Consider the following 72,089-nt stretch of genomic DNA (forward strand, 5'->3'; position numbering starts at 1 on the left):
GTGTGGATTAGATCTCCAGGACATATTTATCTACTTAGTTGCAAGTTTATACCCTTAAACAACATCTCCCCAGTTCCTCCCCCACCCTCCAGCCCCTGTTAATCACCATCCTATTCTCTGTTTTAACAAGTTCAACCTTTTTAGATTTCACATATTAGTCTTTGTCTGTCTGACTTATCTCACTCAGCATAAAATTCTCAAGTTCTATCCATGTTGTCACAAATGGCAGGATTTCCTTCTTTCTCCTGGCTGAATAATATTCCATTCTGTACACACTACAGTTTCTTTATCCATTCATCTGTTGATGGGCATTTAAGGTATTTCCATATCTTGGCTACTGCAAATAATGATGCAATACACATGGGAGTGCAGACATCTCTTCAATATCCTATTTTCTGTTTCTTTTTTACCTTCCTTTTTATCAGCAGAAATCTGTCTCAATTTTATAGCATATACCATATATATTTTATACCAGCTTGAGAAGACAATGTTTTGTATTGCAAATTGTAAAATATAATCTATTAAAAAGAATAAAATGAATAATAAAAAATAAGGTCTCAAAAAAAACAGTTCAGTTACAAAATCCCCAATGATTTCTACAAACTATTTCCCTTCACTCTAATCAATCAAAATGTACTTTATTTCTAATGAACGTATTTATAGTACGGGGAGGTGGGGGAAAGAAGACAAGATAGAAAGTTATACTTTTGAGTTGGTTCTTAATATGATGGGAAAAAATAAAGGGAGGAGGAACAGAAAAATAAAGTTCTTTTAGAACTGAGCAAAAAGATCCACATTCTCTTTGGTTGACCATACACAAGCAGTAATTCCTTTCTCTTTTTGTTCCCCCTGCAAAACATCCTGCTAATTTCTAGATCTGAAAACTCTTTCTCTTATGGAGTTCTCTTATGTCAAGGGACCAAAGCAGTCTTGCAAACAAAGACACATATTTTTACATCTACAGAAAAGTATTTACATGGTCTTCCTTAATTATAAACTCTATTTCAACCAACAAACCTCAAGCAATCCAGCACCTTACTATACTTTGGGTGTGCTTTTAGCTGATTGTTGTATTTATGTGTATTTGATCACATTATATATTGATCCGATAATTCCAACATTTAAATAATAACATCTTGGAATGAAGTGAATACAGAACTTTCAGATTCTACAGGTATGATCCTGGTGCAGCATACATCGTGTCATACATACTCTGTAACCATTTTTGATGAAGAATTATATTAGTAGGATTCTAGATAAAACTAAACAATTGACTAAATCTTTTTGGCCCCCCATATATATGTACAAACTTCTAATCACAGCTCTTTTCCAGTTTTTATTCAGTCATTCACTTTTTTTTTTTTTTTTGTATGTGACCAGATCATCTGAACTAGAGAACTTTTCTGGGAGTAAAGAGAGGATGCCAATAAATCACTATTATAGACAACGGGCATAAGCTATGATTGCCCAGAGCAAATGGGGGCGTACTGTTACCCTCTTTGTTGGGCCCAAAGGGAATTACAACCATGGTTGGCTACATAATTTGTGCGGCCCAGTGCAAAATGAAAATGTAAGATTCCTTGTTCAAAAATTATGAAGAATTTCAAATGGTGACAGCAGAGCATTAAACCAAGCACGGGCCTGAGTATGGGATCTTGTGTGACTGCCCAGGTCATATGCCTATGAAAATGGCTCTGATTATCACCAGAACTAAAAAACCTAGATTCGAGAACTTTTCTCTTCTCACCAAGTAAATGTCAACACATAGTTTTGTCATATGTTTTTTTAATTAAAGGAATGTATGATCACTTGGCTAATTTAAAGTTTATGATGTATACAGTAAAATGCAGTGGTCTTGGGCTCTCTATGCTGACATGACCTTAAAGAGCGGGGGACTAAAGAAGAATGAAATTTGAGGAAGTTTATATTTACGGGATTGAAGAGGTTTTAGGTTTTTTTGTTCCTAACTAGCAAGTGTTAACATTATTGATATAATCTTTTATTCTAAATATTTAAGAGAATCCTCTATACATGGCCAAAAGATGTCAGTTTAAGAAAGAAACATAAACTTCTGATTTAAATACCAATGAGGAAAAAATACAGTAAAGAAGGTTGCACGAGAATCTGTCAAATGCAAAGAAAATCACAATTAATGTGGGCAGAAAGGAGAGGGTGAAAGGAATGAAACAAACCTCGTATTTATCAAGAAGTAGCCATATCCCTGGAGTTTTGATAAAGTATCTGATGACAAGTGGCCATCAACAGGAGCTACTGCTTGTGAGAATGGTCACAGAAATTAGGAGAAATCCCCCAGCAGCTGAAACCCTGCCCACAAAAAGTGGCTCCAAATGGGGCGCCTGAACTAAAGTAAATGAATCCTCCTCTCTCCTAAAAGGAATCTGTATTTATGAACTAGTTTTAGAACAGACAGACATGAAGCTTAGGGAGCACAGGTGAGGCAAAACAGAATAATGGCATCTATGATACATTCTCACTAACGAACATGGCTCATATCTTCTAGACTGATACTGATTTTCACACTAGATTATTTTCTTACAGTGCTACGTGCTGGAAGAGGACCTTTATTCAGAGGTACACAGCATTACTGCCCTCATGCAGTATGATTTCTGTGATAATGGATAGCTTCATCAACATCCAAAATTTTAATTCCCCTGTTGGGTGAAATCTGGAATTCTGCAATAAAACTAGTCTCTGCAGAGTCCCAGGTTCTACAGTTGCAGGCGTTGTAGTATTAATAACCAACTCAAGGAAAAGAAACATCGGTCTTGTTTACCCTTTCTGCTAGTCTGATTAAAATACAATTTTTTGGGGCGCCTGAGTGGCTCAGTCGTTAAGCGTCTGCCTTCGGCTCAGGGCGTGATCCCGGAGTTCTGGGATAGAGCTACCCACATCGGGCTCTTCCGCTGGGAGCCTGCTTCTTTCTCTCCCACTCCCCCTGCTTGTGTTCCCTCTCTTGCTGGCTGTCTCTCTCTCTCTGTCAAATAAATAAATAAAATCTTAAAAAAAAAAATAAAACACAATTTTTTTTAGTTCCAGAATTATAGTTGGTTCTTTCTGATTCCAGATGGGTGGACATGGAGACACAAGGTATGGATAAAGCTATGCACCCTCGAGGCCTGGCAAGAAAGAAAAGGGAGGATCCCGCTCAAAGGAGGATGACCACTTTTCTACCACTACAGGCAGATTTCGGAGAAAGGGAGGTGGAGTGTTGTCATCCTACGAGTCCTCAAAAAGATGGATCCTTTTTTGCTAAGACAGAGAAAGGAGCATTTCCTTCAGAAGGTCGAAGCAGATCAAGAGGATGCCACAGGGTGTGAGTCCCATTTCCATGGAGCCTCCTATCTACAGAGTGGCCACATGGGCAAAGGCCAGCAATCCGATCATAAGAGCCCACTGGAATATATCAAAGATTAGTCAGGGATTCAGGAACAGGGCCCAAAATAACTGTGCAAACCTTAAAAAATATATTGCTAATAACTAAAAACACACACATAGTTCTATTTTCGTTTTAAGATTTTATTTTTATTTATTTTTAGAGAGAGAAAGAGAGCACAAGTGGGGGCAGAGGCAGAGGGACAGAGAGTATCTCACGCAGAGTCCACTGAGCATGGAGCCTTAGGGAGGAGTAGAAGTAGGAATCGGTTGGGTTCGATTCCATGATCCTGAGATCATGACCTGAGCCAAAACCAAGAGTCGAATGCTCAACCGACTTGAGCCTCCTGGGCGCCCCTCACACTCATATTTCAAATATTGTTTTGGTACCTACATTCGAACTGCTACATATAATTAAGTTGAACCAACCACCTGTATCTACAGCTTGCAGACTCCAAACACTTTATGGAGCAGTCTGGGGTGACAGAATGGTATTTGCTTAGCCCTCCATTCTAGAAAGGGAAGCTTCTGTGGCTTGACTTTGAGACTTGACTAGTGCAAACTGTTTAAGCTGCTTCATTTCTGACTTGATTACAGGAGCTCCCTGGAGAAGGTGGGATTGCACAGAGAAAAGCAAGAAGAGAAATCCTTGAATGTGACCAGGTGCTCTGGAGTCCCATGCAGACAAAACTTGTGTAGATTTCTAAGCTGTTGAAATTGCAAATTGTGCCATAAATTTTGTTTAACTTCTATAAAATACTTTGCACAGTTTTAAACTGTTTTAATCTCAATAATAAAGATCTGTTTTTAAAACACAGTCCTGCAAGTTATTCCCCCCCCCCACTTCCTAGTATGCTCTTTTAAGGTAAGATTTTGTCTCTAATAGAAACATACTGACAAACATACTGTTAATAAAGATGAAATAATTCACTGATTAAGGGATAAAGTTAAACCTTACACTGGTTGTTACCACTGCGTATTCCTAGCTTTTTGAATAGTGAGGTATTTCAACTTAAACTTCAGCTGGTATTCTCAACACAAAAATGAAATAAAAACTAAAGGGATGTTAACTATTTTTTAAAGAGGAATTTACCAGAATAAACCTCATGTGTTATTATTCTAGCATGTTATGGCTACTAAGTAAATCTTTAGTCAATAGAATGCCAAGAATTTGAACATCACTTAGAAACACACTTTATAGACTTAAATCTAAAAGCCAAATATAATTTTAAATTGGAATTATTTTTACATATTGAAATATTCATACCAGTAGGTAGATGACCTGCTTAAAGAATAAGGATTTTTTTTTCTTTTTTGACAGAAGGTCTTATATAAAAAGTTTTATTTACCATAAATTTTCATTTTATTATTATTATTATTTTTTATTTCTTTTTTAAAAGATTATTTATTTATTTGACAGAGATAGAGACAGCCAACGAGAGAGGGAACACAAGCAGGGGGAGTAGGAGAGGAAGAAGCAGGCTTCCAGTGGAGAAGCCTGATGTGGGGCTCGATCCCAGAACGCCCTGAGCTGAAGGCAGACGCTTAATGACTGAGCCACCCAGGCACCCCTTATCATAAATTTGCGAGGAAACTTTATTCATCCAGCTAAGAAACTTGTTTTTGTTAGCAGGAAGGCATTGTCCGTTAGATTTTTACTATAGCCCATACAGCACATCAGGTGTTTTTTTTTTCCGTATTTTGTCAGAGGCATTTGGACTTGTAAAAAAAAATACATTATCCTATATCTAAAAAGTAAACACACATTCCGAGCATGTTGGGGCAAGCCACTAACCACCCATTTAAAACAAATCTTCCCATTTGATTTTCAGAGCAAAAATGGAAACTGTCTGTTTTGATTTAACTCTGTCCCAGAGCAGTTTCCATGAGTTAACAGAGCTGAATTGTAAACCTAGGAACAAATAAACAAATGAATACCCAAGTGGGCTTGAACAATTGAACCACTGCTTGGTTTCCAGTGGGTGCATCCTCCTTCTCAAGCCTGCATTATAATTAAGAGGTTACAATGGAAAGAAACCTGGGACAAAGGCATGGGGAGAGAATGCTAAAATCCTAATGAGAGAAAAAACCCAGAACAATCTGTTTAATAACCTCATAGCCATTGTTCACATCAGAGTGACAAACAGTATAATATGGCAGAGCTCTTGTGTCCTCTGGCTGTTCAGCACTGCCTCCACACTTCTTTACTGTGCCAGAAGTACTTAGCTTCTTGTTTCAGCCCTCACACGCATTAAGTCGACAGGGGACAGAGAAAGCTTGCCGTGGCAGTATAGGAAAAAGAGGAGAGAGATGAGGAACTGGGTCAGACTGGTCAGGGGATAAAGATACATCCTGATTGGATATATAAGGGGTAAGACACATAAGTGACATAAAACCAAGATATTTCCATGTTTAGCTCGAAGTATCAGCAATAATCAATGTCCTGAATTCTCACCGTCCCCCTAACCCATGCCCTAGGTTTCAGGCTATAATTATTACTTTTTTATTCTCCTAATTGAACTCGAAGGCTTAATATAATAGTAAGGCCATTTGAATCAATAGAAATATAATGAAAATAAATTTTGCTAGAAAAGGTACTTCGACAGATTTTAGGATACAAATTTTGGTGGGTGTGAAAGTAATAATGTTGAAATGTCCAAAGGGCAGAGTGCTTGGCACTTTCTTATGGAGAGATATATCATTTCAACTCAGTACTCATTCACTGCATGGCTCAAAAAGACCAGGGATCAACAATCTAAGTTCTTACAGGGTACAGGGATAATACATAAATGCAAACATTTGGCCAGGTATAAACTGAAAGGAAATGGCAGAGATTTTTGCTTGTGTCCATGACAGACTAGCCCTTCCACAGAACAAATATGAAGGGTAAATTTAAAAACAACATAATTACACACACACACACACACACACACACACACACACATACACACACAGACAACCATTTGAAGGCATTAGAGCAACGGAAGCATCCAGAAGAAAGGGAAACACCTCTAGATGAGCCACATCTTATCCACTTTTATTCTGCTTGCTCGGATTAGTGTTAAAGTTGTTTAAGGTTAGAGAGTGCAGATTCCAAGCATGGTGCATAAAGGCTGAACCGAAAGCATTAGTTTAGAGCTTACATCGGTTTCAGCAGGCTGGGTAGCCAGAAGTTGGAGTTTAGGGTTACCAGGACAGCCAGGACTTAAGGGGCCAAGATCCTGAATATGGGAACTGCAAAGAAGTAAGCCCAATGCACTACACGGAATCTCCCTCTGAGATGTGCATAACTCCTAAACTGTACTGAGTGAAGCCAAAGGCAAGAGACCAGGAAACTAAGTAGAAAGCCACTGCTAAGAGCTACAGTACCAAACAAGGCTTGGCAGTCTCAGGATTCTGGAGAAACACAATCTGGTTTCAGGCCAACTGGCTATGACACCCCCAGGGCTTCAGCTGAGACATCCTGAAGGCCTATGCCCTACGAGCGAGGGCAAACAGAAATTATACAGCATGAGTGGGTGAGAGTAATCTTCCCAAACTGTATCTGCCAGAAGAAAATTAAATTTTTCGTAGAAGATAATCTCATCCAGATCCTTTATATCTTTTCCCAATGTTTGACATTCCCTCAAAATTATCAGGCATCCTAGGAAATAAGGCCAAACAACCAAAAATCAAAAATAAAGATATTCAAAAGAACCAGAGCAATAGAACATCAAGAAATTGTAGTTATCAGATTGACATTAAAGGAACTATGATTAATATGTTCAAGAAAATAAATGAAAGATGGAAAATTTACCAGAGAACTAGAATTAAAAAAAAAAAAAAAAGAAAGAAAAAGAATCTAGAGGAAATTCTAGAATGGAAAAATACAATAATTAAAATTAGAAATTTAGTCCTTGGGTTTAATAGCAGATTACAAGGAGGAAAGAGCAAAATTCAAAAGTAGAAAATACCCAGGTCGAAGCATGAAATGCAACAAGAATAAAAAAAAAATGGAAAAAATTAGAGACATATGAGCCATACTGAAGAAAGTCCTAATGCATATGTAATTGGAGTCTCAAAATGGAGCAAGATATTTGAAGATACATTCGAAGAAGTGCTGGATCTATTGAGCTATAGATTTAAGAAGTTCTGCAAACCCCCAATAGGATAATACGAAGAAAATTATAAAAATGCTGAAAACTAGAGACAGAAATAATTTTAAAAGTAGGCTCCTCCTCCCAAAGACCCGTAACCTTCAAAGGAGCAACAGTTGCTTTTGAAGAGAGATCAAGAAAACCAGAAAAGATGGTATCTTCAAGATGCTGAAAGAAAATAATTATCAATTTCAAATGCTATATCCAGAGAAGATATTCTTTTTTTTTTTTTTTTTTTTAAGAGAGGGGACAGGGTGGGGGGGTAGGTGGCAGAGGGAGACAGAGAATCCCAAGCAGATTCTCTGCTGAGCATGGAGCCTGACAGGGGGGCTTGATCTCACAACCCTGAGATCATGACCCGAGCCAAAATCAAGAGTCAGATGCTTAACTGACTGAGCCACCCAGGCACCACCAGAGAAAATATTCTTCAAAAATTAAAGCAAAATAAAGGGGAGCCTGGGTGGCTCAGTTGGTTAAGTGTCTGCCTTCAGCTCAGTTCATGATTCCAGGGTCCTGGGATGGAGCCCCATGTCAGGCTCCCTGCTCGGTGGGGAGCCTGCTTCTTCCTCTCCCTCTGCCTCCCCCCTCATGCTCTCTCACTCTCTCTCAAATAAATAAATAAAATCTTAAAAAAAAAAAAATGAAGCAAAATAAAGATGTTTTCACACAAACAAGAATGGAAAGAATTCATAGCCAGGAGGTCCATACTTGGAAGACATGTGAAAGAGAGAGTTCTACGTAGAGGGAAAAGGATAACAGATAGATGAATAGAAATGCAAGAAGAAATAAAAAGCACTAGAAAATATAAACAACTAACTATATGTATATTGACTTTTATAAGCAATAATAAAGATGTCTTTAAAATTTAGGTAGAATTATAGGGACGCCTGGGTGGCTCAGTCAGTTAAGCTTCTGCCTTTGGCTCAGGTCTTGGATAAAAATCCAAGTAAATGTGCAAGGAGGATAACCAAAATGGCCAATAAGCATATAACAAGTTGCTCAAAAATGCAACAAATTCAAATTAAATCTAAGAAGAGATATCAGTACATTCCCACCAGAATGCTTAAAATTAAAGGAAAAAAACCCCACAATATTAGGTATTGACAATGATGTGGAAAAACTCATATGATGCTGGTTGGAGAGTAAATTGGCATAATCACTTTCAAAAATAACTTGGTAGTATCTACATGAATATATGCATAACCCTACAATCCAACAATCTACTCCTGGGAATATACCCAATAGAAATGAGTATAGATGTGTGACAAAAAAATGTTTATAAGAATATTAATGGTAGCATTATTTGTAATAACCCCAAATTAGAAACAACCCAAATCTACAGTATACTGGATAGGGGCGCCTGGGTAAGCTCAGCGGGTTAAGTGTCTGCCTTTGGTTCAGCTCATGATCTCAGGGGCCAGGGATCGAGCCCTGTCTTGGGCTCCCTGCTCAGCAGAGTCTGCTTTCCCTTTCCCTCTACCTGCCACTCCCCCTGCTTGTGCTGTTTCTGTCAAATAAATAAATAAAATCTTTTAAAAAACTTACAGTATACTGGATATATAAACTATTTATTCAAGGAAATAGCACACTGCAATACAAAAGAAGAGACCACTGTCAAGCACATCAACATAGATGGATTTCATAGGTGTAATTTTGAACAAGACAAGTCAGATGCAAATAAGTACACCCTGTATTTCACATCCTATAAAGTGCAACAATGGGCAAACTGAGTGTTGGGAATAGAAGTCAGATTAGTGGTTACCTCTGAGGGCAGTAAGCACTGGGAGGGAACATAAAAGAGTTTTTCTTGGATGCTTGTAAAATTCTCTCTCTTAGCCTAGATGATGGTTACATGGACGTGTTTACCTTGTAAAAATTCACTCAGCTGTACACTTAATATTTGTGCACTTCATGCTATACTTGGATAACATGTCTACTAAAAAGGAATAGTACGGCCTATTAACTGAAAGTTAATGCTCACATTATATTCACTTAACGTTCACACGCACATACACACACATATCACTTGAAAGAATTCAATGAAACAAAACAAACATATTTTGAGTGATAAAGTCAGCTTACATGTCTTCTGCTTAAGGACTTTTATTTCATTCTGTACCAACTAAAAATTGATAATGATTTTTTTTCTCCATGTAAAAATTATATTAGGTATAAAAGTAAGATAATATATAAATAATTTATAATGCCTTCTATTTTACTTTCAAATCTTACAGTCTAAGAAAAATATTCCATGGTAATAGGTCCCTGGTGATACAACAATTGACTGTGAACGATTATGCTAGAACTGTATTTCTATTAAATGCAGAGTTAGGTGACAAAATCCACTCTTAAATACAGAGGGCTGGAATATAAGATTGTCGAGGGCAGGTATTTCACGTTTGTACACTGATCTATACCACATTCCTAGACAATGTGCCTTGTTTGTGGTAACAGTCAATAAATACTTATCGAATTAACATAAAATCAGATAATTCCTATATTCAACATGAATAATCTAAATATTGCAGTTTCGCTGTGTTTTTATACCCCTCTACTGGAGGCTCTGGTTCAAGGCGGCTACACAAGAGGATTCTAATCTCACGTCCTACAAACGCACGGAATCTACGGCTACCTATGGAACAATTCCATCTGGAAAAAACCTAAAAACCGGCATCAGGACCGACAAAGGCAGGCCCACAGCGAAGCAGGCAGGAGATCACCGTGAACCCGGGCACAGGTCCCACACTCCAGAGGGAACCCAAAACCCAGAGCTCCTGTCTGAGGAGCGAAGGGTTTGAACCCCAGTCACCACACCTTTTAACACCTGCACCCGAGAGACAAGCCCCCAAAACATGTAGCTTTGAAAACCAACGGGGCTTGCTTCCACGAGCCCCACCGGCGCTGGGGGTCTGGGAAACAGCTCCGGAAGGGCTCTCGCCCTCGGACTTACCGCCTCAGGGTCCAGGTGGAGGCGGCCGATGGAGGGACGCCGGATTCGCGTGGGAAAGGCTCCCTGGCTTTCTGCTTGTCCCGGAGCCTCGGGCTGAGGGGCAGGCGTCTGGCCTGAGACGCCCGCGGGGGCCTGTGCCCGGCTCTCGCTCCGGGCGGGAGACCGGCGGGCGCCATCTTAGTGCGCACGCTGTCGGTGCGTCGCGCTGCTGAGCGCCGGGAGGCCCTGAAGGGAGCTTTTACACGCATCTGGTGCCCGGGTCTTTGCGGCTGCGGCCCAGGGGATGCCTGTGGTCCCCTGGCTCTGGCGGCCGGGGGGCTTGTGTTCCTGGGTCCCACGGAACCGTTGTAACCACTGGAGAAAGAGTTCCCGCCAGGCTGCCAGGCTCAGGGCCCGCACAGACAGCGGACCGACACAGCCCAGCGTTTCTGTGAGAAAGGCCTCTTTGCTTGTCCCGGAGCCTCGGCCCGACGCTCCAGGTTCGGCTCCCTTGTAGGGGACCTAATAATGATGGACGAGCTCTGGAGCGGTCATCGCTTTCAGGGCATGTGGGCAAGTGCTCGCCATCTTGGCGCTCTCCCTCGCGATAGCTCAGTAGTGCCTCACAGACAGGCACTTGCACACTCATCGGAGCCCTGATTTGTGTGACTGCTGCCAAGGGATACCTCTAGATCACCTGGCACTGGCGGCCATGGAGTTTCTGCTTGCCCATAGGACTGTATATATTTACATACTTTAGAAGCTGCTGCCTGAGGGTCTAGCTTCCAATCAGCCTAAATCTGGGTGTTGACTGAGATTTTTTCCCCTTTGAGACCCTGACCGCCTCGGCACACCCTAAACTACTGGGAGTCATGAAAAATAAAATAGGTTGCTTGGATAATCACAACATTTTAAGAGGCAACAAAGAACTAAGGGTTGAATGAAAAGGAGGGAGGGCCTCCAAGGAGGCGGCCCCTCTTCCAGACTAGGAGAGATGGCTGTTTTATCTAAACGATAGAAAGGAGCCCAGAGTCAAACTAATGAATAATAGGAATAAGTCGCAAACAAAAGAATAAGATAAAACCTTAGAAAAAGACCTTAATGAAACACAGATGAGTAATATACTTAATAAAGAGTTCAAAGTAATGGTCATAAAGAAGCTCACTGAACTTGGGAGAAGAATGGGTGAAGAGTGAGAACTTCAACCAAAAGACAGAAAATATCAGAAAGTACCAAAGAGAAGTCACAGAACTGAAGAATACAGTAAATGAACTGAAAAATATCCCATGCTCCTTATGTTTCCGTTGTAAGAATGACTTAGAAGGTAAAATTTTTGTCACTTGAAAAATTGTAACATTTCTAAACGAATTATTTTTCTAGAGCTCACATTTTTATTATTGTTTGATGTCTGAGAAAGTAGCTTAAATCAATCCAACAGTATTTTTCTAACTACCAAATGTAAGAGTAATCCCGCATAGAGGCTGTATGATATGGTCCCTACAGTCTTTTTGTGGGAATACAACTAATACACGAAACTAGTAGATATAAAACAGAGAGAGGCCGTAATAATATGGTATATTGAGTAAAATTAAGTGCCAGTGTCTGGCAAAGGCAGTGAGTGCTGAGGTCAGGCCAGAGAACAAAGTCAAACAATGTTTTTGAATTCTTCATCAAAGAAAAAGTTGACCTAGAGATGGGCCTTGAGTAATTAGTAAAATCTGGACAGTCATAGAAAAGGCGCAAGGATACTGATTTTATGCAACAATGTCAGACAGCATGTGGGAAAAGTACAAAACAGGAAAGACTACTAAGATTCGTTTGCTGGTATTAGAAGCATAGTGGAGATTAGAGTGAAACTGGAACAAGCGAAGTGGCACCAACTATGAGTGCTCCAGCTCTGTGCTTTTCTAGCACAGGGCGCATACGAACCATCTTGCTGAAAGGTGGATTGTAATTTTGCGTGTTGTTTGGGCCTGAGACACTGCATTTCGAACAAGCTCGTAGGCAACACCAGTGCTGCTGGTCTGCAGGTGCACTTGGAGTAGCAAGGGTCTAGACTGCATAAAAAGATCTCAAATTTGATAGGATGGAAAACAAAGTTTTTGGGACCAGAGAGGGAAAAATACAGGTAGATTACGGTACTAATGAAAACAACAACAATAATAACCACTTAACCGAATTTTTATATAAATTATCTCCAATTCTTACACTAGTCAGTTACAGAAGCAACCACAAAGGAGCCAAGAATATCAATGTAAAAAACAGGGATGAAGAGGGAGACAAGGACTTTATTAAGGCAAGATAAGTCAGAGAGGACCAAGAAAGTAATGAAGACACAATGCACCGTGGCATGCTTTGGGGTTTGCTTTGGAATCCCATATCAATATTAAAGTGTGGATGACACAGGGTTGCCTTGATGGTCTGGAATGGCTTTGAAGCAATCAAACAGACCTCTACCTGAGCTTGCAATGTCTTCCTTTATATTCACAAAAAAAAAAAAAAAAAAAAGGGAGAAGCAAAAACAGGTTGGCTTCATAAAGAAAAATGCTGAGGCTATGCTCTTCCCTTTTGGTTGTTTGCCTGCCTTAGCCTCCCTTCCCCAGTAAGTCGTTTGCTGCTGGGTTGTAATTACCTTGTGTAACAGTCTGAGTTCACATTAGGGACCAGAGACTGTAAAGAATATCATGGGATGTACATTAGTTACCTGTAGATTGAGCACTGAAATTTCAGGCTCTCGCCTTATGAGTACTTCGGGGTTTGTAGATAGAATAACAAATGTGTAGAAATTTGAATATAAAAATAAGGAGAACCTCTCCTAGGTCTGGTTGAGATGAGTAACTTGGCAGCTCCTTAGAAGGTTAAGAGTGTGGAGCTGGCCACCCTACTCTTTTATGAAGTCAAGGGAAGTGCTGGTAGGAAAGCCATGTTAGGATAGATGAATGACCTGCCCTGTCAACGCTACTCAGAGGTCAGTGTCCTTGGGGAAGAGGATCTAAGGCCAGATGCTGTAGACAATGCTCTCTGCCTCTGCTTAACTGTCTATTGCCAATGTATGAATTTTCAACATGTGTTTATACAGCTGCTCAAGTCTAGCTTTGTGCTAGAAAATAGAAACTCTGGGCAGGAAAACTCCCTTTTCAAAATTAGGATAGATATTCAGAAGTTAGCTAATGCATGTATGTTCTACTCATCTTAAAACATTGTCAGTATCAGGTGCATAAAACTTTCAGATAAAGAGGTATGCAGGACAATGAGAAATGTATTCATCTTTTTATTTGTGCTTAAACAAGTACAAATACTTTTTACTCATTTTTATCACAAAATAATACAATTACCACTATTGAAACTGTAAAATACCAATAAGCAGGAGAGAAAGTAATCACCCATAGTACCACAACTTAGTTGACATTTCGGTGTGTGTTTTTCCAATCTCTTTTCTATGTGGATTTTATTTGCTATTTGACATAGTTTTCAGTGTCCATATTAATTTGAATCCTGCTTTTGAAAGTTAACATACCAATTCTCAACATAACAGATGAAGCCTTTTGGTGGTGTTTCTTATGTTGAAATTATCCAGCATTTCATCCTTGGAAGGTTAGGAGGATTACTATGAATGGATAGTTCTGTCACGTAGAATGCACAGCCCAGAAATCACAGCCTTCTCTTTAGTGTTAAGACTTCGTAAATGTAGTTTAAAAACTGTATAATATCAGTCTCTACTTCTATCAGATGTTTAAAAGGACATTGTATTGTGAGGAAGCAAGATTTTTTTTTCTTCCTGAATATCTGAATTTGTGTAGGAATCCATCTATAAAATTCCAGTTAATAAAGTTAAGTCCAAGGTTTGGTGTAGATAAAAGGAACGGGAATGATTTCTTTCCCCTCACTGACTACCACCATGACCTTAATTTTTCTTTTTTAGTTTGAAATATAGATTATTAAGGTGAACTTTACATAAAATAAAATGCACTCATTTTTATACAGACAGCCTGATGAATTTTGACAAAATTTCTATACTCACGTAACCACTACCACAGTCAAGATTTAGAATAATACTATCACTCCGAAAAGATCTCTTGTGCTGCTTTCCAGCCATTCTCCTCCCACTCCCAGCCCTGGGCAACCCCCAATCTATTTGCTAATCCATAGATTAGCTTTGCCTGTTCTAGGATTTCATATAAATGGAATCATATAGTAAATGTTCCATTGCATTTTATTTCTTTTGCTCAGTAAAATATTTTTGAGATTCATTTGTGTTGCTGTATGTATCAGTTTGTTCCCTTCTATTGCTAAGTAGTGTTCCCTTGTATATGGGTGTTTCACAGTTTGTGTATCCATTCATGAGTTTAGGGACACTTAGATTGCCCCCAGAAACTTTCACGTAGAGCTTTTTATAAGAATATAAGCTTCCATTTCTCTTGAATAAATACCTTAGGAATAGAACCAGTGTGTTTAATGATAAGTATGTTTCACTTTGTAGGAAATTGCCAAACTATTTTCCAGAGTGGCTGTATTATTTTTCATTTCCAGCAACAATGTATCAGAGTTCCCGTTGTTCTGAATCTTCATCACCACTCAGTGTTGTCAGACACCTTAAGGGTGTGAAAGTGACATCTCAGTGTAGTGTTAGCTTGCATTTCCCTAATGACTAATGATGCTGAGCATCTTTTCATGAATATCTTTTGTTTGACCATTTATATACCTTCGTTGTTCAAATATTTTGCTCATTTTTAAAAAATAGGCTGTTTACTTGCTAGAGTTTCTTAAAAACAGCTTTACTGAGGTATAATTGATATAAATAACTGTACATACTTAAGGGTACAATTGGTAAGTTTTGAAATGTGTATACCCATGAAAATATCGCTACAATCAAAATAGTGAACATATCTATCACTCCATTACTTCATGCTTTTTTGCCTGAACTCCATGCAAACCCTTGACCCTGTAACCACTGGCATCCCCAAGCAACCACTGATATGCTTCTTAAATCTAAAGAACTCTTCCTTTTGTTATGTTAGTAGTTTTGTTTATAACATGTATCTTTAACTTATCACAGCCTACCTTCAAGTGGTATTATACTATATAGAGTAGATAAACTTTTTAATAGTGTACTTCTGTTTCTTCCCTCCCTTGACTTTATGCTATTACCACACTTTGCATGTATGACAGGTTATAAACTCCACAATATTGTGTTATTATTTTGTTTAAAAAATCAATTATAAGGGCACCTGGGTGCTTCAGTCATTAAACGTCTACCTTCAGCTAGGGTCATGATCCCAGGGTCCAGGTATTGAGGCCCACGTCGGGCTCCCTGCTCAGCGGGAAGCCTGCTTCTACCACTTGCCCTGCTTGTGTTCCCTCTCTCACTGTCTGTCTCTCTCTGTCAAATACATAAATAAAATCTTTTAAAAAATCAATTATATTTTATTTATATTCCTTTGAATTTTTAGTGGGTTTTAAATATTCATCTTTAATAACTACCTTCAAATAAGATTACTTCCTGTGTAGTATAAGAAACTTACAACTGTATACTCCAAATTCCTCTCTCCCATCTTCTGTTCTAATTTTTTATCTTTCCTACTTTTGATTTGATGTGATTTATCATTTTTGGAAATTCTTGGCCATTGTGTGTTCAAATATATCTTCTACCTAATTCTTTCTTTCTTCTCCACTAGGATTCAATTACACGAATTTTAGATTCTTTGATAATTCTTGGATGCTCTTTCTGTTGTGTTTTGATTTCATTCCTTTTTGTCTTTGTGCTTTGATTTATGAAATTTCTATTGTCCTATTTTCATGTTTACTGATTCTTTCCTTGATTGTGTTGAGTCTACTTATGAGCCTGTCAATGGTATTCATCTTGTTACTATGCTTCGTATTTCTTGTATTTCCATTAGATTTTTCCATCTATTGGCTGAAATTCTCCTGTCAATACATTTTGTCCATCTTTTAAACTAGAGCCACTGACATATTTAAACATTTTTTTAAATTAACATATACTGCATTATTAGTTTCAGAGGTAGAATTTAGTGACTCATCAGTTGCATACAATACCCAGTGCTCATTACTTCAAGTGCCCTCCTTAATTCCCACCACCCAATTACCCCATCCCCCACCCACCTCCCTTCCAGTAACCCTCAATTTGTTTCCCATAGTTAAGGGTCTCTTATGGTTTGTCTCTGTCTCTGTGTTTTTGTCTTATTTTATTTTTCCTTCCCTTCCCTTCTGTTCATTTGTTTTATTTGTTAAATTCCATATATGAGTGAAATCACTTGGTATTTGTCTTTCTCTGACTGACTTAGAGCCATTGACATATTAAGAAAACTTATTTTTAGTTCCCTGTCTGATAGTTTCAATATTTGGTTCATCTTGGGTCTGGTTACACTTATTCCTTAGTCTCTTCACTAGAGGGTTTTTTTTTTCCTTCTGAATGCTCATATTTACATAGAACAGTAAAGACCAAAGTAAACAGAATTTATGTCTAGACATGGGCAAGGCTTTTCTTCTAGGTCATTAATGTTAGAGTTTGTATCGAAGTACCCAGGAGTGAGCTGTTTTGTGTTTGTGTTGTTGCTATAATTACCTTCTATGCAAAACCAATTGAAAATCTTCCTAGCATTACCTTATCTATATGGTATGGGTTGTTACAGAGTAATGTCTTCTCCATCTTCTACTTTTATCCTTCTGAGTGCCTATGCTAAAGAGGGGGTTTTGTCTCCATCCTCTTGACTTTCTTATAATGGAAAACTGTGAGTGTTTGCTACTCAGTGTTTCTTGGCCTTGAGGTGGGAGCAAAGGTGATTCTGTGCATTCTAGCCCAGCCTTAGTTTTAGGCATGCCACTTGTCTTTGGGTCTCAGTGGGGAGCTTTCTCAGTGATCCTGCTTCTCCTCTATGTGGCAGCCAAATTTTGCCACGATAGGTCTCAAGTATGAGAATTTTCAGCCCCTCTTCAGCAATAGGAGGCCATTCATGGTCTGTGTTTTCTATCCCTTCTCTAGGGATACAGGAACTTTTTCTTTTATCCTTTCTTCAGATTCAAAGAGGCTTCATCTGTGCCCTAGAAGCAACAGGTTTTCTGCCCTTTGCCCACTGGGCTAAGAGTTTAATTCCACAGGGGAGAAGGATCTGGTGGAGCTTTGGGATTTTTCCACAGCAGTGGTTGCTCCCCTTCCCAGGTTTATAGTACTGAGAAAGGATTTCTCTGGTCTCTCGTCCTGCCCACAGCCTTTTTCCTTGGTGCCCAGTAAATGTCAGTAGAAGAGAACCTGCAAGTAACCCTCCTTTGGTCAGCAGTTCTCGGGGATTTTATATGCTCTTGCTAGCTCACAACGAGCCCTTAGAAATTTGTTAAAAATTTTAAAGGAAATCTTACTCAGGTATGTGGAGCATCTCCCCCACACATTCTGCTACAATTTAGCCAGAGTTCACTTCCTTTCTTGGAAGGGCCTGTCTTTTCTTAGATTTCAGGTTACTTGGTCACTTTGTGATGTTAGCTCTCTGCTGGATACAAGAAAAGTGATTATTTTTTGGTTTATATGACTTTTTATTATTGCTGGAGGTGAATGACACTTTCAAAACCTTTTTGATACACTCCCATAGATATATATGTCTTCAAAGCATTAATACAATATTTTGTATTTGGGATATACTTGATACATTTTTCCTTCTTCTTTAGAGATAAAATATTTGATATGCATAGCCCCCTGGTTCTATTCCCAGAGCTGCTCTGAAGCTTCTTTTTGAAAAAGAAGTCTATGACTTTCTATAATATTTACTGAATGAATGACTTGGGATGGTGGAAATGAGGAGACTTTTACTGTATTCAACTAGCTGTGTCAAGCTGGAAACATCTGGGAAATTACCAGAAGAGTAATTTATAGGCACAGATACAAAAGACTTTTGGGCATACTAGTATTTTTTTGCCTACAAAAGTCTAAGCATTGAAATCCTGCTTCAAAATGTAATATCAATTGTGTCATTGGGAATGAGGTGGCAATGTTACCTATATATACATTAAGCTAACCTTGAAAACAAATAAAGATACTTACTGATGACTTGAATGAGGGAGATCCTATGCAAATAGTTCAAGCAATAAAATTATTATCATAAATGATTTAGTCTCAAGAAGTGACCATGGTAGATATGCCACATGTTAACCCTTTAGTAAGTGATTGCTCTGTACGGTTTAAATCTGTTAGTCCACTGATGGTGATGTGCTTGGAAAAACAATTTTCTCTAGTATTAGCAATTTCTTCTGTTATGTTATACAAGAAGTATTTTTTATTATTTTAAACCATAATAGCCCAACAGGCTATTGTGTAAATTATTTAACAAGATTACCTGGCAAATCATTAGTCTAATATGACCAATGTACATTTATCCTACCTTTGCAAAAAATAATGGGTTATTTAGTTTTGACAGTTTGACTACTCATGTGAACACAGTTTTGAAGACGAAGCACTAAATACAACATTATTTTAATCCTTTTCTAGAAGTCTATCATTGATGTAGAATAATGCAAGGTGATGCAAATTGCAGGGGAAATAAGATATGCATTAATATATATATGTGATGAAAATACTAACTTCTGGGTATTGAAAGAGAATCCTTATTGGCATGAGACCTCCTCATTTCTCCATTTTGTGGCTTTTAAACTATAAGGAAGGGATAGTAAGGGAATTACTCTTTTGACAGTACACTGAGTCCCTTCAAGGAATAACCACTGCACTCTCATAGTGTCATATTTTAATTTTTTTGAAAAAAAAATGAACTATTCCCGTCTTTCTTCTCTTTTTCAGTTCCTAAGTATGCTAGTGGAGATTCATGTTTTAGAGTTGTTCAAGCCAAATAAGACAATAATTGAAGTTTTTAAAATTGGTTTGTAGGGTTTATTAATTTTGCTTTTTTTGAGGCTGCCATTAATTATTTTTAAATATTTGAGTTAATTGCATTTATCATAAATTAGACTCAAGGTTTACTTATGTGTGTTCATGGAGGACGCAATTAAAATGTGAAAAGAAACAAAAACAGCAGCTAGCACTTCTGCAAACTCAGCTTGCTTAATTTTTCAAAGTACTTTTAATAAAATCAACATAACTAATTTGCATTTCTGAGTGGATAAATAGATATTAGAAAAGGAAAAATTTTCTTTGTGATCAGATCAAAGTGAAATAAAAAAGCAAAATTCCCTTTACAAATGTAAAAAAAAATAATTTTCACTTAGGGCATTTCTGCAGAATTCAGAGTCTATATCAGAACTGTGTCTATAGCCAGGATTCTTATCTAGGACTGAACTGTGATATGAATCAATAGGCAAAAATATTTAAAGAATGACAAAAATGAAGTTATCTCCTCTATATCAAATGCCAGCAGTGTCCCTCAATCACTGTGATAACCAAATACAAGCCAACAAACAAAACACCATTCTACAAATTTCCGATGTACCCCTTGGGAGCAATACGGCTCCACTGAGATCCACAGGTTTACCACCGCGAGGCCAAAGAGCTGGTGAGGGCCAACAACCTCACAATTTTGAACTTGTAAAGCAGATATACTAGTCTTGACTGACTGACTAGCAGAACTTGGAAAGCTGATTTGAAGCCAGCAGTCAGGGAAACTGACAAATAATTGAATAATCAATAAATAAAAAGACTCAAGAATTTGTGACCGTATGTATCTCCAAAAGCAGCAGTAAACGTAGGGCTATAAGCAAAATTGTATGGAAATCTGTTTTGGTAGAGACCAATGTGGGGCTTGGTCTCTAAATCAGGAGCTGGATGCTTAACCTACTGAGCCACCCAGGTGCCCCCACGAGTGGAAATCTGTCTTAAGTCTAGAGGCACTGACTGAAAAACCGTTAAGTGAATATCTCCACCTGAATGAGACATCTCCATTTCTAACCCTTGATTCCATTTGGTTTCCCGAATCCTGGCAGCCAGTATTGGACCCTCTGGTCAGTGGCTTGTAGGATTCTTCTCAGGGACTCTCAATAGCTGAGGAGGAGCTGGAGATAATGATTTCAGGGTTATCTGATAAAACAAGTCAGCCAGATTACCATACAGTGAAACCCCTGCTTCATTTTTATAAGCAAGCCCCATTCTGGAGCTTAGATCTTCAAATCAATTTATACAGCCCCATGCTTACAGATGAGTGGGAAATCAAGCATCACTTTGTGCCAACGCTGGAGATTCAAATAAACAAAGAAATGCAACCTGGGAGAAAGAGAACTAGACTGAGCTATGAAGTCTCCAAAAAATGAGCACTTGTATCCCTATCAAAGAAAAATACTAACGCCCTCAAGTACATAACAGGTTGCTACAAAAAGGGAGACCAGAGACAAAAAGAGGTAATGAAAAGTAATAAAGAAGAAAAGTTAAAAAAAAAAAAATTAGAAGATAAAGTGAAGAAATTGCCAAGAAAGTAGAACTAAAATGCAAAGGGAAAAACAGTCTACCTGAAAAGATGAGAAACTTTGATCTTCTCAGCAGTTCCAGGAACTGAGAACGAAATGGAGAGGCGAAAACAATCCAGTAAGCCATTCAAGAAGACTAGACTGAAAAGTCTTTCCTGGGTTACGTCTGGTGATATTCCAAGGGATAGTTGGGTCTACACAAGTCCCTCAGGGCACCTTTATTCCAGTGATACTGCCAAGGACAAGTTAGAGGAAGTCAGTGTAGCTCTTAGTCCCCATTTATTGGAGAGTTTGAAACAAAAAGGATTGTCCTTTTGAAGCCTGAAGGACTAACCTAAAAGGCTTTCAGTCATCCTGATGTGCTCAGAATGAAGCGCGCTATATAACAAGGTGCAGTGGGACAGTTGGTAAATGGCCACTGACTTGACTTACTCCATGTTAATCCTACACTGTGCCTCATTGGGATTGGGTCCCAAGGGGCCGTCATCTCTGGATATTTCTTTCTGGGACTATATCTTAAACAGAAAGAGATTTAGATTCAAAATACATTTCAGGCATGGTAATAGCGGCTTTCTAAAAGAAAGAAAAAATTACTTGCAGATAATTTTTTCTTGAATTGTAAATTTATTTAATGAAAAGTTTTACAAAGGCATACAAATTAAGTGACATTTAATTTGTTAAAAAGAATAAAATTGTATGGAATTGGATATGCTCCAGAAATTCCAGGGTACCTGCAGTAGCCTTAGGTTATAAATGCAAATATATTTCATTATAATTTTGTTCTACAAACAGTGCAGCATACATAAATAAACTGAATAAAGCTAGATTGTGTGATAAACATCACTTTCAATCAATGGCGCCTGAAATCCTGTATCCTGTTGGAATCTTTTAGATGATTGAACTTTTTAGAGATGGCTTCATTATTTGGCATCTACCTGTGAAGACTTAGGTCGTAAGTATAAATTCCCATAACATTGGATAAGAAGAGGCTACAAAGTCTCTTTCAGATACACTGAGAAAGGACCATCTATAATAATATATAATAGGGAAAATGATTTCTTTGGGGGGAAATCTGAAAATTAAATACTTGTAAGACTACTGCTCACAATAAAAGGCTTTATTTTTATAATCACATTATAAAAATGTGAATAAATCAGATAACTACAAGGCCACAATATGTCAATTTAGACCCCTCTGCCAGGACTATGTTCTAACTTGTTTTCTGTCTTTCCTTTTTCTGTTTGAATGTATGCATCCCTATTTATCAGTGTGGCTCTTCCCCCACATTTATATTATGTGGCAATGATTATTTGTGTTCTTGGATATGAGCTAGACTTGGAAAATTGAATCCAGTTTGGGCCATGGAGCCAAGCAAACCCTACCTACCTTTACATTTTTGAGATTACAGCTTTCACCATTTCAGATAATTCTGTAGCTCAGAGCACTTGGATATTTTCCATCCATATGGCATCTTGGAGCTTTGGAAAGGAATCAATTGTTAGTATTCTCCCAATGAAATAGGATTTGCTCTGTCCTTCCTGTTCTACTTGTAGGTATAACTATAGTTGGTCAGCCATGCCAATGCTGTTGTGAATGCAGAATTAGGTATACATTTTTTTGGGCACAATTGAAACAAGGGTATTTTATTGCCATCCAGGTAGATTGAAGCTTCTTACCTTTTAAAGTCACCCAGACTTCTGGCCTGTAATCTCTTTCAAATCTCTCTACTTGTGCTTTCTGCTTTCCCCTTTCATTTTAGATTTATTCTGTATTTCCTCAGTGCTCGGGGAGTTCTCCAACAATGGCAGCACCAACTGCTGAAGAGTGAAACATTCAATCTAACCATTGGGATTTTATTTTGTTTAATGCCAAATTACTTATTCAATATGGTGTGGTAAACGAAATGCAGTAAAGCTAGGAGAAACTACTCCTATCTTTGCTAATAAACACAACTCATATTTAAAATTACTTCTAAAACACGTCCTTCTTCTGCAATCTTACACTGGCTGGCATTCTCGGAAGAGAATCTAATTATCCAATATGATATATTTCCCTGATTTCTGTGTTAAGTAAACACATTTTATTTAAAATTCTACCTAACGTTTCTTATCCACTTAAAATGCCATTTTTCCTTTATTTCTCCTTCTGAACTGTTTTTAAGACCTCACTATATGCAAAGAACTAACTGGCACAATTTTTATCCTTGAGGAACTTCCAAGGGAGTGTGGGAAACAAATGAGTGGAAATAACTATACGACAATACAAACTGCTAACATTTATGGAAATCTTACTATGTCCTGGATATCATATGAAGATCACAGGGAATCTCATTTAATCTTCAAATCACACTGCAGGGTAGGTTAATGTTGCTTTCACTGTAACAGTTGAGGAAATAGGTCCAGGGACTTTGGACTTTTGGTCTATGTTGAAGAAACTAAGTTTTCTGACTTCGAAGCAGAGGGATTTTTACACGATGACTCACAATCTCTCCAAAGGCAGAAATGTGGACTGAAGATAATACATATCCTAAAGGTGATGCCAATCAAATCTACTGGGAACACAGAGAAGGGATATGGGTAGGTGGGGAAGGTGGGGTCAGGAATGGATTGTTGAGCAGTTGGTAATTAAATGGAGTCTTGCATGACATCAGGGTGTTAAGATAGTGTGTATGTGTCTTGATCTATAATTAACCGTCCTTAAAAATGGAAGCACATAATCAATGTGTGACTAACATTGCCAAAGAACATATTAACCACCCAATATTTCAGTATGAAAAACAATTCAGTATATTTTACAAAAAAAAAAAAGACTTGAAAAAGAGGTCCTTTAAGGTAATAATGAAAGAGAGAAGAGAGTGGGAGTCTTTGCCATGGTGAATAAAAGGTTGAGATTTGTTAATGTGTCAAGTTTAGATTGTCATTGTAATGGGAAAAGACAGTCTACCTCTACTTTTAGCTCTGTACATGTTCAGTAATAAGTTTAAAAACGCACACTGGAGTTCAGAAGTTGATGTTAGCAAAAATCAACTTCCTTCACTTTATACATTTGAAAAATAAAAAAAACTTTGGAAAAAAGATCATTTATTAAAGTCCATAAGGCTTCATAGAGATTGGGTTTATTATTTTGGTTTTGGGAGAAGAAAAGGGGAAGTATCTGGTTATAAAATACATATATAAAAAATATAAAAATATAAATATATGGTATTAGTTATAATAATATAATATATATGAATATTTATCTAATCAAATTATTTATTTACTTAATATATTTCTACCATAGAAAATAAAAAGAGGTTAATTTTATTAACTATGATATTTGCTTTAATTAAATGATTAGTGTTAATGGTTTAAGGACTTAAAAGGATCAGTACAACACAGAAATTGAAAAACAGTGAATGATTTATAGGTAATTTGGAAGCATATGAATAAGAACTTGAGTGACAGCCAGCCATCTCTTTTACTGAAAGAGTAACCTGTGGTTCACATAAAGTAATTCATTAAAATTTTTAGTGTTATGTATTACCAGTATACACAAAATAAAATAGTATAATGAATCGTATGTTCCCATTACCCAGAGTCAGTAATTGTCAACCTTGCTGCCAAACTTGTTCCATTTATCCCCATCGTTTACATTTTTATTTATGCTAGAATCTTTCAAAAGAAATTTCAGACATCATGCTATTTAACTCTAAATACTTCACTATATGTTGCTAATAACTGAAGAGATTTTTTTTTAAATGTAGTCACAATACCAGTATCACATTTAACAAAGTCAGTAACATTTTATCATCTAGTACCTAGTTCATGTTAAATTTCTTCGACTGCTTTAAAAAATGTCTTTTTTACAGTTCGTTTGTTCAGTAAGAGATCCAAACAAGGCCCAAGCAGTACACTTTATTTGGTTGTCTAAGTCTATAACAGGTCCTCCTCATTGCTTTAGAAGAAATAAGATCATTTGTCCTTTGGAATATTCCATATTTTGGATTTGGCTGTTTATTTCCTTGTCATATCAAATAACTTGTTTCTTTACCCTCTCCGTTCCATAAATGGTAGTAATGTGTAGAAGTTTGGTTATATTCGGGGTAAGATGACTCATTTTAAAGTTTCTTAGAAATGTTTCCAAAAGACAGTTGTCCGTATGTTATAGAATTATTTAGTGTCTCAGGTGAGTCTATAATTTTACATACAGTAAAAATGAGGTATGTTTTACATATAATAAAATGGACAGTCCTCAAGTATTCAATTTGATGAGTTTTGACAATTCTATACTCCCATTTACCCACTATCCAAAACAAGACATTGCACATTTTCACCACCTGAGAAAGTTCCTTTATGCGCCTATCCAGTAAGGCTTCCGTTCCGGAGGCAACCATTCTCTGATTCCATTCAGCACATACTGGTTTTACCCGTTCTTGATTTTATATAAATGGCTTCTTTTTCTCAAGAAAACATTTTTAAGAATCATCGTTACTGTTGCATGAATCAGTAGTTCTTACCTTTTTACTGCTGAGTAGCATTCTGCTGTAGAATTATACCTCACTTTGTTTACCAGTTCTGCTGACAAACATCTGGATTGTGTCCGGTTTTCGGCTGCCATGAATGTAGCTTCTCTAAACATTCTTTTCTTTCAGCTTTATGGAAATATAATTAACAAATTAAATTATAATATATTCAAAGTGTACAAATGTGATGATTTGATATACATATACATTGTGAAAGAATTCCCACTATCCAGTTCATTAATACATGTGTCACCTTATTTATTCATTTGTTCGGTGAGAACAGTTAAGTTCTACTCTTTTAGCAACATTTTTTTTTTTAAGATTTTATTTATTTATTTGACACAGAGAGAGCGAGAAAGCACAAGCAGGGAGAGCAGCAGAGGGAGAGGGAGAAGCAGGCCCCCCCGCCAAGCAGGGAGCTCAACATGGGGCTTGATCCCAGGACCCTGCTAAAGGCAGACACTCAACAGAGGGGACTGAGCCACCCAGAGGCCCCTCTTCTAGCAACTTTTAGTTATACAGGCACACCTGGGTGGCTAAGTTGGTTGGGAGTCAGACTCTTGGTTTCAGCTCAGGTCATGATCTCATGAGCTCAGGGTCATGAGATTGAGTCTCCCCTCCCATGAGCTCTGCGCTCAGTTCAGAGTCTGCTTGAGATTCTTTCTCCCTCCCCCTCTGCTCCTCACCGCCACCCCCCACTCGTACATGCTCTCTCTCTCAAATAAATATAGTCTTTAAATTTTTAAAAAATTATACAATATAGTACACATTCTTTTTGTGGGCATACACTTTCATCCCTCTTGGGTAAAAACCAAGGTATGATCCCTAAGATACTTTTTTGGTACTTAAGAAAATTTGCCTACACTAAGGCTGCCAAGACCTTCTGGAAGGTTTAAAGTTCTAGCTTTTATGTCTAGGTCTATAATCGACTTTGAACTAATTTTTGGGTATGGTGTGAAGTGGGGGTCCAGGGTCTTTTCTCATCCAGACATTTGAACAGTCTTTCCAGCACCATTTGTTAAAAAGACGCTGCTTTCCCCAAAGAATCTTGTGACGTTGTTGAAAATCAATTGCTTGTTTACATGAAGATCTAATTACATCTCCTTATTCCAGTAATAAACTGTCCTGATTAGTTTAGCTTTAGAGTGAGTCTTGAATTCAGAAGGTGGAAATTCTTCAACTTTGTCTTTTCAAGGTTGTTTTGACTATAGCTTGCATTTCCAAATAAATTTTAGAATCACTGTGTCAATTCCTTCAAAAAATGTTGCTGGTACTTTCTTACTTTTATGGGATCTATAGATCAATTTGGGGCTAATGAATACTTAATAATATAAAGTCTTCCAATCAAGAACATAGTATCTCTTTCCACTTATTAAGATCTTTAAATTTCTCAGCAATGCCTTATGGTTTTCAAGACAGATATAACACACATCTTTTGATAAATTTATTCCTAGGTATTTGATTTTTAATGCTTTCATAAATCATTTTTAAAAAATATCAGTTTTCATTTTTTTGGTTAGTATACAGAAATAAAACTAATTTTTGTATTTCAACCTCATATCTTGCAATGCATTAAATTTACACATTAGTTGTAATAGCTTTTCCCCCCCACCCATGAATTTCTTAGAGTTTTCTATGTATTTAAGCATATCATCTTGGGGGAAAAAAACTGTTTTCTTTTTGTTATCTTTCTAATATCTGTGCCTTTTGTTTATTCTTTTTGCCTTATTGTAATGACTACAACTTCCACTAAGTACAATGTTAGAATAGTGAGAATAGACATTCTTACACCTCTTGGGGAGAATGTGGTCAATATTTTGCCATTAAATTTGATGATAACTATATGTTTTTAATAGATGCCCCTTATTAGATTGAGAAAATACTCTTATTTTTGGGGCGCCTGGGTGGCATAGCGGTTAAGCGTCTGCCTTCGGCTCAGGGCGTGATCCCGGCGTTATGGGATCGAGCCCCACATCAGGCTCCTCCGCTATGAGCCTGCGTCTTCCTCTCCCACTCCCCCTGCTTGTGTTCCCTCTCTCGCTGGCTGTCTCTATCTCTGTCAAATAAATAAATAAAATCTTTAAAAAAAAAAAAAGAAAATACTCTTATTTTTAGTTTGCTGAGAATTTTATCATAACTAAGCATTAAATTTTGTTGAATACTTTTTACGCATTTATCGCCATATGATTTCCCCTTTTATTACGTTAATGTGATGAATTATAATGATTTTTAAGTCCCTTTGCGTTTCTTGTATATATGTCATTAATATGGAATATAGCATCCATTATAAAAAATCACTGGGTTTGATTTATTAACGTTTTGTTGAGGATTTTATGTATATTCATGAGTGATTTTTACCTGTAACTTTATTTCCTTTAAACATTTTTTTGGTAATATCCTTGTGAGGTTTGTAATTTGAGCTATTGTGGCCCCATAAATGAGTTGGGAAATGTTTCTTTTCTTCTCCTCTATTTTGTAAGAAGTTTTGTGGAAGCTTCGTATTATTTGTTCTGAAATATTTAGTAGAATTCACCAGTTAAGCCATATGGATCTCAAATTTGTGTATCTGTGTGTGTGTGTGTGTGTGTGTGTCTGTAAAATTTTAATTCAAATTATTTCTCCTGTTATATATATAGGGCTTTTCAGATTTTCTGTTGTTTTGTTTCAGTTTTGGTAAGTTGTATTTCTCAAGGAATTTCCATTTCTTCTATACTCAATTTATTGGCATATAATTGTTCAAGTATCCTTTTATTTTTCTTTTAATAACTGTAGACCTTGTAGCACTATTGCCTCTTTCATTTGGACACTAGCAATTTGTGTTTTTTCACTTTTTTTCTTGGCCAATCTTGCTAGGATTTTATAAAATGTATTAATCTTCTCAAAGAATTAACATTTAAGTTATTTAGTTGGTCTGTTGTTTTATGTTTTCTATTTCATCAATTTCTGCTTTCTATTTTTTTAAATAGAGGTAAGAAAATAAAGTTAAAAGCAGAAATTGGTGAAATAGAAAACAAAGAAAACAGCATAGCTACTAAACAACTTAAATTTTAGTTTAAATTAATTTCCTCTACTTTGCCTAACTTTCTGAACTAAAAACCGAGATCATTTATCTTAAACATTTCTTCTCTAATCAGGAGTTCAACTCAGTAAATTTCTCTCAAGCACTGCCTTAACTACATCTTACAAATTCATATCTATTGTATCTTCATCATTACTCAGTTTGAAGTATTTAAAAATTTTTTCCTAGTGGTTTATTCTTTGTGCAATGGGTTATTTAGAAGTATGGAGGCTATTTTCTAAATAATTTGAGGTTTTCTGTATATGATTTCTAACTGTTGTAGTCAGAGAAATATTCTGTGTGATTTCATTTTCTTGACAGTTTCTAGACTTCTTTTATGACCCGGCGTAGGATTTGTTTTGGTTATCTCATGTGCATTTCAAAAGAATTTGTATCTCAGACTTGTTGGATGGAATGTTCCATAAATATTAATTTGCTCAATTTGGTTGCTCGTATTGTTCAGTTTCTATATCTTTACTTACCTTTTATTGTAGTTGTTTCTTTGGTGTAGCAATTAAAATCTCTATCATTGTCAATTTGTCTACATATCCTTTTGGTTTTGTTGAATGTTTGGTGGATATATTTTGAAGCTCTGTCATTAAGTACATATATGCTTAAAAGTCTTATAGCTTTTTTATGAATTGGCCTTTTTATCACTTGAAAAATCTTTCTTTCTTTTCAATGTCTATTTTTTCTGAAAGCTACAAGAGCTTTTTCCACTCTTATTTCAGTGTATATCGTGTCTTTATTTATTTCCTCATTATACTTAAAGTGTGTATCTTAAACACAACATATAGTTGGGTCTAACTTTTTAAATTCAGTCTGAAATCTCTGCCTTTTCATGGAATACATTTATATCTAATGTAATTATTTACATTATTGGGTTTAATTCCATCATCACGGCATTTATTTTCTATTTGTACCATCTGATCTTCCTCTATATATCTTTATTTGTCTTCTTTTCGGTTAAATATTTTTAAGACTTATACTTTATTTCCTTAGTGGGCTATTTTTATTGCTTTTTAGTGTATGGTCTAGGGAGTATAATATTCATCTTTAACTTATCATTGTCCACCTTCAAATATTACTGTGCAAACATTGTAGAAAACTTGCAACAGTATAATTCTATTTAATCTTCCACCTATTCTTTGTGATTTTCTATATATTTTACTTTCTTATATCTTATTATCTTAAATACATTGTTATTATTTTTGCTTTACATTGTCAATCATCCTAAATTAAATATATATATGCAAATGCACATATTATATTTAAGTATACTATGTATTATAAATATAAGAGAACTTCATATATAAAATATAAGCATATAATGTATAAAAATATAAAATGTACTATGTAATATAATGTATATTTATATAATATCTAATATAATAATGGATATAATTAATTATAGATAATAGATCAGTAGAGTATTAATAGTTAAGAATTGATATATAATATACTCTCTCCTTCTACTTATATAATATATATTTATATATAATTAATATAATATAGATTTACATATATATGTAAAAATCTCTTGTATTTATCCACATAGTTACCCTTTCTGGTGATTTAAATTTTTTCCTTGTATATACAGGCATCTATCTTGTATTTTTTTAATACTAAAATTTTTCCATTAGCATTTTGCATCAATTGTGTTTGATTTAAAACATCTCTGTCTACTTGAAATGTCTATTTTGCTTTTATTTCTGAGGGATATATTTGCTATATACAGCATTTTGTTTCTGCTTTCAGTACTTTAAAAATGTTATTCCATTGCTTTCTTTTTTGTTTTCCTGATGAGTATTAAACCATTATTGTTATTATTCTGTTCTCCTGCATTAGGTTGTCTTTTTATCTAGCCGTCCTTAAGATTTTTCTCTTATTTATTTGTTTTTGTTTCTACGTTATGCCAAGAATGTATGGGTTGATATATTTCACTAATTTTGAAAAATTAGCAGCCATTATCTTTTCAAAATAATTCTCTGCCCTGTTGTCTCTCTCTCTCTATCTGAAACTCAAATTATACATATGCTAGATGATTTGAAATCATTCAAAAAGTCTTGGATTCCCTGTTCAGTTTAGATTTTTTTCTCTTTGTATTTGTTTTATTTCTATTGTTTTCCAGCTCAGTGATCTTTTCTTCTGCGGCGTCCAGTATGCTCTTGTGTCCAGTGAATGAATTTTATACTTCTTATATTGTTTTAGCATTTCTACTTAGCTTTTAAAAATAATTTTATATATCTTCTGAAACTTTCAATCTCTTCTTTCATCAGCTTTCACTAGATTCTGTAATTCATTTATCAGAATTATTTTAAAGTTCAGGTTAGCTAAATTCAATACCTGGGTTATCTGTCAGGTTGTTTCTGGCTCTTCCTTATTGGTTACATTTTTCTACTTCTTCACATGTTTTATAATTTTTATTCTATGGCAGTCTTTTGTGCCAATAACATTAGAAACTACCAGCAAAGGGCTTTCCCCTTCCTCTGTCAGGTTGCTAGGATAGGTGCTGAGTCAGTCCAATCTGCAGTTGAGCTGAACCTAGGCTTTGTGATAGATTTAGTTAGATCCAATTTGCCACTGGCTTCAAATACTTTGAAGTCAGGATCAGCACTTTATTTTCAGTAGAGCTTGAGCTATGAGCACCAGTAATTGTCTAGAGATACTTCCATGTTTAAGAACTCAATTCCTAACTTTGTGAGTTACCGGAAGCTTTTTTTGCTCTCCAGAATTGTCCTGAATTTCTGTATCTGAGGACATCTCTGTCCTTGCAGGTTCTCTAACCCATTGACGCACCTCAGGGGATTGCTCAGTTTTACTATCCCCCACGCAGCCTTCAGTGGACTACTGCCCCCAAATCAGGGAAAGACCCAGTGAATATCCTGTGTAACTTAGGAAAAATCACTGTTCTACTCTTTCCCCCCCCCGCAGCCTGCAGCGTTTAAGGCCTTCTGCCCTGTGCTTTGGTGAAGGCTCTGTGTGCTTGGGGGAGATGTCTCTCGGTTCTCTTTTCTTGCTCCCAGTCTTTAGCATTGTCCCTATGCACTTACTGATGGCCTTTTGGAAGAGAGCTGGTGAGTGGGTATGGATTCACTCTGTGACTAGGACTCTTCGGGACTGTAATCTGTCATACTAACCACATGTAGCTATTCATAGTTTGTTAAAGGTTGAGCTGGTTTCTCCTTACCTCCATCTGTGGAAGAACAGTTTCTCCATTTCTACTGTTGTTTTCCCAGCATTAAAAGCAGTTATACGACTCTCTTAGGAAAGACTTGTCCATTTAAAAATTTAATTCCCTTAGTTTGCTGCTTCTTCTTTATCATTAGCTCTCTAATATGTTTAAAAACTCTAATTTCGTACTTTTACCTGTTTTGTTTTGATTTTTTAGGGTAGGGATGATGGTTGTATTACTTTCCTATTGTTGCTGTAAACAATTGCCACAAAATTAGTGTCTTACACATTGTGAATTTATTATAGGCAACTTCAGAGATATTGCAGGTTTGGTTCTAGACCATTGCAATGAAGTGAATATCACAATTAAATGAGTCAAATGAATTTTTTGGTTGTCCAGAACATATAAAAGTTATGTTTAGACTATCCTGTAGTCGATTCAGTGTACAATAGCATTATGTCTACAATAATGTACATACCTTCATTTAAAAAATGCTTAATGCTAAAACATGCTACCCATCATCCGAACTTTCCGTGACTTACAATCATTTTGCTAGTAGAGCATCTTGCCTTGATGTTGATGGCTGCTGACTGATCAGGGTAGCGGTTGTTGAGGGTAGGGACAGCTCTGGCAATTCCTTAAAATAAGACAAGAACGAATTTTGCTACATCAATTGACTTCCTCTCGTGAATGATTTCTCTGTGATGCTGTTTGATAGCATTTTACCCTCAGTAGAATTTCTTTCGAAATTGAAGTCAATCTTTTCAAAGCTTCCCACTGCTTTAACAACTAAGTTTATATAATATTTTAAGTCCTTTGTTATTATTTCAATAATCTTCACAGCATCTCCACCAGCAGTAGATCGTATCTCAAGAAACCACTTTCTTTCATTGATCATCTACAAGCAGCAGCTCCTCTTCCATTACAGTTTTATCATGAGACCACAGCAATTCAGTGACATCTTCAGGCTCCACTTCCATTTCTTATTCTATTTCCCCCTCATCTGCACTTATTTCCTCCACTGAAGTCTTGAACCCTCAAAGTCATCCATGAGGGTTAGAATCAACTTCTAAACTCTTATTCATGTTGATATTTTGCCCTCTCCTCATGAATCATTAAAGTTTTTAATGGCTTCTCAGATGGTAAATCCTTTCCAGAAGGTTTTCTTTTTTTTTATTTGATAAACACATTCTATTTTTAACCTTTCAGTGCTTAAGATTTTTTTCTAATTGTTTAACTATATTTTTATAATATTTTTTTATTATATTATGTTAGTCACCATACAGTACATCCTAGTTTTTGATGTAAAGTTCCATGATTCATTACTTGTGTATAACACCCAGTGCACCATGCAATACGTGCCCTCCTTAATGCCCATCACCAGCCTATCCCATCCCCCTCCGCCCCCCGCTGAAGCCAGAAGGTTTTCAACTGACTTTGCCCAGATCCATAGAGGAATCACTATCTATGGCAGCTATAGTCTTATGAAATGTATTTCTTAAATAATAAGACTTGAAAATCAGTTACTCCTTGATCCATGGGCTACTAAATGGATATTGCATTAGCAGGCATGAAAACAACGTTAATCTCATTGTACATATCCATCAGAGGTCTTGAGTGACCAGGTGCATTATCAATGATCAGTCATATTTGGAAAGCAATCTTTTTTTTTCTGGGCAATTGTTTTGAATTGTGGGCTTAAAATATTCAGTAAACCGTGTTGTAAACAGATGTGCGGTCATCCAAACTTTGTTGTTGCATTTCTAGAGTATAGGCAGGATAGATTTAATATAACCCTCAAGGACCTTAGGAGTTTTGGAATGGTAAATGAGTGCTGGCTCCAGCTTCAAGTCACCAGCTTCATTAGCTCCTAAAGAGAGTCAATCTGCCTTCTGAAGTTTTAGGTCAACATAATGCTGTTTTACCTACCTTGAAAATCTGATGTTTAGTGTAGCCACCTTCATTAATGGTCTTAGGAGCTCTTCTAGATAACATGCTGCAGCCTCTACGCCAGAACTTGCTGCTTCACCTCGTGCTCTACGTTACAGAAATGGCTAACTTTCCTTCACCTCGTGAACCAAACTTCCAACTTTTCTTCTACAGCTTCCTTATCTCTCTGTCTTCATAGAATAGAAGAGAGGCCTTGCCCTGGATTAGCCTTTGGGCTAAAAGAACATAGTGGCTGGTTTGACCTCTTATCCAGACCACTAGAACTTTCTCCATATCAGCAATAAGGCTGTTTCACTTTCTTATTCATGTGTTCACTTGAGTAGCACTTTTAATTTCCTTCAAGAACTTTAACTTTACATTCACAACTTGGAAAACCATTTGATGCAAGAGGCCTAGCTTTCAGCCTCGCTCAGCTTTCAACATGCCTTCCTCACTAAGCTTAATCATTCCTAGGTTTTGATTTAAAATGAGAGACATGCGACTCTTCCTGTCACTTGAACACTTAGAGGCCATTGTAGGGTTATTAATTGGCCTGATTTCAAACTTGTTGTATCTCAGGGAAGAGGGAGAGAAATGAGGGAATGGCCGGTTGGTGGTAGAGCATTCAGAACACATACAACATTTATCCATTAAGTTTGCCATATTATATGGGCGTGGTCTGCAGTGCCCACTCCCCCCTATTTAATAGTAACATCAAAGATTACTGATCACAGATCACCATAACCAATAAAATAATAATGAAAATTTTGAAATATTGCAACAATTACCAAAATGTGACTCAGAGACATGAAGTGAGCCAATGCTGTTGGGAAAATGGTGCCAACAGATTTACTCAGTGTTGCCACAAAACTTCAATCTGTTAAAAAAGAAAAAAAAAAAAGCAGTGAAGCACAACAAAGCAAAGCACAGTGCTCTGAGGCCTGCCTGTACTTTACACTTCTGGAGTCAGAAATGTGAAGTGAGTTTTAAAGGGCTCCAAAGAAGGTGTCAGCAGTGCTGTATTCCTTCTCCAGGCTCCAGGGGTGATTCATTTCCTAGTCTTTTCCAGCTTCCAGAAGCCACTGCCTTCCTTGGCTTTTGTCTCCTTCTTCTGTGTTTAAGGAGCATCCCTCCCCCTCCTGCTTCTTTCATCACGTCTCCTACATTCTCATTCTGATTCTTTCCCTCCATCTAATCACAAGGACCCTTGTGATTACACTGGACCCCCCTGAATAATATGGGCTAATTTTCACATTTCACCATCCTTAAGTTGATCACAAATGCAACTTCTCTCTGCTCTATGTCAGATAGCATGTTCACGGATGTCAGAGATCAGGACACGGACATCTTTGGGGGACCATTATTCAGTCTGCTACAGTGGTCTATTGCAACTTCCTATTTCCTAACAAAAACTGGAGATCAGGATACCATTTAAAATAATAAGTTTTATTTCTAATCTTCACAAAGAAAACTCTTATACACAAATATTTCCTCATGGTTTACAGCTAAGTGTTTCTTCTTTTTCAGAGTAAAGCGGAGGAAAAACTAACCGTCTGGAGTACTCAGGCCTGCCACAAGCCTGTACTGTTAACTTATCTCCCTTGACTTTCTGATGGCTCACATGGGGATTGTTATCCTTCATGGATCTATGGTGAATATCGTGTTCAATGCCATAGGAAAAAGTCCTTTTATCATTAAAGATTAAGAATAACATGGCAGGAACTCAATAAATAAATATTCATTCAACTTCATTTTCTCTTTTCTTCAATGTATCAAATTAGAAGAATAAGAACAGAAAATTAGAACTGCAAACATGCAGTGGCAGCAGTCTCAAAGCTGAGAGTTTCCTCTGGAAATACTTGCCAACTATTGTCTGTGGCCTTTACCTAGCTGGAATTGAGGTTTATCTTTCAGATATTCAACCATGTAAAAGTTCAGAGTTATATGCCACATGACTGGCATCCTGTTGTTTTGGCTACTCTCTTGAGAACTCTTGAGACCCAATATCCCTACATGGTGGAAATACGTCTAATGCTACATTCCTGTAACCCTTACTTATTTCCATGGTAATTGGCTGCAGAAGAAATAAAATCTTGTGTTGTCATCAGAGGAACTTGGCAATGGCTGACAGAGTGATATCAGAACTCCATATACAAATCTTCCCTTTGTGGGCAGTTTTACCCCTAATGAGTATCTACTCAGTACAATTAGTCATTTCAGTACCCTATATTTTAGAACTATTCATATGTTGGTTTATAAATAGCTGGCACAGAAAAAGTGGTTTTGGTTTAATAATGCCCTCTATTTTAGATGACACTAAGTACCCTGTTATTCCTAGGAAAATAAATAATAATATAGCTCTTACAAAATGCTAATCCCAGTCCATTATTATTAGTTCATCCTATGGGATAGGGTTGAGACAATGTGACACTTAAGTAAAAGCATGAGTGGTAATTATACTTTAAGATGTCCCGTAATTAAAATAAAACCTTTAAAAAAGAGAACATTTTCTGTAGTTACTTTATAACATCTCTTGTAAATTTTCACTATGTCCATTTTTACATTTCAAGTAATAAAAGCTACATGACAGGATTGTGTATCATCAATGTCTAAGCACAATTGCAACTGACATGTTGCTTTTACTTTTCTTCATTCTAAAACAAAGTCCACGTACCGGAGCACAGCACTTCCAGCTACTGATACATCATGACGGGCACACGACAGAACACGGAGATGGCAATCTGCTTGGCTGACTTCTGCTACACCCTGGGAATCACGGAATAGGTCCCAGCAGGCTGAGAGCTGTGCACCCACGTGCAAAAGAGTGCTCTGATTACAGCAGGTAGGTGGCTCGGGTAAGGGAAAACTTGAGAGAGGTAGGAGTCCAATGTAATATGATGTGTGATTTACTGGAGTTTGTGGGGACATATGCTATAATCGTATGGTTGGTGCAACGTCTGATTGTCGTGTCTTTCATACCCTCTGGAGGTCAGCCCCCCATGTAAGTGATAACCCACTGGAGCTTTTGTTGTGAGTGCAATCGAAACATGAAATGAATAGCAACTGATTAATTGAAGCCGGTTACATTTTTGGAAAACAAATCAACGTGATTTGCATGAATCACAGTTCGTTACATAATACATTTTGAGAGGACAGATTACCTTTTTAAAGCCTAAGACACATATATACACAGTGGCACAAACAGAAATATAATAAACTGGGCTAGAACTACATAATTCACATTGAATACTGGATGCCAAAACTGATGTGAAACAAATGATTTTCCAATAAACTACTCAGGCAGAGCCATATCTGTTCTAAAATTTCAATTGAATATTATTTATAAGACCAATAATTCTTCACAATTGTTAACCACAGGATGATGGAACAATTTGTTTTACATATTAGTTTGGGGGGTTAGTGTATTCCCAGGTTGGGAACTGATTTGTAGTCATGTCCCAGAAGATATGGTAAATAAATAGGAAGTCTGAGAGAAGTACTTACGTGGAGGAAAACTTCCAGGGTGAAATCATTATTGCCTTTTTCTAGTTTTGAATAAAAACTGTAGTAAAGGGGCGCCTGGGTAGCGCAGTTGTTAAAGCGTCTGCCTTCGGCTCAGGGCGTGATCCTGGCGATCCGGGATCGAGTCCCACATCAGGCTCCTCCGCTGGGAGCCTGCTTCTTCCTCTCCCACTCCCCCTGCTTGTGTTCCCTCTCTCGCTGGCTGTCTCTCTGTCACATAAATAAATAAAATCTTTAAAAAAAAAAAAAAAAAAAAAAAAAAAAACTGTAGTAAAAATAATGTTGGCAGCATTAAAGGCAAATATCATCATAATATATTTCCCTGAATTTAATATCTGTACTAGATTTTAAGAATAGTTTTTAAAAATATTTTTCTTAAACTTTATACGTGTCATTTTTATTGTTAAAAGCTACACTATGCAAATATTAACACAATTAAAAACTGGATTTCCAGTGGCTAACTGAACATAATTTAAAACATTTAAAAATGAAACCCCCCCCAAAACTGGATTTCAACCTTTATTAATAACTACATTTAGTATTAGCTGTTTTTCCTTTTTGGTTTGGTCTTAGGCATATGGTATATATATATATACATGGACATCTATACATGCACACATATATATGAAATATTTTTAGGAAAATGTATAAAATACATGAAAATATATAAAATGTGATTGTACATATGTCACTTTATAATCTGCTTTTTAAAAATATAATAAAAGACACCAAACATTTTTCTGTAAATAAATATGTATCTATGTCATCATGGAATATCATTTATTTAACCAAACACTTAACATCATAAATTTGTTTTACCATAATAAACAAAATAGCAAAGAACAACATCCAGATATGTAAATCTAAACACACTTGTTCAATGATTTTGTTGACATAAATTCCTTCATGTAGAATTACTGAATCAAAATGTTCTGCAGATTTTGAACACCGGCTCATATTGTAAAATCACCTCTCAATAAGCTTGTATTAGAAGTTGTGACACACACACACACACACACCCACACACACTGGAATATTACTCAGCCATAAAAAAGGACGAACTCTTGCCATTTACAATGACATGGATGGAGCTAGAGCGTATTATGCTAAGCAAAATAAGTCAGTCAGGGAGACAAATATCATATGATTTCACTCGTATGTGGAATTTAAGAAACAAAACAGATGAACATAGGAGGAAAAAAAGAGAGAGGCAAATCATAAAACACAGTCTTAACTACAGAGAAGAGCCTGAGGGTTGTGGAGGGGAGGTGGGCAGGGAGATGGGTTAAATGGGTGACGGGTATTGAGGAGGACACTTGGCTGAGCACTATGTGTTGTACGTAAGTGATGAATCACTAAGTCCTACACCCTGAAACTAGTATTATACTGTATGTTAACTAGCCAGAATTTAAATGCAAACTTGGAAGAAGGAAACAAAAGAAAAGAACTGACTCTTTAGTTTTCTTGTCTCATGACTCCTAACTACAAATGTCAATATCCTTTGATAGTATGTTGGGTTCCCTTCTTACTTTTTCCCCCCCTCCCTCCTTTTTTCCTTTATTTCTCCATTTCTTTGGACAAATACAGAGCAAAGTATCTTTTTATTTTTCTTAAGTGCAAAATCTTCCTTAACAGAAATTTACTTAAGTTAATGATAAATGTAATTTCTAAATTTTGCATTAATTCACTTCAGGAGAAAGGACCACTCACCTTTAGAATTTGGGGATTTCATGCTGTCATTTCTATGCCTGCCATCTTGTTCCTGTTTAAGTGTCCATTAAGAACATTTTCCTAGGGAAAAATCAATACATAGACTTTAAATGATATTTCATTTCTTTCAGAAGGTAATGCATATACTGTAAACTTCCTAAGTCTAGTTTATGATTACTAAATGTCTTAGGAGGCCACCAATCATTAGAAGGTTGACAATAGAATGATCCATAGTCCCGTTCTCAATTCACTAGTTCTTGTAACTAGAGGTTCATCACCAGAAAAACAGCATGTATTCCAATAGATATTTGACCTTCACTGAAGCTTCACTGAAGCTTTTAATCTCTAATTTTTTGTATGCATTTTATCCTTTCATATATATATACATATATATACATATACACATATATACACATACACACATACACACACATATATACACATATACACTCATATATACATATACATACATATATATATATGTATATATATATATATAAATTTACTGAATTAAGAGATTTGGAAGGAAACCAAAATATTTAGACAAAAATACGTTTCTTAAGTAAAAGTTAGACTTTGGGGGAGTTTCTGGCTAATAAAAATATTAGAAAGTCAGAGATTTTTTTCACTCAAAAGTGGCTACAGGGGTGCCTGCGTGGCTCAGTTAAGCATCTGACTCTTGATATCAGCTCAGGTCTTGCTCTCAGGGTTGTGAGTTCGAGCCCCATGTTGGGCTCCATGATGGGTGTGGAGCCTACTTAAAAAAAAGTGGCTACATAATATGAGTTAGAAAAATCACATTGATAAATGCCTGTTTTTTTCCTTCCTTCTTTATTATTTTTAATTTTAATGTTTGTTATTTAGCATACAATATTATATTAGTTTCAGGTGTACAATATAATGATTTAACAATTCCATACATCATCCAGTGCTCATCACAACAAGTGCATTCCTTAATCTCCTTCATGTATTTCACCCATTCCCCCTCCCACCCCCGTTCTGGTAACCATTAGTTTGTCCTGTATAATTAAGAATCTGTTTCTTCGTTTCTTTCTCTTTCTTTTTTCCCTTTGCCCATTTTTTAAAAATTCCACATATGAGTGAAATCATACGGTATTTGTTTCTCTCTGACTTATTTTGCTTAGCATTATACTCTCTAGCTCCATCTGTGCTGTAAATGGCAAGATTTCATTCTTTTTTATGGCTGAACAATATTCCATTTTATATATATTATATATATAGCACATCTTCTTTATCCATTCATCAATGGATAGATATGTGGGCTTCTTCCATAATTTGGCTGCTGTAAATAATGCTGATATAAATATGGGGATGCATGTATCCCTTTGAACTAGTGTCTTGTATTTTCCTTATTTTAATATCATGATATTTCATGATAGGCACAGCAACATTGATGATTTTTTTATTTTTTAGCATTGATGCTTTTTAATTTACAGGTTTTTATGCATGTCATTTTAATATATAATCATAATCATTGGTAATATTTTTTCTAACCAAATGCATTTACAATTTAATGGTATAAACACATTAGGAAAATAAGTTTCATTTAATTAGGGTGGCCTAAGGCAAAATTGTGAACTTAGTGGGATTCATCCTACGCATTTTCTTAATTCCAATGTTCTCATTTAAAAAATTGTTGAACATACATAACATACTAATCGTTATGATAGGAGTAAAAGAATCAGGTAATTTCTCCAGTCTTAAAAAGTTCTCAGTTAGCCAGGAAAAGTGGCTTGGGTTAAAGAGACTTCCGTAAGGACAGAACTTGTGCAGAGACGGAATGCAAGGAGGAACATGACGTGCGAGGGTTCGGTTGGAATTATTTATCCTCTTCACTGAATCCACTAACTCCAAGGTCAAAACTGGAGGTTAAACCATCCATATGGTTTCCCTTTTCACAGTGGACTAGGATCAGGACCTTTTGTTTTCTTCTCTCTCTTCACAAAAATTCTCTCCATTATAGATATTTCTGGGAGGACATTAACACCTTTTTGTGAAGATTTGCCATTGACTTAAAAGATACTGTACCCGCTATCTTTCCTATTCCCAAAGAGGGGCAGTGCCTAATGGAACAAACCTTTAATGGTGGAATTTCAGGCCACAGCAGTTAACAACTTGTTCCAGAGATGTTTTGGGATTTTTCCACACTGTTCATCATAGATAGCCATTTATCTGGCCATGAATAAGCCTGATTTCATTTCTAAACGAAGTCATCTTAATAGAAAGCTTTTCTGAAGAAAAATTAAGTATATCCAATTGTGAGTGATACCTATGCCATGCACAAGAATTTATCCTAATGTTATTTGGAAATCTCAGTACAACTATTGCCCTCCACTGCTGTTTACTTTGCTAAGTACAGATAACAAGCACTGACTTTGGTGATTCTCTGGGTAATACATATCCTGAGATGCACTTGTAACAGTCAAGACAATAGAGTAATGGCTGGATGGCTGAAGGCTGAGGTTCCTGCCCCATGAACACATTGTGGGCTGGGTGGCATGCTTCTTTCTGGTAACACACCTATGAGTTAAGATGCTTCCTATTGTGGGTCATAAGGTCTGGTGCCAAGAGATCTGATTCTGGCTTAGGCTTGTTTTACACATTACTGGGAATTAAACTTGTTAGTGCCAGTTCCATCTTTTCCATTAGATGCTCATTAATAAAAACCTAGATGCCCATTATTCATCACATCATAACATACTGGATGACAGTTAATTCACCTAAAGTTTTCACACTTGATAACTTCTTCATTCGTGCTAATTGGGTTACTTGGAATTTTCCATCAATCATGGCATCTCAGGTCCTGGCTCTTCTGAAAGAATCCATTTGTGAGACATATATTATACACTAGACGTACACAAGCAAAATTAAGTGTAGGATCTAATTTTAACTATGATTTACATCTGCTTTGATTGAGTGGAGGCCACAACTTGGCCCCTTCATAGATTCTTTCTCCAAAGAGGAAAATAAGGCTGAGAGGCATTGCCTTTACCTCAGCTCACTTTACTCAAAACTCCACTGATTCCTAGTGGCCTGAGAAGAGATTTATATTCAAGGGGACTTCGGAGGAACATTTACTGCAGGGAGCAGTGCGGGGCCCAGGCATGGAGGCTTCCAAACATTTGGGGAACTGAGCTCTGCTCTGGCAGCTTAGGCAGCATTACGATTTTGTTCCTTGTGGTCCTCCTCTGCAAGCCCCAACAGGTAACACTGATGTTCTCTTTGGATCATGCTAGCTCTTTAATGTGATCAGGCCATGGGAGGGAATTCTTAAGGTCTGAGGAAGTCTTATGTTGATTTTCTCTACTTTGCTATGAATATTTCCTGTGTCCATTCACCTACAGTCTCCCTTTTAATCAAAGCAACCAATTTCTCATTCTAACTGTAATCTGAAATTATGCTCTGTTTCTCTTCTTATCGTGACATAAAAAAAACAAAACATAGTAGAGTTGAAAAAAGTAAAAACGGTGGTGGTCTACATTTTGCTTTCCTTCTGCTATTATCAGCAATGCTTACAACTTAGAGACACATATTCCAATAAAAGAGAAACTCAGCAGAGGACAGAGGCTCAGGCCGCCTTTGTCCACGACACATGGTGAGTCATCTTAGCACAATGTGATTGGCCTATAACTACAGCAGTGTCTGCTCACTGGGCCGAATCAGCAGTCATCCGACTGGTTCGCATATCTTCAAGGTCAAGTAAATAAGCCATTCCTACAGCCCCAAATTTCTCCTTATGCCAACATGCTGCCGGGAGACTAAGTAGGTCACAACAGGACCAGATAATAATTCATTTCAGGTTTCCAGGTTGCTAAGAGCCCCAGCGGTTTTCCTATGTATGGCCCACATTCTCTTCAATCTTGCTCAGCTATTTCCCTTCTGAGGTCTTGCTCTCAGATCTGCATATATTTACATGTTTTAGCCTGCAAGCTTTTTAGCTACAAATTATATAAAATAGAGGTCAGCCCTCTGCCAATATAATTTTCTTCTTTCCCCCCATTTGCTTACTCTCAAAAATAAATAAAAACATGAATGGGAAGAATAAAAAAGAGAAGTCTTTCTACAGAGGTCTTTTAACTTTGACAGTCAAGACAACTGTTGTTTTAACACTACTCTCCAGAGCGCTGCATTTTATCTGCAACTTCCAAGGTGCTTTGCTCCAAGCTGGTGTTTTCCCTACTCCATAGAGGGGAAATGGTGTTCCTCAAGAGGTTAAAAAGACTTATGATATCTCCCAGTGAGGATGGATCTCAAGACAATTTATAGACTTGGAAAATTTTTCTGGACACTCTTAATTAAATCACTAATAGTTTGCTCTGGGATGTTAGCCATTCTTAGCTCAGTTTTGTTAGTAAAGTTGTGATTAGTGAAAAATCATTGGGTCAGCCCTTCTGCTTTCAAGGTCATTGTGGTTCTTAGCCCTGTAATCATATTTCTAGAATATTTTTTTTCTTTTGAACTTTAGTTTCATATTTTAATGTCTTGTATTATTGCTGTTTAAATAATTTTCAATTTCAGTCTCCTCCAACATCTCTCAAACTTTCCAAGCATTTCTGGTCTTGTTTCCATTTTAAAGCATACTGTCAAAACATCATTTATAGATTTGGGAGTAAAGAAGTATTACTACTAATTCATAAATCAGTAATATTCCTTCTCTTACGCTTATGTGCTGCTGCCTTATGTGGCACATCTCTGTACATTACAAGAGGCTCTTCTTTCCTTAAGACATTTTCCCATCTGCTAGAACATTAGTCCTGATAAATAAAGAAATCTACAGTGCCTGTGAATGGTTCTCCCTGGAGTTGGTCAGTGCACAATCTGTACCACTGTATGCAGGAGACATGAAGAGTCTAACTTTACGTAAACATTGTTGCTCTAATCATAGTTGTATACTATCACGGAAGGAATATCATCTTTACAGATTGACTCTGACTGCTGAAACTTGAAACTGAACTTGAAGTTCAGTGGGAGATAGTGTTGCACCAGTTATTAAATGGTTGTTAGCTAGGATAAGAAAAACAGCTCCTTCTCTTAGGACTGAAACGTAAAGCTCCTTTACCCATGGAAAAACAGCAGAGGCATGAAGGCAGTCTTTTCTGAAGAGATCACCTCCAGAAAAAGAAGACTCTTATGTTAAATAGGGAAGTCTGTAACATAAATCATTCACTACAGTGCATGATTATTGGGCACATTATAATCTGCGTATGCACAGTATTTTAAAATACATCTGATGATTAATAAATCATCCATGTGTAATGACATATGGATATCAGAAAAATGGTTCTCTGAGTACTGTTAAAATCTGCAGAGTAAAATATTGGCATGTTTCCAAGACTTGATTCATATCCTCTTTCCAAAATCTAAACAACAATGGATCAAATGTTTACCTGGATTAATGATTTAGGTTAATTATTCTATTAATTCTCAGAAGACCATAATGTGAGTCAAGGTAATGATCTAGATTTAATGCCATTTTAGTTGTATCCTATTAAATGTTCATCTTTTCCTTTCTGAACAAAGTATACAAATGGAACCCCATTGCCTAGACTAGAGGATAAAGTCCAAACTGGCAAGGCATACAACAAAACTTTCCTGGCCAACTTTGCTCTCTAGGCTTTTGTTGGTGAAAGCGGATGGGTGAGGGGCTTGGACTCTTTCCTGAGTAAGGGGCCTTCAGAATCTGTCCCATGATCATGGATAAAAGAACAAAGCGGAGCTCATGTTCTTGTCCCAGACGAAGGTATGCTCAGGGATAAATGCACTGCTTTAGAACTGAATCTGAAGGGAAAAGCCTGCCGTGGAGATGAGATTAAATGAGGAGTGTGGTGCTGGAGGCAGCAACTAAATTAATTTCTAAAGAATGAAACAGTCTGCGGGCAGAGTGCATTCAGATTTTCGGGCACTTAACTCTTCAGCTCTTTCTTCAATAATTCAAGCATTCACTATATTCCAGCTATACCTATGATTACTTTTCCCTCTGCTTTGAACATTTTCCCCATACCTTCCACCTTTTGAATATGTTAAGAACCAACTCAAGCCTCTACTTCTTTTTCTTTCTCTGAGCCTTATACAAACTTTGTAGCATGTACCCTAAGGTGTTCTAATTATTTATTTGAAGCCTGTCTCCTGTTGTAGACTACTAGGCTCACGGAGGTCAGGGTGATCTTTCTTTACGTGTTCTATCCCCAGGGATGGAAAGTAAGGTACTTTCAGTAGAGTCTGTGGAATAAATAAATACAAGTGATAACTGAGCTCTGTATCCTGCCCTTGCACATACAAAACAGTCCCTGTCACTTTATCAAGCCCCAAGTATTTATAGGCATTTTCCAGGTCTCGAAGACTCATATTTGCAGGGGTTTGGGGGAATGCAATGGCTCGTGTATGAGATACAGACTTTACCATTGATGAATTTACAATACAATTTGAGAAGCAAGATATATACTCATAAAACCAGTAGGAAAAATACAAGGTAGTAAGATATGCTGGCTTATTTGTTACAGACCAAGTTCACAGTGAACTTGGGCCTAGTGAATCTAGGCCCTGGCACTGTTTGCTGTCACCTCTGGCTGCTAAGAGGAGCAATCTAGACCCTAGCACGCTACAGTTAAATTAAATTATCATAGAGATGCAATATACACTGCTACACTACCCTAGCCGTGCACCCAGAATTGAAAAAAGACTACAGGAATGAATCAACAATACCTCAAGTGAGGAACATCTGGTTTGAAATAACTCCTTCTAGAACCTCCCTCACTATTAAAGCCTTCTCCTGGAGTAGACAAAGAAATGAAAGAACTGCATACTATTAACCCTGGAATGACAGTGTGAATACTTGATAAGATGAAAGCTGAAGTCACTTACAATCTTGAGGTTTTTCATAACTATAAGGCCATAGCTACATTGGGCTGACTGGTAAGTGTTGCTCCAGGAAGAGGGAGACCATGATAATGTCCTCTGTCCGAGAGTATGTTTCAGTCATTAGGATCTGGGTCTCCCGAAGGGCAAGCTAGTGGACATTTGCACTGGCTTCTGATTTCCTCTCCTTTCATTTTGAGACAATAGTGTTAGAAAATTTTCAAACTAAGATGAAGTTTTCCAAACATAATCTTTTCTCCTTAATGTTCAAAATAGCCTTGAGGCTAATTTCATTCTTCTTCTTTCCACATGGATTGTGTAAACAAACATTCCATTAGTTCTTCCCAGTAAGGCTAAGTTGCTAACCAGAAATCCCACAGCCCTCAGTGAGCCATTGCTAAGCAGCATTACCAGGATGGAGCCCTTTAGTCGTTATTTTGTAGCTAATGTAAAACCATAGGAAAATAAATTTGTTTCTATAACTGCCTATAGACATGCTAACTTAACCAACTAGTAGGTTTTTATTTTGTTTTGTTTTGTTCATAGATAATTACTTTCCAAAAAGGTTAGCCTAGAAAAGAAAAAAAAATAGAGCATTGTGCAGTCATAGCGTTGGGACTTCTATCATTTTTTGACTTCTATTTCATGGAAATAAGGGTTGAGAAAGCCAGCACATGACGAACGAGCACTTCCTAAGAAAAACATTTTAGTTCAACATCATATGGCATCACTCAGATCCAATGCCATTTGCTGAAATGGTGTGTGTACTTATAGTTCTTCCTAACTGTGGTAATTAAAGAAGGGAAGAACCATTTATTTCTTTCCTTTGGTTTTTAAAGCTGAATTTACTTTTGTGTGAGTAGGAAAATGAGAAAATATATGAACAAAATTGGGTTTTTTTCCTTCTTTCCATTTGTACTCTCTCTAGTATTTAGCCCAGCTATTTACTTCATTTTCAGATTATCAGCATATATAAACCCATTAAGGAAATATGCCTGAAGCAAATAGACACCATATAGACTTATACAAAGATGCAAATGCAGTTTAGAGACTTTGTCAGCTAATAAATTACAAACTGTTTGGCAAAGAAATTTATGGTTTTGTTAAAATACCCTTATATGTATCCTCATATACACTCTGAGTCTTATTGATGGATATTTCTGTAGAATGTCATTTTCTCTCAAAGCTCTCTTTAGCCAGTAATTATTGCTGACAACAATCTAGGCCCTGGCACTGTTTGCGGTCACCTCTGGCTGCTAAGAGGAGCAATCTAGACCCTAGCACACTACAGTTAAATTAAATTATCATAGAGATGCAATATACACTGCTACACTACCCTAGCCGTGCACCCAGAATTGAAAAAAGATTGATAGACTACAGGAATGAATCAACAAATAACTATGTGGGTGGTACCATAAGATACTTACTTCTACAAATATTGATGTAGATAAATGGAATGTGGCTTAAAAATTGTATTTGCCCGAAAAGAAAAGGGTAGTTTGTTTGTTTTCCACTAAAACTATCAGCTATCAAGCGATAATGACAATGTGTTCATGTTTCCTATATATGGGTCCACAGATATTTGGTGTAAGACTTGCCTCCATGTAACTAACATTAAATCATATATAGCATTGTATGTCAACAATCCTTCAAAAATAACTAAAAAATCATCATCGAATAAGGTCACAGGCTCTGTGTGCTTGAGACTGACTATGTCTCACTCTGGGAAATGCTGTAGAAATGGCCTACTGGAAGGTGACCAAAATAATACAAGCCTTTTGCTTAACCCTGGAATATGGACTGGCATCCATGCCAAAGAAGGGACACAGCTGTACAATACACTGGGATGTGTCTATAATTATAGCCATTATTTAATGTAATGAGTTATAAGAAGTAATTCCATGATGGCACTGATACTTTTGTGTTGCAGAGATAAAGCATAAAAACAAATTTCTGAAGATTAAATGAAAGTGTCTTAATAAAACCAAATTAAAGAAGCTGCTTAGCTATTTAACATTTAACTCTTCACATGCATATGTATTTTCATGCAAGACTCCAAACAGCAAAGGAGTGTGTAAGACACAATCATTTCTTTTAAGAAGATCTAGAAGGTGAGCCTGGCAAATGAAGCAATCAGAGAAAAGTATAAAATAGGAAACTTAAGCCATCTAAATCTCTGAAATACATGGACAACTATTTTGTGTTTATGGTTGAGATTATTACGAAATCCTCAGGTGATATGGGTGTTTTGAGACACAGTTGAGTATGATATACATACTGTTTTCAGTAGTTTTCAAGAAATTCATCCAGATGGTAAAAGATGATAGGTAATGATAATCATAAAACTGGACAGCAAAAAGTTATTAAAAGCTTGGATTAGATGAGTTAAAATCACAACATCTTGAAATATGTATGTGTCATGTGGAGGCAGTAAAATAAAAGAATAGAGCATAGGATCTGATATAATGATAAATTATAAAATGCCAGGTATCCCTGCCTCATCCCTATTTACATGCCTATTGGCATATAAATTTTTTGCTCTGGCCAAATAAATCAAACACTAACAGCAGATGTGTGTCAAAGAAGCTTTGAAGAAAGCATACCGGTATTTTTAGCTAATAAAAATAGCCACAATTAATATTACCTCCAAAAGATGTGACATCATCATGCTCAACAATATCAGTTCTTAATTGCTTTTACTATTAGAAAAGAAAATCTTTTCAAGAGGAGAAATAGATCGGAATAAAGTGGATTCAATGTGAGTGCCCAAATCACTGGTGATCAGCTCATTTACTTAATATGATTGAACTAAAGAGGGCTTAGCCATTATCCAACCTAATTTCTTCATTTTATAGTTAAGAAAAATGAAGCTCACTCATTCATTCAACAAATATTTATTGAGTGCCCACCAAGGGCTAGTCATGTTGTAGGTGTTGTGGACGGAGCTAAGAACAAGATGCATGAGGGCCTTTCTCTATGGAGTTTGCATGGTTGATTGGAAAGTCTTCTTTGACGAGATGGTATTTAAACTGATAGATGAATGATAAGAAGGAACCAGTTGGCAAAGATGGAGAGAAGGGCATTCTAGGCAGAAGTACCAATTAAGGAAAGGTTGTAAGGTATGAATAAGCCATGAATGAATAATAGGGGAGGGAAAAATCTCATTGTGTGGCTTGAGCATAATGAAAAGAGGACCATGAAAGAAGAGAGAGAGGGAGAAGAAATAATGTTAGTTTTATGAGGCAGGGTAGAAAATTTGGATTTTTTTTTTCTGATGAGAACTATTAGAAGGTTTTAAGCGTGAGAGTGACATGGTTGTACAGTGAAAGGATAGGATGACTGCTGTGTGGAGAATGTATCAAAGAAGAAAAAAACAGACGAAATGTCACAAGTTAGAATGCCACAACATGGGGCGCCTGGGTGGCGCAGTCGTTAAGCGTCTGCCTTCGGCTCAGGGTGTGATCCTGGCATTCTGGGATCGAGCCCCACGTCAGGCTCCTCTGCTAAGAGCCTGCTTCTTCCTCTCCCGCTCCCCCTGCTTATGTTCCCTCTCTCGCTGGCTGTCTCTCTCTGTCAAATAAATAAATAAATGAAATCTTAAAAAAAAAAAAAAAGAATGCCACAACATGAGTCCAAGGGAGACATGGTGGTTTAGCCTATGCTCATAATGGTGGAGAAAGAATTGTTTGCATGTGAAATTTGTTTTGGGGCAGAATCATCAAGCTTAGATGAAAATCTGGATGCTGAGGGTGAACAAAATATAGAAATCAAGGCTAACTCCTAGAATTTTAGCTTGAGTTGCTTGGGGAGATGGTGGTGCTATTTATTGAATTGGGAAAGGGAGAAGGAAGAGCAGGCTTGGGGGAAACTTTGGTTTTTGGGGACATGTGTTTGGTATGACTAATAGACATCCATGTGAAAATGTCATGTAGGCAGTCAGGTGTTAAAAGTCTGGCTTATGGATGATATTTAAAGCCACATGACTGAGTGAATTCAAAGAGAAGAAAGCATATGTATGCACAGAAGGGCCTACGTATGTAGAGGACGAAAAGAGAGCAAAGTGGTCTGAAAAGGAGAATTAGTGTCCCACTGGTAAAAGCAGATCATGATACCTTGGAAGCCAGAAAAAAATGTCTCAAGAAGATGGAAATCGTTATGATGGTAAATGCCACTGAGATAATCAGGTAACACAGGACCAGAAAAGTAACCATTGTCTTTGGCTACAGAAAAATCCTTACTGGTTTGTCCAAGAGCCCCCAGACAAAAAGCACACATTATTTGTGATTTTCTGTCCCCATCCACAAAAAAACCAGAAGTCTGTGTCTTGACATCTGAGGACTTCTACATGTTAGTTTTATATTAAGACTGCCCACATATCATTGGAATATTGACTGAATAAGGTTTTATATTAGCTTACTTCTGATACTTCTATCAACTGAAGTTTTACTCGCATGCTCTCATCATTCAATATATGTTTCCTTCAAAGTATGAAAAGAACCAAATGACCACATCTCCTTAAAGACGGAAAAAACTGAGGCAAAAGTAATGGTGGTAAGAACCTTTCCTAGGCACTTGTTATATATTAATGAGATCCCAAAATATATGTTATAATTCAGGGATTCTATGACCCCCTTTGGACTCAGGCAGAAAAATTCTCTCAAAAACATCTACTTCCGGAGCTCTCAGAAGTAAACTGGGTATCTTTCAGGCAAAGAGGAAGGACACACGGGCCTGTTGTTTCCTGGAAGACTGCAAGAGTCACGGAAGCCTAAAGAAGAGACAATCTTACCTGCAATTTGCCTGTTCTATGTTAGTCCATCTTCTCGTCAAAAATGATGAAAAACTGTCAGGGCTAAAAACATCAAAATGATTCAGAAAATCTCCATGTTCATTCTTATACTCAGGACAGCAGTGAGGTGAATATATTGTAGTTACTTTATTTGTTAAAAATGCAGCTTCATTTAGAGATCTGAAAAAATCCGATTCTGGTGATACCTGGAAGAGCTACTACATATGGTTTAGGCTCAAAGACCTTAAGCTTAGTTAATCTGATTTATGATGAATTTAGTTTTCTTACAAAGCCTTTAAAATTTTTTATTCATTTTAAAAGATCGCATTAGTTGCAGGAGTACAACATAGTATTTGACAATCACACATTAAAAAGTGCTCACCATGAGAAGTGTATATAGAATCAGATAGAAGTAAGCAGTGCTGGGTCCCTGTGGGGAAGTTTTCTAAAATCTATCTGCATTACTTCATCCTTAAAGTGGTTTATAATACGCCAAATGGATTTCGATGAGGGTATGTAGGTAAAGGTCTTATCCCAACATCTGGTAAATAATAAATGTTTAATAAATGGTAACTATTATTTTTTATTTTTTATTTATTATTTTTTAATTTTTTATAATAACTTTTTATTATGTTATGTTAGTCACCATACAGTATAGGTAACTATTATTTTTAAACTTTTTATATCCCTATGGAAGGCAGTCCCACTCAAGGTACATTTCACATCATGGGAGCATGATGGCCGTCACACCCGGATGTTGCGAAGAGGAAATCACGCACAGGGTGGATGGTTTCTAAATCCCCTCAATTCAAATGGACATTGATGTTATGACTTTGTTCTCCTGCTGGCGGTGTCGCCACTATCCTGTGAACTTGAGGAGAACACAGAAAATTGAAGGCATGATTTTAAAACAATCTGTGAATCTTCCTTAGTCAATAAAGTGTGGGTCTGAAAACAGGAACAAAGTGAGGGTCCCCTGTGGAGTGTCATTATCTCCGTGCTCATGAAAGTCACTCGATAGTTATTTTCTTCGACATGTTTTCAAACTTCTCTTTGTGGGCAACACTCTCATTATGATCCAGACACCAGAGGTTTGAGTTGGTGTTTGTTCCTTCTTCTGTCTCCATTTTACATCTGGAGACACAGTGCGGTGAGTCCATGGGCTGACACAGAGCGGAAGGGCAAATGCGGGAGAGGGTGAGATGTAGTAAGAGTTGGAAGAGAATAAGTAGAAGTGAAGGCAAGCTCACGAAATAAGCTATTTCCAGAATTAGAATTAGCATGCACAGAGCTCCGGTTCCTTAGCTCCAAGCTACGCTGGCTACTTTGTACATTTTAATGTACTAATTTATTTTTCTCAAATTTAATTTACACTTTCATGACGTTTAATACGCGACTAGTATCAAATGACCATTTAACTATACAAGTACATACAACTCATTCCTATGTATATTGAGGTAAAATTTCAAAGTTTTGAGTAACACAAAGGATTTCCTGGAGGTTTCCATAAGGAGGTGAGACTAACAGACACAGGACTAGCTTCTTAGTAAGAAATCATCCAAGCTCTTACATGACCACAGGTATTGCAATTTACCTAGTAAATCCTAATATTTGGTGGAGTTTCAGATATTTTTTTCCTCAGTTATGTTTTTCAGCTAAGTAATTTAAGAAGCCTCTCCATTGCAACTGATTTGGAAATAAGCGAGCAAATATAAAAATATTCCTAAAAGCCCACTGTTAGATTATTATTCAGTGAACAGAATTAATACCTTTCCATAGACATAAGAAGTTGCAAAGATCCTTATGTCAGAAATAGATAACCTTAAATATAAATGTTTTTTGTGCATGTTTTTAGTGATCTCCTAGCTCTGAAGATCCTCTCTAGATAAAGTAGAAAATATGCAATTAATCCATCTAATTGGGGTAAAGACTTTCTAGAAAGAAAAATATTAACTTTTTTTTTCAACATTCCCAGCAATTGCACTACTAGGTACTTACCCCAAAGACACAGATGTAATGAGAAGAAAGGGTACATGCACCCCAATGTTCATAGCAGCAATGTCCACAATAGCCAAACTGTGGAAGGAGCCGAGATGCCCTTCAACAGATGAATGATAAAGAAGATGTGGTCCATATATACAATAGAATATCACTCAGCCATCAGAAAGGATGAATACCCACCATTTGCATTGACATGGATGGAACTGGAGGGGATTATGCTAAGTGAAATAAGTCAAGCAGAGAAAGACAATTATCATATGGTCTCACTCATATGTGGAACATAAGGAATAGTGCAGAGGACCATAGGGGAAGGGAGGGAAAACTGAAGGGGGAGAAATCAGTGAGGAAGACAAACCGTGAGAGACTCTGGACTCTGGGAACCAAACTGAGGGTTTCAGAAGGAAGGGGGTGTGGGGGATGGGGTAGCCAGGTGATGGCTATTAAGGAGGGCACGTGTTGTGATGAGCACCGGGTGTTATGCACAACTAATGAATTTCTGAACACTACATCAAAAACTAATGATGTACAGGGGCACCTGGGTGGCACAGCGGTTAAGCGTCTGCCTTCGGCTCAGGGAGTGATCCCGGTGTTGTGGGGTCGAGCCCCACATCAGGCTCTTCTGCTATGAGCCTGCTTCTTCCTCTCCCACTCCCCCTGCTTGTGTTCCCTCTCTCGCTGGCTGTCTCTATCTCTGTCAAATAAATAAATAGAAAAAAAAAAAAAAACTAATGATGTACAATATGTTGGTTAACTGAACATAATAAAAATAAAAAATAAAAAGCAAAACAAAACAAAAAAAGAACTAGCTTTTGCCTTGCAGGAAAGCAGCAACTCTAACGGAGTTGATAAGTGGCAATATTGTAGCCTCCTGGAGGAGACCTGTTACAACATTCAGGTTCTCAAGGCCCTCAATTTTAGAAGCCTCTCGGTGCTTCTAAGCACCAATACTGATGTACTGATGAATCAATACATACATGACAGAGAACAACAAGGCCCAGTGATGGGGAAAAAGGGTGATAATTTTTTCATATTTGTTTTGCAAGAGATAAAACGAAAGCCCAGAAAATGAGGGATTTGTGATCACTGAAGGCTAAAGTTGTTTGTTATCCTGAGATTAGACAGACATTTAAATATTAGCTTTCATACTCAGTATACCCAGATCCTTGAACTGGAAACCCTGGTTATGTTTAGAGAGGAAGGGGTAATTTTCTCAGCATCTTTCATTGAACTGTTTGGAACAATAACAGAACGAGCCCCACTTTTGCCAGGTAGCTGAGTATTTACCTGGCCTTGAATGCTGATAAAACCACCTTGTGTGATTTATAGAATACCAGCAGCCATCTCAACACAACGTGGACTTATTTGGACTATGCACCAACCAGATTCTTTCTGGAAGAAATCTGGGGCAAATCTAATAAAACATCTATGATTTGGGGTCCAAGGCCTTTTAGGTTTTTCCTTTTCCCTGTCATCTTTGAGAAAAGAATGACACACAGGCAGCATGATAGGCACAAAGAGATACAAAGCAGGATGTTAGGACTGAAAGGATGAACTATGTCGCACTAACTGGCAATAATGCATTATGCAAAATTGAAAAAAAAATATAGATAATTTAAACCAAACATGTGTGGTCAAAAATTGCATTGCTTGATAAAAACAGACTTTTCCCTTAAGTAATGAGTCTAGAGGATGTATTTACAGGGCTATCAAAACAATCAGAAACATCATAAGGCATAACATTTGTTTGCCTTCTCAGGAAAGTAACTGCAGGCTTATGGATCATCTAAATTAGACTTAACTATTTTGATGTCCTTGCCATTTGTTCTTTTAAATTTCCAGCCTAAGGGGTATATTCTCCTATCAGTGTGCATGTGTAAGTCCCATTAAGGCTAATAGGAATTTGGTGCCTGAATCCAAAGAAAAATCTACCCCTGGGATGGCATTTTGCACATGTAACACACAAGAAAAATAACTTTAAAAAATCCATTTCTCTTTATCCAAAGTGCACAAACAATTATATTAATTATAAGTACAAGATAAAGTACTTGCTTGTGGAATTTTAAACCCACTTAATAAATCTGCAATTTTATGCATTTCTCTCCCTCAAAATTGCTTTCCTCCAACATGCTTTGGGTTGTCTCCGGCTTTGAAGAACCTCGTGACGGATAGAAACCAAGAGATATAGGAGAGGTGGGGGTACATTTCTCAACACGGTCTTCATTTATTTATATGCTGCGGCACACGCACTCATGATGTTTCAAACTTATTTCCACCAGATTCAAAATAAAACCTGGAACACAAACCAGCTTGCCCATATTTTCTTGTTTAAGGCTCTATCTCCTGAGCTTTCCTTTGTATCTCAGCTTCTAACCACACAAGAAATTTTCAGGCAAGAGGAGCTATTCAAATGAGATGTTAATTTAAAAAAATTGTTACATCCTTCTGTTTATTTTGGTCGAAAGGAAATATTGGTTCTTGGAGTTGCATTAAAACGCAGATAAAAAACAGGTTTTATCTTTATACATCTTTCGGGAAAGAAAATTCTACCTCAAGAAATTTCTTTAACAAAGAGAACATTATTTCAGACTCTAACATTTCTGTCTGCCGATTATCATTAGTCATAAGCTAAGCCCTGCACTAAATGTCTAGTGAGCACAGATAATGTTCATTTTGTCTGGAAGACAGGTTGCCGCCTGTCAAGGAGCGATGGAATAAATGACAGGTTTTGACTCTGTGCCTTGCAGGCATATTAGGCTAAGAAATCGCCAACATGATGAAAAATTATTTTGTCAAAAATTTGTAGGTCACCCATCATTGTCTAATGTATTCTGTGATTAATTGCTAGCATAGATCAGCATTATGTCTTTCCAGTGAATCGCTTAATTGTTGCCTGCTTCATGCTCTTAATGTAATGATGAGGCATCTGCTCCTTTCACATGTGCTTTTAAATGCCAGCTTTTGCATCCAGGTTACAGGGTTGGTAATACTCAACTTAAAGAACTAGTTCAAATTAAAACTTCGGGACCGCCATCTCTTCTTGCTTTTTATGGGAGCGTGCGCAAAAGGCTGAGTGTTAGTGTTAATGTATGTAGATTTTATTTCTGATGAGTGATTATTTGACTGCTCATTTTACGAAGATTTATGGTGTGCTTTCTATCTCCTGACTGCAGTGCTACTCTTATCTTTAATAAAGGAGATGAGGACATTAATCAGCCATTGTCAGGGCTCCTGACTAAGACATTAAATGTACTGTATGGGATAGGTAAACACGCTCCAGATCCTTCTCTACTCCACTACATCAGGCAAAAAAACACTCATTATATTTATCATAATTTCACATCTGCTGTTTTTGAAGCAATGTACCATGAGGCCATAAACTGTATTACAACTGTGCATAAATTCAACTGATTTGTGGCTGGAGTAACTAATTCCTAAAGTACATTTTAGAAAAACAAGCAGTGAGCCCTGAAATTGCAATTCCATAAAGGCACTAAATTACTGACTGCAGAATCAAAAATTTGCTTGATGTGATTCTGCAGTGACCATTTTATAAAAAGTGACAGTACGCCTGTGATTGAGTCAATAAAATAAGGACGAGTGAGCTGTACACTCAAACAAGATTAAAGAGAAAGGGAATGACAGAGGACAGACTCGTGGTGTACAAATAGGGAAAGCAGAATGTTTCCCCCAAAATGGCTTGAGGATGCAACTATTAATAGCGACAATATTGATTTGTCAGTAATCTTCTCCTTATTTTGGAGGTGGAAGAAAAAAATTTAATTTCTCCCTTTTATTCATTTCACAGCATAATTGAGAACATACATAATGTTTGATAAAACGGATTTAGAAATAATATTTTAATTGTGGCATTAGTTATTGATTTAAGCTTGCCATAATAGTTTCCAAAATTACAATGGGTAATTATTTATGGGTTATTTATTTGTTTTGAGGGTTACTGTTATTGGTTTTCAAGAGTGCACATCTAAGTAATCTCTTTGTTAGGGCATCGCGCCATGTTTGGGTAGCAAGTGTGTGTGTGTGTGTGTGTGTGTGTGTGTGTGTGTGTGTTTATGGGAGGGGGGAATGGAATATATATTTCTATGTGTGTTTTTACCTCTATTGGTGTGTTCAACGTCATTTTTTCACAAACTTGATCAGTACCTGAACTTGCTATAATGTCTTCTCCAAAAGAGAAAGGAGAATAGGGACTAATCTTTCATACAGGACAAGAAAAGCCAGAAACACCATTGTTTTTGAAGACAGAATGCACTTGACATTTGTTAAGATGAAAACCAAAGGCAGACCTGACACTTGGAATCCTGAACAGAGGTGTGAGCCCAAAGATGAAACCTGCTAAGGGAGGCAACCATGTATGTTCTCCTGGAAGTAGGATGTGATTATGTGATTATTTATTGACTGGAAAAAGCAATTTAAGAGAAAAATAAATGGAACTGGGCTTTCATTGCTTGGGTTTCTCAAGACATCCTTTGCCTTTCACCAATTATTTCACGCATTTCTGCTGTTGAGGCTAGAAGTGCCACTGAGGTGCTTTTGTTTCATTTGACTATGATACATATGCATTCTTTGTTTAATATTATGTGTTTGAGAGCTCCTTCTCATCGATTGTGGGCAATTACCTGCTACCTAGGGCAAACTGTGTAGGGCATTTTTACAGAACATATTTTAGGGTAATATAATCCTATTTGATTTTATTTACAGAAGAATATATTTGCCATGTTTTGTCCCTTTCCCTGACCACTCTTCTGGTCAACTTTTATAACTGTAAATCTGAAGCTGGCACATTGAATATTGCTCTATTCTTTACTCATAATATCAAGTCAAAAATGGTTGTGTTCGTAAGGCATTGCATAGTTTCTATCTAATGGTATCAATCTGTGCATCACAGAGCGTTTCTTTTCCTGACATTATTACTTTACTGAAATTAAGCTTGAAACAATCTGATGTCAGATACTGTATATCTACTTTTACTGCCAGCCTTTCTGAGCCCACCATATTGCCAGGACTGCATCTCATTTTAGATGGGTTTAGCCAGATATATATTCTCAAGTTTATTGAGAGCTGTATAGATTACATTTCCCATTCTCAAAGAGCAGGCTGGTCCTTTCAGTGCATTTTATAGAACAAATGTAAATTCCCATGCTGCAGTTGACAAAAATTCATGGTTCTTTTCTTAGTGTCAAAAATAAATCCAGCATAGCATTGGAGATGAGTAAGTGTGGTATAGTGGAGCGGGCTTCAGTTCACCCTTTCTGATTTAGCAGCAGTTCCAATGTACTTGAGAAATCTGTAGAAGTTCAATTATTATGGTCTAGGCAAAGAGATTTGCTCACACAACAGAGCTACTGTACTTGAGAATGAATTGTAAGGACTCAATGAAATGCAAAGCACTTTCTGAGCACAGCAAACGCCTTTACCTCCCATCTCCTCTCCCTGCCTTGCCTTCCCCATCTACTCCTATCTCTTACACGAAGCTTTTCTGAAGGCTCTCACTGTAGTTGAAATAAAACACAAGCGTAAAGAATTGCCTGATCACTCCATTAAAATGCAATAAAAATTAGTCTCTTCTTACTTTTGGGAATTTAGATATTTAGGACGTTCAGGATAAGCAACGAATAGCTATCAAATAAATTTATTAGCAGCTTGGCTTGACCAGTTTGTCGAGATTGCTTACATATGTACGTCTGAGAAGGAAAGGCAGATTTGTATGAAAAAGTGTTTTATAGCTAAGGGTAAACCAAACATACTGAATCATGGAAAAAAATGCTCTCTCAAATTCCATGTACTTTATCAACAACACAAAGCTCAGATTGCGGACTGTCTGCTTAAATGCCAAGAGCGTGTCCTTATAAACAAATAGCATCTCTTTCCATGTTTACATTCATTGCTTTGTTTTTTTGCCTTTTTTTTTTTTTTCTGGTCAAAGCTAGGAGTTGCCTTTAACCATCCAAAAATTGGTGTTGCTTTTAGGAAAAAATGAAGAAAAAAAAATCAAGAGTATTCTGTGGAAAGAACGTAGCCTGACTACTGCAAGGGTCGGTCCAGGTATGTCTGCTGGTAACATCTTTCTTTTGTCATGTCATTTTGCTGCTCCAAGGCTTGATCAATTAGGGGACTGCCACAACTGGGAGGAGCCAAGACCCACATAATTCCCAGCAGGGGGGATGTGACCAGTCCTTCTTAAGGAGGAAGGTCCGATCCCCTATAATCCCATTTACTCTCATGTCTTTTCCTAATGAGCAGATCATAAAAAAGGTGGGATCTTGCAGAACCACAAGATTAAGTTCCTCCGCCAGGTGTCAGTGAGGTAAGGACAGCCTTTGGTTACCAGGGGAAGACACAACTGGGTGCACACATACACACACACGATACGCATAAAACATATTACACAGATACGGTGCATTGTTATTGCTTTACAATCATCCATCTATCATATTTACAGTGTGGTTGTAAAATAAATTAAAAATATAAAAGAAATAATTATTTCAAGTTTGTGAATTTGAATGAGAGGTAACCTTCACAGTAGTGCAAAATAAAATCACAGAGCCTATTCACAAGACATTGTGCCTTGTGAAAATTAATCATCAGTGAACATATATTTGCCCTAACTGAGGACTGTACTTATTATCATTATTATCATCATCATCAGGGAAATTTGTATGATAAATATTTTTGGCATATTCACTATATATCAGGCACAAACCAAAGCACTATGAACTTACCAAATCTACCAGTGATCACACTGTCCAAGGTGAAAATAATTAAAATCCAGGATAAAATGCTCTGTTTTAAAGATAGAGAAACTATCATGACAGCACAATCAATGCAACTCTAAATTATAGGAGAGTAGAAAGAACTAATTGGTACTAATCCTTAAATATGCCATAGCTACATCTATTTGCTTATTCATTCACTCACTTTAACAAATACGTGTGAAATACCTGTTATGGGCATCATTGGGTTAGGCTCTGAAACTGCAACAGTGACCCAGACTAAATCCATGCCCCTCCATTGCTCACAGGGAAGCTGGAATAAATATGTGGTGGGATGACAACTTATGAGAGCAACTAAGCTGGGCTTGATGAGTCAGAGAAGGCCTCCTAGAGGAAGTGACTCCCATCATGGACTAAGAGCAGTTGGCTAGGTGAAGAGTGGAGAGGGCCCCGGAGAGAGAGAGAATGGTCCCTGAAAGGGTATTTCCAGTTGAGGGAATAGGATATGAAGGCCAGGAGGTGAGGGACAGCATGGTCTACCCAAGGAACTAGGAGTTCAGGCTCACTGAAATGGAGGGTGAAGTAGGGAGTAGAGAGCAACCAGGTCATGTAGGGTCACAAGAGCCAAGAATCTGGATATATCCCTTAGGGCAATCAGAAACTATCAAAGGGCTTTAAATACGCAAGAAGATAATCAAATACTTATTTTAGAAAAATTACTTTGGTTGTAGCTGAGAGGAGTAGTCCCCAAATTCTTTCATCTTCCACCCCATCAGTAAAGCTTCCTGGAGATCTTATTTCCAATATATAAATCTTTCTTTATAAATAATATACTGTTCCCACTGCACTATTATGTTTGTTTTTAAAACATACACAAAATTAAAGATTTACTGGAATGACCTCATTTCGAGGTACATTTTTAAAAATTTAAAAATAGTATTTCATTTTTTAATCATACAGTGCCTCTGCTTTAAAACCGTAGACATTTGTTTTCATGCAGTGGGTGTTTAGCTTTGATACGTCACTGGTCATCACTGCAAGATTTTTATCACGTGTCATCTCAATAAGACCTTCCTGATAATCTTATTTAAAATCATAAACTCTTCCTTGGAATTCCCCGTCTCCTTTCCCTGCTTTATTTTTCTCATATCACCTCTGAATACTTTATATAATTTACTTGTTTAGGTTATCATACACCTTCCCCCTCTTCCCATGAGTGCAAGGATTTGTCTTTTTGTTCACTGCCATCACCTGGGCCTACAATAGTGCTTAGCCCACTGTAGCTGCGCAGGAAATATCTGTCACACGAATAGGGTGAAGGTCGTTATTAGTAGTTGTGGGCATACATCTATATTTCAAGTAGGCGTCCTGATAATTTAAAATTTTTTACCTGAATTTTTGTTAGACCAACTGAGGCCATCATTACTTTTTAACTTGTAGGATGAATGAGGAAGCACTCAATTAGGAAGAAGAGAATTACTTGCATGTGTTTGCAGGACCACAGTTTTTGTGCAGTAATCTTCCAAGTCACATGGCCATGCTGTGAGGATTAGTTGGGTGAAAACTAGACAACATGATCTGGAGGCCTGTCTAACTGCGTAGATACAAACAATATGTACTGGGATAGGCTGGAGCAATGCAACCAAGGCCCTTCCCTGCCTTTGTGGCATTGTCAATTTGCTCAACCTACTCTCCTGCTGTGACATGTATCTGAAGGAGGTTGTCAGTGTCAAACTCTATACTGTTTCAATAATAATCAATTTTCTTATTTTCATTTATTTTTTTGTATTTTATTTTTAGATAAACATAAACGTAAATAGAATTGCTCATGTGTTCTTCAGCTCAGTGGCTCACCCTGAACACTTTGAAGACCTCTGGGACAGGGAATGAATTCTGGAGGGCCTGGCTGAGTGTAGCAGAGTGGCTAGGAACGTGATCCTGGCTTCCTTCCTTTCGTCTAACTTCAACTAAGGAGTTCATGTGGGCAGGTTCCCAGGTTTTCAGCTTGGAAAGATTCAACTGTTTTGGGGAAATATATTTTCTGCTATGCCTATTTTTTTTTAAAAAAAAAATGTCCAAACAGAGGCCACCTCCCCTCTCTCCCATATTATACCACTGTTGTCAATGTGTGAAACACCAAGATATGATATGATAGTGATATGCTATGATAGATATGATAGTGATCATTTTCAGGATTTCCTGTTGTCAACTGTCTCTGCTTAACTGAAAACAGAGCCCGAATAAACAGACTGAAGCTATAGTTAAGGCCTCAGTCATGTGTATGGGGATTTGCTGATAGTGAGGATTATTTAAGGTTAGAATGTGTTTTTAATATTTCCAATTCCTGTATTTAGGGTCTGTGAAAATGATATGGGGGGGTGTCCTGCTTAGCACAACATTTCTTTGAGTCCTTTCAAAATCTGAGTGAAGGAGAAACTGATTTTGCCTTAATAGAAATATATAGAGACCAGTGTCTTAATTCACTTCAACTGGTTGAAGTACAGTTGCTATTCTTGTAAAGTAGTTAAGCAAAGCACTTTCTACTTTTTAAATTGCTTGTATTACCTATTTTACTTTTAAGCTTCAATTTCTTGCTGCTGTTGGATCCTATACCACTCAGTCCAGGTAAACAGTAAACTGCTGACTATATCTGCCTAATTTCAGCTGATGTGGACCATGCTCAACGGAAAGAACAGTGCTAGGAAGGAATATTTGTAAAATTGTCACTTAATATTAAAATTTTTAATATTTTAAAAATTCAGCAGGAGCTGGGCAATTTGAAATTTACCTTTTATATGGGTTGCATATGGAAGCCAGAGTTAACTGGCCCCACATTTCTTGAAATAATATTCTTGCATCCTTACAGACGGATGCCAGGTCCATGAACAGACTTGCTGTTGGTTCCTTAATTCAGCTCCACACAGAGGGATAGTTTTAATGACTTGTTAAAGTCCCTTGTCGCCTTGAGACTCAATTACTCAAATTCAGGGACCATAATCTAATTGAATCATTTCAATAAGAAATCATGATTTTCATCTAAATTTTAATTTAATCCACTCCAATGAATTATACTGAGGTTATTATAGTATCCTTTCAACTTCCCCAATAAAGGCATCTCTGCATTCACAAAGCAGGGCAAAATCCTTATATGTGGCTGGGTTCTTTCAAAGTAGAAGACACTCTCTTGCCTCGTCTTTTCTCTCCCAGCGCCCTTCTATGCTACGTTTGTCCAGTGTGTATGTTAACGGTGTACATCTATGCATGGAATGGGACCAGTACATTGAACTTTGCACGAAGTGAATGTGAGGTGATGTCTCAAGTATGTGATAAGGGACCTGGGCAGCCCAGAGCCAAAGCATCGTTCTGGTCATGTTGGCAATCAATACTGCATGCTGAAGTCTGGAGTCTGTGTTATTCATAAGGGTGGCCAAAGCGAAGAACAAAATGCCTCAGGATCCCATTTATATCATTCAGATGGACACAACCTTGGTCAACATTTAACCGGAACTTTGTTCTGAAAAACTCCGATACAGTGTTATAAATCACAAATTCGAAGGGCAAGGGTGACAGAAACAAGGAAACAAAAACCTGAAGTTCCTAATTTCCAAAACAAGGTATACATGATTATATTCACGTATGGTTTTGTGATTTCTAACATCTTCCTCTTGTGCTAAGGGCTACTTTTAGAACTTGCAGCTAAGTTTCACAAAGAAAAAAACCCCATTAATCAGAGGGTAATTAGCATGTATCATTAAATGTTATAGAGTGAGACAGGAAGCCCACCTCTTTATAAATGGCTCATTCCGTTTTTCCTATACTGTCAGATATTTGGCCATTTCTCTCTCTCTCTCTGATTCAGTTCTTTGCTGTGCAGACTGCAAAATATAATAACTTCTAAGCAGTGTGTAAAACAAAGTGCTCAATTCACTTTATTAAAATATCCAATAATAATTGATTTAAAGGCAATAAAATGTGTTCATTAGAGGGTTTATATTCAAGAAATATTGAAAGTATACCTAAAACTGTCACTTTTATTGTGAATGAACAGGATAATATAATTTGAAAAGAGTGTGATCATACTAAAGATTTGTCCTGCAGCATTATCTGATAGCTCGTAAAGTGCTGAAATTTAATATGATGCTTTCAGTCAGTTTAATTGAAATTTAATTGCCACTTTGGGCAGAAGGTTTAGATCTGATCAATAAAATATTAAAGATTTTGTGCTTTCGCTTGGAACAGCTCCTTTAGCGATGCATCAAGAGGACCCTATATTTTCGGAAATATTTGTTTGTTATAGTTCACACCGTACTCAATATCACTTTCTAATCTGAAAGTTTTAATGTGCTGTGCAGACAAATAGTGGAAATAATAAAGCAATAGTTGATCCATTTAATTACAACACGATGAAAGAAATAACGGTCACCTTCAGATTCATGAGAAAGGCATTAATGTGAAAGAGCAATAAATATTTTGAAATGTCAAACCTCAGAAAGACAGAGTCCAACTTGAGCTGGGTTGTAAATCAGACTGAGGGAAGGACCTTGAAAAAAAGATGGTTCTTTGGTATTTTAGAAATAATTACTAATACAAAAAGGGTAATGATGAAACTATAAATTACATTAAAAAGGGCCATTAGAGGAGGATTAGTTTATAAAGCTGAGAGATGGTTCTTAAAATTGTCCTGCTGGTTATTTCTACTTTTCATTTTAGTCAGAACCCCCTGCTCAATTATCTGATTATTAATAAACTAATTGATCACTACTTTGCAGTTCAAATACTAACGTTAACTTTCTCCCTTTCAGGGACTCTCATGGGACTTCCACATTACTTATTTTAGGAAGGGGGAGAGTTGGAGATTTCTTAAGGTATATGAACAGTAAACCAGAGGCTGACTTTAACCTAATATTCCTATAAATATGTCTTAAAATTACAAGTTCTTCCAGATCTTTATATCCCAAAGGTGACTCCGATATTTGTGTCATTATAATCTTTTCCTGATGATCCCTTTTTACCTACAGAACGCTTCAAAAGCTCCATGTTCAAGCACACATATATTTTTTTACTCACCAGTCTCCTATGAGAGTCAAAGTTTAATATCATGGCACGTTATTTTATTAGGCTCAGTACATCTCTAAAAAAATAAGTATATTTTCTGTTTACAACCGTATTCAAACAAGACTAATTATCTGCAATGACCATAACCACTCTTTTCCTTCTCTAGCCATCTCTGTTCCAGATTTCCCTTGGTTAACCACACGCTATCCTCATAGTTTCTAGTCTTACCATCGTATTGAAATAGACCACTTATTTGCTTTTGAAGTGGACACAATATTTTTCCCTGTGACCAGTCAAAAATTGTTATATTGTGACATGTAGATGCTAGACACTATTCTAGGGCCTGGGAACACAGCAATGCTTAAGAAAAACATTCCTAGCTTCAAGGAACTTAGGTTCTAGTAGGGGAGAAAGACAGTAAACATAGACAAAGAAAAAAATTTCAAATCCTTGCAAATACTATGAGGAAGATAAAATAGGCTAATGTGGGAGAGGGTAAGTGGTGTGTGTGTGTGCGTGCGTGTGTGTGCGTGTGTGTGCGCGCATATGGGTACATGAGCAGCTTTAGTGCCTCCTCTGAGGAGGTGACATCTAGGTTAATACCTGATGATGAAAGGACTCCATCTTTTAAGGATTTAGTGGAACACCTTCCAGGCAAAGGAAATAGAGGCATGCGCCTGATTTCCGGGTATATAAAGAATACCAGCATGGTACCCATGCAGTAAGCAATGGAAAGATTAGGAGAAAATCAGAGAGTCAGGCAGGGACCTACCTGGTCATATGGATCACGTAGTTTTATACAGCATAGTGATAAATTTTGATTTTTACTTAAGTATAATGTAAAGGCGTGGGAAGGATTTAAGCAGAGGCAAACAGGTGGTGATGGAGTATATATATATGTGTGTAGGGGCAGGATTTGAGTGACATGAAATGATTATGCTTTGAATAGCTCACTCACTGCTTTGTGGAGGCTGGATCATAGAGTTAAGGGTGGTGGCAGAGGATAAAATCATAGGCCACTGCAGCACCCAGGCACAGTAGCTTGGACCAGTTGTAATGATTGACATGTTGAGAACTGGTCACATTTTAGGTGAATTTTTGAAGGTAGGACAAAGGAGTTCCTGATGGATTGAATAAAAGTGTGCTGAGGGTAAGAAAGAATTCAAGATTGACTTCCAGGGTTTGAAGTGCTGCTAAAGAAAAGACCCAGGAGAGTAGGAACTACATTTCGGGAAAAAACCAATAGTTCTGTTTGGCCTTTGTTAAGTTTGAGGCGTCATTGGAGAGCCAAGTGAGATGTCGAATGGGTAGTTGGGTTAGATAGAGCTCAAAGAGAAGCTTTGACATGGGATATAAGTTTTGACATGTAGATGCTAGACACTATTCTAGGGCCTGGGAACACAGCAATGCTTAAGAAAAACATTCCTAGCTTCAAGGAACTTAGGTTCTAGTAGGGGAGAAAGAGTTTTATTAGCATATAGATGGTATTTGAATTGGATGGATCTTCTAGAGATCATAGTGAGAGAAGACAGAACCAGAGATGGGATTCTGATTCTCTATCACGACAAAGTTGGTAGGACAGGGGAAGCTAGCAAAGCAGACGGGGAAGGAGCGGTCAGTGGAGGTGGAGGAAAATGAGCCATTTGTGGTGTCACTAAATTCTAGATAAGGTAGTATTTAAAGAAGGTTATTGCTGACCATTGAAGATCAGATTCCTTCAGTGTAGTGATAGGAAAGATTTAGTACCCTCTGGAGACATTGGGAAGTTAAAAATGGAGTTAGGGAATATAGACAATTAAAAGAAAATGTTTGTTGCAATGGGGAGCAGAGAAATGGAGCAAGCGCTAGAGAAACAAATGGGTTCCACAAAGATCCTTCCTTTCTGTAAAAACAAAATTGGTATTAGGGAATATTTGTATGTCTCTGGGAGTGATCGGTTAGAGAAGGAAAAATGAATGATGCAGAAGCGGAGAGTAATGGATAGGACGTGAAAGGAAAGGAGCTTGGACGCAGAGTACAAGTGGAAGAGTTGGTCTCAGATAAGAGTGGAGACCTTGCTTATCTGTGCAGAAGAGAAGCTAGACTATGTGATTCCAGGTGCAGGGAGGTTATTGGAATTACCAATGGAAATATGCAGTAATCCTGACTGCATTTATCTTGTCCATAAAACATATAGCAAAAGCATCATCTAAGAGTGAGGGAATAGAGGAATATTAGTTGAGGATTTGAGGAGAGTGAAAGCATGAAATAGGTATTTGGAAGAGGGGAAAGTTGAATTTAATAGGCAAACAAACTAGCATCCTGTATTTTTGAGTGCCAGATTGAGATTTGTAATCATAAATCTGAAAGGAATCCAGCAAGAATGCATACATGGTTTTCTCCAGTAACGCTCAACTGTTTATTTGCTAGGTTACTTACCCCCCTTTCTTACCTACTTCTTAAGTCAAGCCAGCCAGAAAAAATGTATGACAAAGCACAGATCAATTCAAGCTTAGCAACGGATGACCATCAGATTTACAGCTTTGTGGTAGCCATTAAGACACAGACCAATACAAGTTGGTAGGAGAAATGATCCCAATTATAAGATACTCTTAACTGTTGGAAGCACACCGTCTTTCTGCTCACTTTCTAGGGGGCACGCTGGACTTCTGCAGTTTAAATTTGAAGCTCTTCAATATGTATGTTTTCTTGAGAGTGTAATCAAGGGCCCTCCCATTTTATAGTTCTTGTTTATGGATTCTGTTGTTTTTTAAGAATAAAAAGGTACAAAAGATATACTATTGTTAAATAAATATTGGAAAACACAGGAAACTAGATAGAAGAAGAAACTGTTTCTGATTATACCACAGAAAAACAGTCACCACTAATATTTTGATGCCTTTTTCCATTTTCATTGTTTTGGGGTTGTGTGTGTGTGTGTTCATTCATGGGCATTTTGGTAATTATTTTTCTTTGTTTAAATTGTACTCTGAGTACAATATTAATTGCTGCATCACTGTAAATCTGTTCCTTGTGTGGTGAGATGGTGAATGGCTAAGAATGCTCACGCTGGGGGGAGAGTGCCCTTTTCAGTTCTGGCTTCTCGACTAGCTTAGTGTGTTTGATCTCGCACAAGTTATTCAGCCATTCTATGGCTCAGTTTTGTCATTTGTAAAATGGGGATAATACTCTCCACCTCACTGAGTTATAAACATTAAATACTAATGTATTTGCATATAAAATACATAGAACAATGCCTGGTGCATAGAAAATGCACAGTAAGTTTTAGCTGTTATTAATTAGAAGTACTGTATGGTGACATAACATAACAAAAAATTATTATTAAAGAAAAAGAAGTGTTTCTGTATATCTGAAAGGATATTTTCCTGGAAGTTTATATGTTTAAATTTTTATTACAAAAGTCACATAAGTTCTTGTTAAAATATAGAAATAAAGAGAAGAAATAAAATGCAGAAATAAAGAAAACCAATAATTATGACTGGCAGCGGAAACACCCAGGGATAACTGCTATTAATATTTTCATATATATCCCTCTGAAAGGATATTTTACACGTGTCTGCATATTTTTTTAAATTATATTTTTAAGATTTATTTATCCATTTTAGAGAGAGAAAGAACAAGTGGGAGGGGCAGAGGGACGGAGGGAATCCCAAAGAGACTCCATGCTGAGCACAGACCCCAACATGGGGCTCGAGGAGGGGCTCAGTCTCACGACCCTCAGATCATGACCTGAGCTAAAACCAGGAGTCAGACTTTAACTGACTATGCCACCCAGGTGCCCTGTACATGTATCTGCATATTTTATGGAACCGTGGGCATGGCTCAGCTAATGGAAATGATTATCCTGGGTCTACAATTAATATGTTTTATTCTACTGGTGGTGGGTAGTGAATCAGACAGGTTACCAGTCACTTAGGCAAGCTCAATTCTAGTTAACAACATTAACATATTAGTGACAATTTTAGGGTCAAGTTAAAGTGTTGCTTTGTTTACTGTTTTCATCTTTTTTTTTAATTTGAGAGAGAGAGGGAAAGCACCAGCAGGGGTGGGGCGGAGCAGAGGGAGAAAGAGAAGCAGACTCCCCACTGAACGGGGAGCCCGAGGCGGGGCTCAATCCCAGGACCCCAGGATCATGATCGGAGCCAAAGGCAGACACTTAACCGACTGAGCCACCCAGGCGCCCCTAAAGTTTTTTGATAAATACCAGTACCCAGTTGTCCACAGAGCATATATAGGCAGTAAACATCCTAGTAATGCTTTTTGTGTATTTTCTTTAAAAAATTATATACTCAACATGGTATTCATAGAGTATAGATTGCGTACTAGGAATTCTGGGACTGGGAACAAAGTTCTCTGATCTTATAAAGGTAAAGTAATAATGTATTTTATAATTTTGGCACTCAGCAAATACCCCTTTTGTTGCATCATGTTGTGGCCTAAGTCACATTTTGGAAATACATTAATGAATATATACATTTGGTTATTTTTGGAGGACTCTGGTCTGCATCTGGGCAACGCCAGCCCATGGAATTGCAGCATTTTTTCTTACTTTTTTTGAAGAGTGTGCTAAAATGGAATTTACGTCCTGGGACCTTACTTCAACTTTTCACCGGAAGAGTCTACACGGTGTTAGCAAAACACAGAGGCATCACCTCTTGTAGAAAATGATGTGTTTTGGATTTTATAGACCTGGGTTTAAAACCAAACTCTACCACTTACTGTGTGGACTCAGGCACATTATTTAGTTCTTTGTGCCTAGTTTTTTTTTTTTTCACGTGTATGATAGTGATCATAATTCTTACCCTGTGAGGTTTTCCATGATAATTACATAAGACAGTGCATATTATGAAGCTTGCCCTTACATTGTGGTTCTCGCGGCTCTTGTTTTCGCAAAGCAGGAGGGCCTCTAGGGGCGCCGGACAGGATGATAAACAGTCCAGGAGCTTGGTTACTGTCAGGGCTCTGAGGACATCAGCAACGTCTTCAGTTTGCAGTGGGAGGCATAGAGGTCAGAGAGAAATCACTCTTTTCTGATGTGAACAGTAAGAGGCATGGATAAATTTAAAATGATTGGTTTTAGTATCAGCATGATTTCAGCTTGAATTTTACTTTTGATAATTGCTGGAAGAGCATAAATATATTCAAATCTTTTCCACTCCTCCTTGCTTCAGGAGACAATAATGTACTCTTTCTTGTCTATCACTTTATTGACTGAATTAGTCCATTTTCTCGTCCACCTCTGTCAATGCCTTCTTCCTCAGATGCTGCAGACTGACACCATCACTGAAGTCCCCAAAGCAGCTCTTCTTTTATACAGATTTGGTCAAAGAGAAGGCTACAGCCTTTTCTCGGAGCCCGAAAAACTTAAATGACTCAATTCTAAATTGAGGAAGAGACAATGGGAACTAGCAAATTAGGGTAAGCAGTGGAAAATCCTTTCCCCCTCCTTCTGCTGATTGGATTCAAGATGAAACCTTAGTTTCCCCATCTGTAAGACAAAGATAGCTTTCCACCTTGTTATCTCTGAGGAATGTGAAGAATCTGAATGGTGAATGGCTTGATTTTAGTGGCAAGAAAAGAATAAATTGCTCACTTAATAAATTGCCAGGCCACTTGGGTACTATTTAGTAGATTACCTTTTCCAGAGCGCTAAATGATAGTAAATGGCAAATGGCAGTAACTAGAAGAGTTAATGCAGCTTTGATCTCTTGAACTGAAAGACTCTGTAGTTTCCTTAGAATGAGGTGGAATTATTTCTTCCCTTTTATCTGTAGCCCAGGAAACCTTCAAAAAGGGAAGACATTATTACTTTTCCCCATCTTGCATGGCCATTAAATAAAAGGGATGGTGTAGCTCGACGCACATGTGCGCACACACCAAAAGTGGCCATTCGGATCTCAAAAAGAATTCTTTAAAAGTATCATCTATCATTCCATTAATTACAAGTACTTACTGAGCACTGACTACGTGCAAGGCTTTGTGCTAGATGCCGGGAGAAGCACATGTGAATGACGGAGCATCTGCCTTTTAGGTGCTCAAAATGTGGAGAAAATATTTTCTCAAGGTTCTTAATCTCACATCGCTTTCAAAAGGGCTGACACTTCCTATACCAGTCTGCATCCTAATACCCACTGCCAGTGACATAGATGGTGGCACATATGGACCCCAGGAGAGTGCCAGAACCTAGGACGAATATATTTTCAGTTGTGACTTCTCCAGTCAGGGACTGATTATGACCAGGAACAATATAAAAGGTATCTGTTTTACTTGCTAGAAACTTCGATCAGTGTTCTCTTGTGCATCAGAACTGCTCCTTCGGGGCAAGCACAAGGCACAGGGCAAACTGTCCTGTGTGTGTTCTTGCGAAGTGTAGTCACCATACCTCTACCAGTTACACTATTACTACTGTGCTGGATGCCTTTGCCATGGACAAGTGGCAGATGGAGTCTGCAAGGAGAGGGTGCACTTCCTAGGACAAGACTGTGGTTCTTCACCAGTGTTCTTAAAAAGACTATTTCCACAGATTCTGTGACTCTCAAGTTATCACTGGTAAAGAGAACCAAATTTCAGGAGCTAGCAAGGCAGGTGGACCAACAGGAGAGGGAACACCCTGATTTCCACTTAATCCTGTAAATAGTCTTACTGACTCTGAGCTGCTTCCACAGGGCAGAACAAGTGGAAACCCCAACATATACACACAAATTCACATGTACTTCAAAAAAAAAAAAATCTTGGCGCGCCTGGGTAGCGCAGTCCTTAAGCGTCTGCCTTTGGCTCAGGGCGTGATCCCGGCGTTCTGGGATCGAGCCCCACATCAGGCTCCTCTGCTGGGAGCCTGCTTCTTCCTCTCCCACTCCCCCTGCTTGTGTTCCCTCTCTCGCTGGCTGTCTCTCTGTCACATAAATAAATAAAAATCTAAAAAAAATAAATAAATAAAATAAAAATAAAAAAAAAATCTAAAACCCAGTTCTACTACCCAGAGATAACTGCTCTTAACATTTGGTATATTTTTCCTTTGTATTTTCTAAATTGAAATCATATTGTATATTCAATTTTGCAGTCCGCTTTTATTCATTTAGGAACATATTGAACACATTTTCCCATGTAATTAAATATTCTTTGAACACATCATTTTACATTACTGCCCAGTTCCCCTCTTATTGGGCATTAAGGTTGTTTCCCAGTTTCCCTCTACATAAATACGACTTCAATGAATATTCTTATTTGTAATATCCTTTGCCTATTATTTCTTTAGATTCCTAGAAATGACATTACTGCTTCAAAGGGTATAATTTTTCAAAGCTTTTGATATTTTTGTCAAATTGTATTCTGGAAAGATTCTACTATTTTTACACTCCGATCCATCCACAGTCCTTTTAGGGTGCTGATATTGGGTTCAAGAGCCCTGAACCCAGAAAAAAAAAATTACACAATTCACTCTACCCTTGAGTTGTTTTGGTCTTTAGTATAGACAGAGCTCCTTCCCTTTTCAGAATGAATTGGACTTTACAATGTTGTATAGAGGAGAGTTTCAATATATGGACAATTGTACATTTTGAACTTCTCCTACCAGTTAGAAGTGATAAAAATGTAAAATGCCATACACACACACACACACACACACACACACACACACACACACATATTTATAAGAAAAAAAAATTTATATCTGAAGATACATTTCCTGTATGTTTTTCTTAGTCTGAATGGGATAAAAATACCTTCTATACACCCACATTCACTACTTATGTATGTATTTGCTGATATTTATGAAAAATTGGTATAAAGCTCATCCATATTATACACCAATATTATCGCACCATACTAATATTTTGTACCTGGTTTCAACTCAACATATTAAGAATATTTTT

The sequence above is a fragment of the Ursus arctos genome, unplaced genomic scaffold, assembly GCF_023065955.2.
Source record: "Ursus arctos isolate Adak ecotype North America unplaced genomic scaffold, UrsArc2.0 scaffold_36, whole genome shotgun sequence".
Lineage (NCBI taxonomy): Eukaryota > Metazoa > Chordata > Mammalia > Carnivora > Ursidae > Ursus > Ursus arctos.